The following is a 72,089-nucleotide window of genomic DNA, read 5'->3' as shown; positions in this document are numbered from 1 at the left end:
CAGGGTTCTCAATAAGTTTCGGTTGAACAGTCTCAAAAAGTAAAGTTACTGAACAGCTACTTCTTATTCTACTTAAAATTAATTTATTTTTCCAGATTTGAACTGGCCCAATTGCCATTTGAACTGTCCATTTTGGCCTGCAGCAGGTTCTTATTGAGAACACTGCATACTAATAAATGTATTTATAGTAGACATTTTTGAAATTTATTAGAAGTTTCACATTCCTTTGACATACTGAAAAAAGTATTTTAGTAATCATTGCAGCGTTATAAATGGGCTACCAGAGATACAGATAATGTTTGTTTAATATGTTAGGCCTAAAAAAAAAAATTTGTTTGGTTAGGGTTACATCCTTTTCAAAAATAGGTAGGGTAGGTAGGCTTTTTTTTTTTTTTTTTTTTTTTTTTATTAGGCTTAATATTAGAATGTCATTTTCATCATTGGAGAATGGTGTTTTTAAACTCCATATTTAAAAACCAAAAACAAATATTATTATTTTTTTTTTAAGTTTTTCATTTTTTTTTTAAAACTGACTATAAAAACGGTAGGGTCGGCGCCTATTCCGTAGGTAGGGTCGGGTAACCCGGACCAAATGTATTATTTTTTTAGGCCCAATGAATGCCCTTAATAATATTATTCATGTAATTTTGTGAAGTGTATTGTACACCTTGGTTTCATTCAATAAAGTGTAATGGGCTACACAATAGGCTTGATCCTAAACGCAGAATTTAATTTATTAAAACATTACACATCCAAAACTTCTTTTCTCTATTTTCCTCAAGGGAGATCACTGCATTGGAGTTGAATAAATTCTAAACTGATTTAGTGGCCATCTGGTCAAAATGCTTGTTCCCGTAATGGTTGTTTATTTATTGTAGTAACGGTATGCTGTTATAACAAGATATATTCATACTGATTCCAACAGATTTTTGACTTTGTATTGTAATTGGCATATTTTAAAGCATATTTATGCCCATTACAACCCTTATCTATAGCTCTTGGCAACATTACAACACATGTGATCATTCAAGTACATGTGTGTGTATTTCAGTTGTTTCCTGGTAAACTCAGCAGACCGGATTATTCGCGTGTATGAAAGCGGGGAAGTTCTGGCGTGTGCGAAGGATGGGGAACCAGAACCCATACAGAAGCTACAGGACCTCGTCAACAAGTAGCCACTTACATACGCACATATTTCTCCTTGCACATCCAAATAATAGGAGAAGACAAGATAGCCCCTTTATGAAAGCTTTATTTTTTTTGTGTGTTGAGCATCCGTACAAGACTCATTCAGACATTCTAACTCATCATACATTAGTGCAATTTACCAGAATTGTTATTAATTAAGTGCTTTCAATGGTAGCTAAATTGAGATCATAATTGCAGTTCATATTGATACAAACAGTGAATTTTGATTATTAGGATGTATGTTAATCAGCTGATATAGCTTTTTATACATTTTAAATACCTGTGGTTCGTTTCCCATAGAATTATGTGAAAGTAGTGTTGATTCTTTTGATTGGGAGTTCATTGCGGCAGACTCGCTCAAGCGGCGCACAATCCATATCTGAGAGAAGGATTGCTTTTTAAATATATATTGATATAAATGAGCTTGTATTTCATTTTGGTTAATGTTAGAAAAATGTTTCTCTTTTTGGTGACGGCCATCGTGTTGGTCTCGGCCAAGCAGCTCACACTCAATAAAATGATTGTCCTTTCATTACTGGTACATTGAAATAACAAGCCTTGTAATTGGTTATTTTTAGAACAATGTGGAAGAAGTGTTGTTTCTCCGGTGATGGAGAGTTTATCGTGGCAGGCTCTGCCAAGCAGCACACACTCCATATCTGGGAGAAAGCAGTTGGCAACCTCGTGAAAATCCTCCACGGAACTAAGGGAGAACTTCTACTTGATGTTGCTGTATGTTAGCACTGGTTTTACAGTTTGCAAACTTATTTAATGTAGCTCAATTCTGAGAACATCTGAATACTGACATGAATCACTCTATGAGTGTATTCCTGGGTAGAAACCAGTACTGTTGTCCTTATGTGGGCCATAGTTTCTGCTATTATGAGTTGATAACCTTTGTACTTACAATTGTATTACCTTATATGCATATGGTACAAATATTGTATAAAACATTTAATTTAAAAATTGTTAATGTATTTTCCATGTTTAAGGTTTCTGATCAAACCTATACACGGTTTTACAAAGATATTGAATAACTCAATCACCACTTATATCTTCTATTCCAGTGGCATCCAGTGCGACCAATCATCGTGTCCATCTCGAGTGGTGTGGTGTCTGTCTGGGCGCAGAATCAAGTGGTAGATATTGTAGTTCATTTGTAGCATGTAATCTGAACTCTTTTGCTGGTACAGACAGTGAGGAGTAGGAGTTTTCGTGTTTTATTTACATTTGTGGCCCACATATGCATGAGAGGTATCAAAACATATGGCACAACATGAAACAAACATTAAAGAGAACATATTATGCTCAATCAACTATTAAACAGAAAATCTAACAAACTTTAAAGAATTTACAGCTTAAGCAATATTAAACTTAAAATGACCCAGAATGTTTAAGGCAGAGGATGATTTCAGTTTGAATGTATGTTTTTGCAGGAAAACTGGAGTGCGTTTGCCCCGGACTTCAAAGAACTGGATGAGAATGTGGAATACGATGAGCGAGAGTCCGAGTTTGACATCGCCGAGGAGGGAATGGAGAAAAAGGATCTTAAGGGTTGGTTACTCTTGTTGGATTTTTTGATCTTGTCCATTATACAATTATCTTGACAAGTTCTTATGTTTTATGATTTTTGTCAAGCCTGCATGCGTTGAGTAAGGCAGTTGTCACAATGGTGGTTCTGTGTACATCAGTGCTCCAGTGCATCCATCCAGATTGATCCTTATCCAGGCTGTATTTTGACCATGCATTAAAGCACTTTAAAAAAAACCTAAAGGTTTACGATGATGTCATGTACACCACCCAGGTTTGCAACTCAAAAGTCAAGGTCACCATAAAAGTTAAAAGGTTGAAATGAACCTTGTCAGGGCTCCCTCTAAGTTATAACCTATTCATTATAGGATTTCCTGGAAACTTCACATGAATGTTCACCAAGATGGCATGTCACATGTCCCAGGTCTGTAACTCATAGGTCAAGATCACTCCTAGAGGCTAAATGCCAAAATAAGTACTTGTACCATGTTGAGGAATGTTTTAATGTTTTTGTTTATACATAAACAATCATATTGGAATAAACAATCATATTGGGAAGGTTACATGAAATATAAATGTGTAGTATTAATTGTGTGGATGATTTACAACGCTTTTCACTTATACGTAGCTAGTTATTGAAGGTTGTCCTTCAACATGGTACAAAACAGTTGCTTCACCCACTACCTTCTGTGATATAATACATTCGCACTGCAGCATTTATGTATAACTTCACTATCTCGGGTTGTGCGTGCAGTTACTAATATTAAACTAGTCACATTTAGCAGAGCCAAATTCAGTTCAATGTTTAATCATTTGACTAATATGTATGGTATGTGCGATTGTTTCCAGAGGACGAGGAGGATGTGGATGTGGATGTGACCACTGTGGAGCCCATCCAGGCTTTTGTCAGCAGGTGAGTACTATATGTCGTCAACAAGGAGCTTGAACTCTATAAGTGCATATATAAATAGAAGCAGATATTGAGTTATTGCATTGTTCGTATAGGAAATCGAAAGCGATGAACATAATTTTATAAATAATTACACATTGTAGTCCTTTGAATTTCATTTATGAACATTTAAACATGCTGATTTTTAAAGAGCATTAACTTCTAAATTTATATCTTGTCAAGATTAGAGAAAATAAACCCTTTACAGGGCTTTTTCTATTGTACCCACTGTTCAACTTTCGGACCCATTCCAAAAGCAAAATGATATTTTTCCCAATATTCAGAAAAAAAATCCCAATAAAAAAAACAACACTTTTTTTATGGAAGACTTTTTACCTGTACTGGTTCATTCAACATCCTATTGAATTATGTGATGTAAAGTTTTGGGGATAATTGAATTCAGAAATCATTTATTTTCATCACATTCAGAGATTAGAATGAAATATTATCTGGTATGATTTTTTGCAATAGATATAAACACACATAGGATTGATATTTCAGCCGTTTTGGGTCTTTTGAAAGGGAAAGAAACTAATACTTAATAATTTCCTTATTTGCAGGAGATTGAAAAGCTTGTTCTTTTCACTGTAAAATTTCTCAATTTAGGCTTATTCGCGAAGCAAATTTTCCCAACATGTCTAAGGTCTTTTCCCAAAATGGGCAGAAAAAAGCCCTGCTTTAGAATAATAAGAGCTGTGGGACCACTCTATATGTCATTTATCAGAAGTTTTGCGGCAATAAGGGTCCAAAATTACTCTTTTGGTAAATACACTAGCAACTGGTGGGGGTAAATTTCCTCCTTTTACTTCAAAATTTATTTAAAGTCACACTGAGTGATGTGACCAGGTCAAGCCATAATGCAATCATTATATGGCGTGAGCAGACCTTTATAAACTCAAAAAAGAAAAGAAGACTTCTTGCATTAAGGTGATGATGTGTACCTTGTATACCTTAATTCCTTATATATTATATTTCTTCACATCTCTCAGAACAAGCCATTTTATGCATGAAATATAGATTCTCAATAACATTTGTGATGGTATCTGTCGTATTATATACCCTGCTCAAACACAACAATAGACAATGAGTTAAATTGCATTACTTCCCTTTAATCATAAACTCTATTGCATGTATTGTTTATTATAAACTGATTTTGTACATTTTCATAGCACTTATTAATCAGACTTCACACAGTAAACTTGTAACCGAAACCTTGTGTCATTGTACATCTCACACCCATCCCAAGAAATACAACAGTATCATTATCATAGAAATAATTTTTTTATCAATTAAAAATAGAAAGGGAGGCAACTGAGAGGGAGAATAAGTCTAGCTCAAATAAAAGTTGCTTCCCCTGTGATTGACTTAGTAAATTTCCAATAGTATTGTTCACTATTAGATATAACTTGCACAAGATATTTTGAGTAATGGTATGCTTTTATTTTTTTATTTTATTTTAAATGCATAGATAGTATTAATAATTCCTTCTTTCATACATTTGAAAATGTAAAAACCACATTAGCAAACTTAATGAGATAATTATTTATGATATTTTATAAAATGTCAAGTGTCAGGCACGACAAACAAAGATCGAAAAAGACAGATGGAACAACCAATCAGAATTCATTAAATATTATTTTCTACCAGAAGTAATCAAATATAATTTTTGAAATAATTTTATAGGTGAATAGTTTCATATTTTATACTTGAAAACAAAGAATAAATTCATTTATCAAGACATGATATGATGTATGTGTTTCAGTGATGAGGAGGATGACGATGGAGACGCCCTTCTTTACCTGCCTGTTGCCCCAGAGATAGAGGAACCAGAGGAAGGCTGGTCGCTCCAACCTGACGTGAGTACCCTGACTTTCTGTCACTTTCTAAATTAAAAGTATATGAGTGAATAATTCTTCTCTTATTTGTACCTTTCCCTCAACGGATCTACTTTTAAAGTAAAACCATTGAAAACAATAATGCTCTTTTTCTTTACCTGTGTAGTAGGTTTTTTTTGTTGAGGGGAACTTCTTTCAAAGTGAAACATTAAAATTATAAATGCTCTGTCTCTATACCTGTGTAGTAATATATTTACTGTGGATGGGACAGCTTTAAAAGTGAACACATTGAAAATATGAATGCTCTGCCTCTTTAAATGTGTAGTTTTTGTGTCGCCTGAAAAGACGACATATAGGGGTTACTTTTGTCGGCGGCGTCGTCGTCGTTGGCGGCGGCGTCCCATTTTCGCTTGTCCGGGGTATATCTCCTAAACTATTAGTGGTATCAACTTGAAATTTCATATGTAGATAGATCTAATTGATGGCAAGTATAGTGCACAAGAACTGTTACTCTTGCTTCCATATTTTTAGAGTTATTGCCCTTTGTTATTTTTCATGCTTAAAGTTTTGTCCGGGGCATATCTTTTAGAATATAAGAGTTATCAACTTGAAACTTCATATGTAGATAGATCTCATGGAGGGCAAGTGCAGTGCACAATAACAGTAACTCATGCTTTCTTAGTTTTAAAGTTATTGCCCTTTGTTAATTTTCATGCTTAAAGTTTTGTCCGGGGCATATCTTGAAGAATATAAGAGGTATCAACTTGAAACTTCATAGCTAGATAGATCTCATTGAGGGCAAGTGCAGTGCACAAGAACCGTTACTCTTGCTGCCATATTTTAAGAGTTATTTCCCTTTGTTAATTTTCTTGCTTAGGTTTTGTCCGTGGCATATCTCGTAAACTATCAAATGCCACATACACTTGAAAGTTAAATGGCAACATCATTGTCTATAAATGAATAAAATGCCAATCTAACAGCTCTAGTGTCGACAGTAAATAATTCGTCAGGCGACACATCCGACTCGTGGAGTTATAGTTTTTTACAGTTGCACCAAACTAAATACAAAGTAAAAACATTCAAAATAAGAATGAGCTGTCTCTTTTACCTGTGTAATATTTTTTAACTGTTGAAGGGAACCACTTTTATAGTAAATACATTTAAAATATAGATACTCGGCCTCTTTACCTGTGTAGTAATTTTTGTAGTAATTGTAAGTACATGTGTGATTGTGCTGATTCTTGCAAAAACAATATATGCTTCTTCTTGGCAGCAATATATTTTGGTGTATGATTCAATCATATGGCAAATACAATCTTCTTATAATGCTGGTGTTTGGTTTGTTTTTAGCCCCAGGAGGAGAGCCAGAGTAAAAGAAAAGGGTCACAACCCACCCCTGATTCTGCCAAAAAGGCCAGAGTTAGGGCCCTTGATGTTGATCTGGAGAATGCCCCAACTGATGGTATTGATTGTGATCATTTTTTTTTTTCTGTTTCTTCATTTTAGTGAATATTGTTTGCTATAAGACATAATTGTGTACTGTGTAAATTGACCGTCATAGTCAGTCTCAAGGGCCACTGGTCAAAATCCCTTGTATTTTGGCCTGTTAGCGCTGTAACCTGGCCATACAGAGCTGTAACCTGGCCATACAGTGGGGGCAATTCAAGGTAACTTGCAAGGTAGTCTTTTTTTTGATTAATGAACTTAATATTGGTATTGTCATTAAAGACACAAAATGGTACTGGTTTTTTTACATAAGTATATAATAAAGGGCACACAAATATAAATAAATGTTAATGAAAATAAAAAAATAAATAAAAAAATTCTGTTCCATTCCAGAGATCCACCCATTGTTAAATATTAAAAAACCCAATGAGAAAGTTCCCCGCAAACCAAGCACAAAGACAAAGGTGAAACCCGGCAAGTCAGATCGCTCCAAACATAAAGGTAATTTGCAAATATGGATTGGATCTTTATGGAATGTGAATGATTTTAATTTAATTTTTGTTCTTAATTATTCCTGCTAGATTGTTTACACTTTCAACATAGTCAAATTTGTTTTCCAAACATTTTAGGTTGAGAATAAGTATAAAACCTTGTTACTTTATAAAAGTTTGTAAATGACTGTTTGTTTTTTGTTTTTATGTATATAGTTCTGCAATGGATTTTTTGGTGTTAATAGCTCAGTAAATGTTTTTGTCAATGTCATTTACATATGTTTCAGTATTTTTAACAGAGCATGCAAGAACTACAGTAGCTCATTGCATGAACATGCAAGTAATATTTATACTTTAACACGCAGTTAGCTAAGAAATCACATTTCAATAGTTTACTTGCTTATGATTTTCAGATTGAAGAAGCGAATGCTTAATGGAAGATGCAGAAATCTTACACAATGATGCGGACTGCGTTTGTTCACGATCACTAAGTTTGTTCACAAACAAATGTATGAGCTGTAGTGTACAAATGAACTGCTGTATAACTTGGCAGGACTGGTGAAAGAGTAAGCTTGCTATTTGAAACTGTGTTTTGCACATGATAAGGCAGTTTACTTTTCATAGATCTGAACTTTCTATGATTTACTTCCAATGAAATATTTTGTGTTTGTATATATTTAATATTACAATTGTTTTAATATACCAAAAAGGATGAATAAATGTCAAAAACAATGGTTCTAATGACTGAATCCGAGTTTAGTTTGAAAGAAAGGTGCAGAAAACAGTAGTTCTACCTTATGAGACCAAAGATCACAGTTAATCTTTTAGCACTCACCATCATTTATTATTTTGCATTTTCAGCTTTTAAATACACAGTTACAGTCTTGTTATTAGTAATTAATATTTTCCATAAATGCATTATTAGTAATAAGTAGTTAAAGGTATATTACTCAAAATTTATGTCTGTTTACATGTGTATGTATTAATTTTGAATGAGAGTGTCTCTTTAAAAACCAATTCATCATGATTGATAGAAAAGACAAAATGTCGCCTTAGCACAAAATGTTATGTAGCTAATTGTTTTAGATGCTCGACGACAGAAGAAATGTTATTTATGTTTGACTGTGTATGTGATGAAGTGTACAAATGTACTGCTGTCATTCTGAACTCATCGGCCATATTTATCGAAAACAACCTCGGATGTATATGGACGGTTTACATACTCGGAATTCGGTATGTTTGAGTCCACTGCAAGTAGATCGCGTTGTAATTTAATTTAGTAGTTAAACTTAATGAGACTTAAATCTTTGGAATGATTCAATCTTATTTATGTTTGCAATAAAACACTTCACTGGCAATCAATTTTAAACTTAGATCAACAAATACAAGCTATTAAAAATACTACATAGAACTTAATGATGTAATTCAAAACAATACGAACTACTTCTAATGATGTACCAGCATACATTCGAGGTTGTTTTCAATAAAAATGGTCGCGGGGCTCCGAATGGTACTGCTGTATGACTTGGCAGGACTGGTTGATTGAGTGAGCCTGTTAGTTTGAAACAGTGAGATATACATCCCTTTGTTAAAATAGGTTATTTGTATCATAGAAATGAATTTTCTATGATTTTGTTTCCAATGAAACATGGTGCATTTTATGATTTGTGTAGTTGTAATGTATAACTGACTTGAAAATAAAAATGCCCTAAATCATTTTTCGTTCGCTGATTAATTTGTGTTTATATTTGACGTAGATCATGGGATAAGACAACTTTTGTTCAATATGTAAGCTTGGTGCACCCGCAAATTTGGATTGAGATTTCAGGTTCCTGTAAATTATTTGTGAAACATAATAATTTGCCCTTCAAAAAGAAAAAAAAATGATTAAAATTCTGTGTCACTAAAATCATGTGTCGCACGTATCTTAAACAAGTATTGGACATGCACTCGATCGGCACGCAACAGATGTTTGCACTAGATGGTATCTTTATCAGGACAAACTTTACGAAGTGGCTATTCAATACCAACATAAGTATTCTTTATTATTTTTAGCTCGACTATTCGAAGGATAAGGAGAGCTATCCTAGTCACCCGAGCGTCGGCGTCGGCGTTGGCGTAACCACTTATGTTAAAGATTTTGTAAGAGTTTGTGTACCGCCTCAATATTTTTAAGTCCATTGACATATGGCTTTGAAACTTTGCACACTTGTTCACCATCATGCCCCCAACCTGTACACAGGAGGAGGTGACTCTATCAGGCATTTTGACAAAATTATGCCCCTTTTTCTACTTAGAATTTACGTTAAAGTTTGCGTACCACCTCAAATATTTTCAAAGTCCATTGACATCTGGCTTTGAAACTTTGCACGCTTGTTTACCATCATACCCAAACCTGTACACAGGAGGAGGTAATCCTATCAAGCAATTTGACAAAATTATGCCCCTTTTTCAACTTAGAATTTACGTTAAAGTTTGCGTACCACCTCAAATACTTTCCATTCAATTTATGTAAATATCTCAGCACATCATGTTTTGCATTGAAATCTAATCTAACAGTGATATATGCCTGTTTCGCAAAAAAAAAAATCAATCCATACACCGAAAAGCGGCGAAATAGTCGAGCGCGCTGTCTCTGTGACAGCTCTTGTTGTTTGCAATATGCCCTCACGTTGGCGGATAAATATAGATTTGCCATTTTGGTACGAGTGTTTTTCTCACTAAAGTCTTGTGTCGCACATATCTCGAAAACCAATTGACCTAGAATGTTATATGGGATAGGACTATTCTATAACATGTGAGCTTTGTGCACCTGTTTAAGTGTTCTCATTGTAAGATTCAAGGTATCTATGAAACAAAAATGTTCGCCCTTCAAGTCACGAAAATTATGTTTTAACAAATATTGGACATTTTGGAACACTCATTTAACTTGATTGGTATATAGTTCAGTAAAGGAAGTTGCGCATCTGCGTTTTTTTATTGAGATTTTGTGAAGTCATTGACTTTGTGAACAATATATACCTCAACATCTTGTGTCGCTCATATCTTCAGACCTAAGGCCATGCCTAAATAGATATATATTTTGCGTCATGTTCCAAACATCAAACAAATTTAGAACCCTTAATTCAACCTTTGGGATTTATAAACAGGAGCGTGGAAAAGCTAGCCAGCATAGATTAATCTTATTTTATTGTTATGTTTTTTTTGTAAACATCAAGACAAATAAATTATACATGCACTTAGAAACAATTACACTAAAGGAGCAAATGCATTGGCTTTACGTTATAATAACATTTAGTTTAGTATCAGCCCTTCCTAACAATGTGAAGATGAAACAAACCTATACAATGCAGTTAATGGCAAAACGGACTAAAGAAATATCATTTGTACATTTTCTGATGCACGTGTTGTATTTGAAAAATACTTAATAGTCATAGCAGGTATACTGTTAAACCCGTGTCACACTAGGGCCGCGTTCCCACGGCGTCCAAGAAAATTCCAGAACGCCGATCTGCCCACAGTGGAACCGCGAGCATCACCGCGGCAACGCAGTGGCATCGCCAGTAAACGCGGTGGGATCGCATAGAACGCCGAGCGACGGCGTGCACTATGAGCATGCCCAAAACAAACGCTGTCGGCTCTGGTTGTCGATGGTGATTGAACGGCGATCGTACGGCGTCCCGGTGATCATTGCGCTCCCAATAAGCTTCTATCGCACCAATCGGCGTTTGCATGGCAATGAATCAACCCCCAAAATATTATAGGATGGTATATACAAATGAACATGCATTTCACCATAACTTACTTGCAACAGCGATTGGGGCTTTCTTCTGTTTGCGGTGGGCTTTGATATTTCCCTGCCTCCTTCACCTTCCCACCTCTTTTGGCGGGCAAGGTCTCAACTGTTCAAGAGCAAATGAAGGTTTCGAAAACTGATGGAAATATCGTTTTTATAGGCAGTGCAAAACAACACGCCGTCAGCACATTAAGAGCGCAGTGAGAGCTCAGTGCACATGCAGTGCGCGCGCCGTGACAACTCGATGGCGCTTGGAGACACTCACCAACTAGAACTCCTCAGGAACGCGGTACAACACCATGGAGCTCCGTAGAAACGCCAAGGTCACGGTAACAAAGACAAATGCGTAGGCATGGAATACGAAATTAGCTAAGGCTGAATTTAAAACACCAATAGCTATATTAGTGGCCGTTGATCGTTTCGGTGTGATACAACTGAATCGGACTCATTGTATAACAGACTTGCGTAATCTTTGCAGGACTTGTATATCTGTTTTGTACGGATTTTCACTTAAATAGCGTGTACAAATGGCCACGAGTCTTCAAGAGCATATCCAATGCCAGGAAACGCCAACGGAAATTAACGAAAATGAATGTCATGGGAAGAAACCAATCTTCTGTGAACCATGCCAGTATGATGACTCATTTGTAGAAGCAACGGGATTTTGTGTGACATGTTCCGAGTATTTGTGTCAGACCTGTTGTCGCGATCACAAAAGAAACAAAGTAACAAGAGAACACTCACTATTAAAGAATGATGATATTCCCGTGGACAAAACGCCGTTCACGACCATAAAGCAACTGTCGACCTGTGAAACTCATCCTGATAATGACATCGCATACGAATGCGGAGACCATGAAGTCTTCGTTTGCGTTTTCTGTCTCACTGAGACTCATCGGAAATGCGAAAATGTCCATGATCTAGGGGCTGTTGATTCTTTCGATTCGGATATTAACATAATGGCAGAACTTCAAGACAGAATACAGGCTTTACAATCACAAAAGGAAAAGCAACGAAAGACAATTGAAATAGAGCAACAAGAGGTTAAAACCAACATTCAAAGTTTGGAAGAGAAATGGAAGGACCATATAACCGGCTTGGGAAATGACCTTGAAACACAGTTAAGCGAAATGTCGATCTCCGAGACGAAGAAACTGATCGAACATATTAACGGCTGTCAAGAAATCCAGACTGAGATAAACAGGAATAAGTCATTGATAGACACGCTTATGAACCACGGAACTAAGCGTCAAATCTCTGTTGTTCTGAGTCGAACGACCCATGCACGCGCTAATCTGAAAGAGAAACTTCAGACACTGGAACGTCAGCGTCAACAAAGTATCGTCCTTATGAACGTCAAAGAACTTTATTTGCTAACAGCGATCGCCGAGTTATCTATAGAAGAGGAGGGCAAAAATGAACTTGACGTCTTGGAACACACAAGCGATGAAGTGCTTGTCACTTTACATTCTGAAAATGAACCAAGGGAGACAATCGATAAATCCATACAGACCAGTTTTGATGCCGCAAACTGCGATGCAAACAAAAGGTCGCCAAAAACGCCAAAGAAAATAGATAAATTCATACAGGCCAGTTTTGATGCCCCGAATCCTGGTGCAAACAAAAAGTTGCCCAAAACGCCAAAGAAAATAGATAAATCCATACAGACTGTCTCTTATGTTGCTATCCCTGATGCAAAACAAAGGTCATCCAAACGGTTTTTAGAAAGACAAATCGGGCAAAAAATAGCTATATTCAATGTTAAAACAGAGACTGACGTATACACGTGCAGTATTTTTGCCGTTTACTTAACGGAGTACGGAGTCCTCGTTGCTGATTATGGCAACAGCAAACTTAAGCTCATCAATCGTAAATTTGAATTAATTTGTGAACACTCGCTGCCCGGACAGCCGGTCGATATGTGCTGCGATGGAGAGAATTGCTATGTCTGTTATTCAGACCTAAAGAAAGTGACAGCACTGTGCATAAACAAGACATCCATTTGGAGTTGTTATGAATATTACACCAAATATCAACCCCTTAGTCTGACTGTGTTCGACTCTCGACTTATGATTTTGTTTGCGTGTGATGAGAATTTTGACAACACTGAAGCTGACGATGTACATATTGAAATTCGAAAGGGAAGTTCAATAAATGTTTTCATCTATAAACCCTATAACAACGGTTTTAAAGAAATAAAAGAGGCAAAGCGAATTTTTCTCTTCGATGCGTCTTCCATAGTTCTATCGGAAAACACGAGGGTGTCCTGCTATACGGTTGACACTGAAACAGAAGAACTACCAGATCGAAAATGGTTCTACAAATCATATCAACAAAACGTTCTGGAAAAAGCGAAAGGGGTCGCGAAAGATAGTGAAGGGAATGTCTATATTTGTGGTGAAGATTCCAACAACGTTCATCAGGCGTCGTCTGCAAATTACAGACGTAACCGAGTGATTGTTCAGAACATCAATAGCCCAATGTGTGTTGCTCTGGACGATCAGAAAGATAGACTCATAATCGGATGTCGCGATGATAATTATCTGCATGTATACTCCTTCAAATAAATAACATGACGAGCCACTCCGTCATAAATTTTACTACTAGTGTGCAAGATTTTACAACACGTCTTCTGGTTTCGCGGTTTGGGGTATTTGCAGACTGTTTATCGATGTAAGCTTTATGTACATAATGAAGGAAGTTTAATCCTGCATTATGAACATTAATTGTACGAGATTATTTCTATTAGAAATACAAATTGCTTGGATTGCAAAAGGAGTACTTTGTTTATGAAGTCGAGCTAGATAAGCTCCATGTTTTATATTGTGATTTGAAGTAAATAGATAGAAATAAAATGTTTTTACCATTTTTGTTAATTAAAGAAGGCATACAAATGATTTATTCATTATTATACCATTTGAAATTTTATTTTTAAATCTTTAATGTAGGAATGCTGATTTTGTATATCTGTATCGTACCTTAAAAGGGACTCGCTCAAATTATTTTTCAGGTTATTCATCTGAAAACATTTATTTTATAGTTATTTTACTTGATGATACCAAAATTGCAGGAAAAAATAATACTTTCGTATGAAAAATAAATGTTCCGGTAAAAGTGGTGAACGTGCATAGTTCACAGTGCAGTCAAGAAAAAAAAACATGAGCGCCTGCACCACTCGGCCACAAGGACTTTTGCAATAGTTGATGTATATTTTTACCTTTATCGAATACATTGGTTACATTACGTCATAATATCCATCAACCAATCAGGCTGCTATAATTTGCTGGAATGCCTTAGTAACGGAATTCAAAATTGTGGTCTTTAAACAGAGGCGGAATTGAAGTACGAGGAAGCATCATTTGAGGGCAGAACCTTTTAAGTTCGCCCATACCTCATATACGACATTTTCATGGTTTGAAATGTTAGCAGGGGATTATTTGGGTACTCCTTAATTTTGTATGGTGCATTTTGAGCCTATTTTATTACCCTTTTCCCGATATAAACATAACATATGTTGTTTCGTAATAAACTTTATGAACAAACCGTAAAAATGCATTTTGCAATCAATGAGCGAATCCCTTTAAAAAGTTGGTACTCTTGTTTCGGCTGGATTCATTCGTTTGCACTTGAAGTTTGTATCTGATGGCTGAGTATTTGAACTTTAATATTGAACATTATTTGTTTTACTATATTCTTCATTGTCTTCAAGTTGATGCCTTCTCCGATGCTTCCATGTTGGGACAAGTGTGAGAGTGAGGGTGCGTAAACTGGCTGGCTTAAACATGAATACAATAACCCCAATACTTTGTGTTTATAATCAAACTGTATATGATGCATGTGTGTTGCCTATTTTGCTTGTATATTATGTGGCTCTAGTTTATTTAAGTATTTGTTGAGCCTTATTGCTTTCTGATGTACATCAGGTCATTCGTTTTTTTTGCTTCTGGGTTTTACCCTATTTTCAACTATATTATTATTATATATATATTATATTTATAATTATACATGGACAAGGTTAGATATGAAAAATGTATGTTTGTTTTAAAATGGTATTAGAATGTTAATTGCACTCTGACGTAAAAATGACTGTTACATTGTGTGTATGATTAAAGCTGAATGTGTGCAAATTGTCTCTGTAACCTTCTTAGTAGAACACATTAACTCCTGTATTGGGGCATTAAAAAGAATTGAGGAACTAGCACGTGCAATACCTTTCGTACGGATACTATTATTTATAGTTAATTTACGTCTCATCAATATTATCAACTATAGAGTTCATAACAATAATAAAATACATAACCACTCAGAATAGAGTTATAGGAGACTATAAAGAATAATAAAAAACGAAAATGCTTCAATGTTAGAAATGTTAAAATTATAAAAAGACTATCAAAACATTCACTTATCACTTAAAACCTTAAGAACATAATTTTCTAATTTTATTTGTTACCTGAACTTAAATTATTTTTTAAATTGTTAAACATAGCCTAAAACTGAGCCCGACTAAGTAATAGTTGCTATTGTATATGAGGACTGTATTAAATTTTCTGTTTTATCCAAACTAAAACTTAAAAAGTGAGCCATATTCACATATCTTAAATGTCTGCATATTTAATACAGACATATCACTTATCAAGTCATTTTCATCTTTTAAAAGAGTATAATACATTTTTCGGAAAATGATCCCTTAATGGCACAATGCTTCGAAGTTAAGTGGTATAAATACTTCCTTCTTTGAATAAACCTATTTGGTCATGATTTGGCATGATTTTGAAAAGCTCTCTCGCCAGATAACATATATCATTATACGAGTAAAAATGATTTTATACTTCAAGATTTTGGAAGCCATAACTCAGTGTGTGTATACCACGTGATATATTGCGTCATAAATGCTACGTCGGAAGGCAATATTTTGCTTAGAATGCAGACTTTAAACAAAGATAAGTTGACTATTTCTTCACCATTTTAAATGAAACATAGCGCAGTCTACGCCTCTTACGAAGCCCTGTCTTTGGTCTTTTACCAGAATTTGATTGAGAGTTTAGTTTTTTAAAACACTTCGACCAACCTTTTCACAATACGGCCGTCTGACGGAGCATTGTCAAAACAATATTTTGGAAAAAGGTTTGTCGAAGTATTTGATGAAACTAATCACTTTATTAAACTTTGGTACTAAAACAAAGGCGGGGCTTTTTAAGTGTCGTAGACTGGCCTTTGTTTTTATTTAAAATGCTGTAGTAAAAGAAAAGTTATCTTTGATTTAAGTCTTCATTTAAAGCAAAATGTTGCCTTCCGACGTAGCATTTATGACGCAATATATCACGTGGTATACACACACTGTAACTGACAAATTTCAGAAAAAATATAAAAAATGGTCTAAATGTCAAGTAGCACATCCATTTCATCTTTTATTCCAATACTACAGATTGGGCAGGTCTTATTATAAACATCTAGTCTTTCATATCGACCTGTCTCTTACCTTATTGGCGCTACGCCACTTCTGAACTTTGTAACAAGCAGAAAGAGTTTTAATGTGAATTAACGTTTATGCAGATATATAACACACTAATGTATTCCTACGCGCTGTCAAAATATGTAGACAAACATTAGAAACGATGTTTCAAAATAAATCACGTCGATGTCAACAAACTCAATTCCATGATTAAACGAATGGTGAAGAAGGCTGGGCTTAATCCAAACAAACAACACCCTGATCACAGCACCAGGAAATACCGCGACCACGTCCAGAATTGCATCTATAAACAACTATAACCACATAAATCCAAATCAACACAAGGAATTGTCCAGCATCCTGTACTCCAGTCAAAATACCCGTCTACTTCCTTGCAAAATGAGCATTTTAGGTACAGTGTGTGTATACCACGTGATAAATTGTGTCATAAATGCTACGTCGGAAGACAATATCTTGCTTCGAATAAAGACTTTAAACAAAGATAACTTCATTCATTTAAACGATACATAGCGCAGTCTACGCCGCTAACGGAGCCCCATCTTCGGCAATTTACCAGAGTTTGATTGAGAGTTTAGTTTCTTTAAACACTTCGACAAACCTTTTCACAATACGGCAATCTGACGGAGCACTGTCAAAACATTATTTTGGAATCAGATAAGTCGAAGTGTCTGATGAAACTAATCACCTTATAAAACTCCGGTAATAAAACGAAGGAGGAGCTCTTCAAGCGGCATAGACTGCCTTTTGTTTGCTTTAAATTTGTTGTTGTATAACAAAAGTTATCTTTGTTTTAAATAATCATTTTAAGCAAAATGTTGCTTTCCGACGTAGCTTATATGACGTAAATTATCACGTGGTATACACATACTGTAGGTAGTTCGCCAACAATGCTCAAGTTCACACACTGACACAGTCACTGATTCCACATCAAATCCCACTTTTCTGGTGGATTTTACAACATTTATGGTGTTCCAATTGTGTCCTTGTGCACATCCATCAAAATTCATGCTGAAATCGACCAGCTACAATGCAAATTCGCACTATTGAAAGCGATTGTGACGCTGACTTTTGTTCTTTTTAAACTTCAACCGCCAAATGACATGTACACACTCGTGTGATTACGTATGATGTCACGCAGTTATGACATTGCTTCTTTTATTGATTTGCTTGATTTAAATGGTTTGAAATATGCATTTTTGTTGTTTTAAGTAAATCATTTGATTATCGGTCGATAATTGAGACATGATTTATGTTTTTTATTGTTAATTCTTTTTTATGTCGGGTTATTTTCTTTCCTGCGGATGAAGCATACTGAAAACACACAATGTAAATACTTCGGACTATGACAAGAAAAGTGTATTGAAGCAACTCTGACCTAGATTTCGATCGTAAATGAGTTATGTTTTAATAGAATCTTAAATTCGTGTTATTTTGTATGAAGTTTATTAAACTCGTCATTTAAAGCGATAAATTCTCGGCCGAGCCTCGTTTTTATCGCTTTTAAATGAACTCGTTTAATAAATTCGATACAAAATAAACACTCATTTGTGATCCTCTATTTAACACATTCCTAATTGAAACAAATATTAAGCAAATCTAAAGGACACTGATCAATTTACATGTAAAACGTTCGTACCATTTTGCAAATTCTGTTTCGTTTTTTTTTAAATAATGCACATATCAATGTGTTGCCGAACCGGGAATGAGGGTGACGGGCGTATAAGGATCTTAAGACAGCGTATGATTTCCAACAGACGGGTGTTTGACAGGCCCAGTAAAACAATTTTGCTACAGACAATGTACGCCTAAAAAAGCCTTACACTATATTATTGGCATAGGCTTTGTGAAAAACGGACCCGAGAAATGTTGTTTTGAAAAGTATTTGCATAAGACTAATTAAAATACGTAGGTATATTTTTAATTATAACAAGTTGTCAGTGATTTCTGGTCTCAATACCACAACAATACTTAAGTCATAACATGAGCGCAATCTTTCAAACAAGTTTTATCTCATAAAAGAATAAAATGACACAACATCGTACATGTTTTTACTTGTTCTCTTGGGTTATATTGATGGAAACATTTTGGTCAATATTTTGAAGAAAAAAAGTTCCAGTGCAAATATTGTACTCGAGTTTTTTCTTAAGCATATTTTGTTTGCTGAAATTCACAAGTACTCTTGATCAATGATACTTATCAACATACAACATTCATAAGGCTAATTAAAAAAGAGAAAATGTATGTGATTTTAATTCCTGATATGTTGTTCTGTCGGAGACCTGAGATGTATTGAGAGTCAACTAAAGTATTCTCGTGAAATTGAGGCCTGAACTTATATGTTTGTGTGCACATGAATGTTTATCACTTTATCACACATAGTAACCAACAAAAGAATATCATTTTCAGCTAACACGCCTCAAGCTTAATTCAATTACTTATTGATGGTTTAGTGTATAAAAATCAGGTTTTTCGTTTGCATTTTTGTGCCCAAAATGTTTCTCAATATAATGTTTTTGTCACAACTATAAATTTAAAAAACGAACCAAACTTCCTTCCATGTTAAATTATATCAGTATGTTAGCAAAACCTCACGAGGCCTTATACCATATTACACAGACCTTAAGCAAATTAAGTTTGCAATTATCTACGCTCTAGTTATTTAATGGGTACATAGATGAATGAATAGTTCTTTAAGATTACAACTCTTCTCCTACAAGCGTATCGGCATGTATTGGATTTCCGATAACAACGATAAAAGCATGAAATGACACTTGAAAAGGCTGATTTAAAACACGAACTGTTTTTGCGGTATGATCTGACTTATTCGGATTAAGTATAGAAATATTGTCAGCAAATATATATTTTGACAAGGACGTTAGTAATCTTTTATAGCATTTGCCTATATTTCGAACAGAGTTTCACTTAAATAGCGTTCTTGTTTGTGAATACATTATTATTTAGTGTATAACTTGAAAATAATGATCTGTGAAAATGGCAACAAACCGTCAGAACGAAAATGAAAGTTATGGGAAGAAAGGACCAATCTTCTGTGAAGCATGCCAGTATGATGATTCGTTTGAAGAGGCAACGGGATTTTGTGTGGCATGTTCCGAGTATCTGTGTCAGACCTGTTGTCGTGATCACAAAAGAAACAAGGTAACACGAGAACACTCGCTGTTAAAGAATAATGATATTCCTGCTGACATATCGCCGTTTAAGACCATTAAGCAACTATCGACCTGCGATATTCATCCCGACAATGACATCGCATACGAATGCGGAGACCATGAAACCTTGGTTTGCGTTTTCTGTCTAACTGAGAGCCATCGGAAATGCGAAAATATCCATGATCTAGGAGTTGTTGATTCTGTCGATTCGGATATAAACATTATGGCAGAACTTCAAGACAGAATGCATGCGTTAAAAGCACAAAAGGAAGAACAACGCAACACGATCGTGATAGCACAAGAAAAAAATAAAATTGATGTTCAATGCCTGGTAGCCAAATGGAAGGATCATATAACCCGCTTAGGAAATGACCTTAAAGCACAATTAACCGAAATGTCACTCTCCGAGACAATGCAATTGAAAGAATTTATTGATGACTGCCACGAAATCGAGATTGAAATACAAAGAAACAAGACATTAATAGAAACACTTATGATACACGGAACCAAGCGACAAATAGCTGTTGTTCTGAGACGAACAAACGATTCGCGCGCTAATCTTAAAGAGAAACTGCATACACTGAAATGTCAGCGTCAACGAAATATCGCGCTCATAAATGTCAAACAACTTGATTTGCTAACATCGATCGCCGAGTTATCTTCGGAAGAGAAGGAAAACAATAATTCTGACATCTTGGAACACACAAGCGATGAAGTGAATGACAATGTGGATTTGAAAAACAAACCTACGGTGAAAATTGATAAATCCATACAGACTAATTCTTCTTACTCAACATCTGATGGAAAACAAAGGTCATCCAGACCGTTCTTAGAGAGAGAAACCGGACAAATCATCAGTTTATTTAAAATCAAAACAGAAACAGACACGAGTACTTGCAGTATTTTGGGGGTTAAGCTATCTCAACATGGAATTCTGTTGGCTGATTTTGGCAACCGTAAGCTTAAACTCTTTAGCCGTATATTCGACCTCATGTGCGAACAATCGCTACCTGGACAGCCGGTCGATATGAGTTTCGATGGAGAATATGCGTATGTGTGTTATTCAGACCTGAAAAAAGTAACCAAACATCCTATATACGATTCTTCGATAGGGGTTCCAATAGGATTTCAAACTCGGCTCCAGCCAATTAGTCTGACTGTGTTTGACTCTCGACTGATGATTTTGTTTGCGACCAAAGAGAGTTTTGACAGTACGACAGTAGATGATGTACATATTGAAATCCGACGAGGAAATGCAATAGCTGCTACCATCTCATATAATACCGATAATGAAAGATTCAAGCATGTGAGAGCGGCAAAGCAGGTTTCTGTATTCGATGGCTTGTCAATTGTTTTCTCAGAAAATACACGAGTAACCTGCTACACGGTTGATTCTCAGGAAAGTAAACTTCAAGATCGTGAATGGTTTAATGAATCGAATAAAGAAAACGTTCTCAAAAAAGCGAAAGGATTCGCAAAAGACAGTGAAGGAAATATGTATATTTGCGGTGAAGATTCCAACAACGTTCATCTAATATCTACGAAATACAAAGTCAACCGTCTGGTTGTCCATAATATCAATCGCCCCATGTGTGTCGCTTTGGACGAACAGAAAGATAGACTCATCATCGGGTGTCGCGCTGATAACTACCTGCATGTATTCTCCTTCAAGTAGAACTCATTGTTTGCAAGATCTTACACTATTTGCTTTGGTTACGCTGTTTTGGGGTATCCGTCAACTGTTAATCGATTTCATCTATATGTACATAATATAAGGAGTCTCATCCTGCTATTTGCTTATAAATTTCTCGAAATTATTCCTATATGAAGTGTTTACCTTTGCTTGGAATGCAAAAGTATTTATTTGTTTATGGAGTCGAGCTTGATAAGCTCGATGTCCTATATTGTGATTTAAACTATCATTGTTGAAGTAATAAGATAGAAATCTAGTGTAGGCATACAAATGTTTCATTCATTATTCTACTATATCAACGCTAAGATTTAAATATTGAATAAACTCAAGCAAGCAGTGTAGGGTTTTGCTTTTGTATGATTGTATCGTACTTTTGAAGGAACTCAAACATATGCTTGTACCAACGATTATGTTTCAAGGTAATCCATCAGAAAACACTTAATTATTTTTCTCATTGATAACAGAATTACAGAGAAAATACAATTGATTTAAATACTGGTTGAAGTGGTGAACGAACCTGCGCCGGTATAGTTAAGAAATGTACAGAAAACTGACTAAATATCTATAATGATGATCACTTCCCTCCGATATTGCCCACTCCCAACCCCTCGAACCCGCTAGTGTCAAATAGAATATTTGAGCGAATACAGTTGTTGCACGGTTTCAGCTGTCAGAATCTTGGTTTTGACACTCCTAATGATTTGCCACACTTTATTTTGGAGTGAATTAAAAAAAACGTAAAAATTGCAGTTGAAAACCATTAGCGATTCCCTATAAGAAGTTGGTACTCTTTTTTCGGCTTTATTCATCCGATTGCACGTTATGGTTGTATCTAATGGCTGCGTTTTTTTTTTTACTAGGCCCTGTGATCTATAACAAGACCTACGTCGACTTTTTTGCTTCTGGGGTTTACCATGTTTTCAATTATATTAATAATAAGATTTTATAAGTATGCATGGGCGATGTTGATGTGACAGATGTATATTTGTTTTAGGATGTATTAGAACAGTAATTGCTCTATCACTCAATGTCAAATTGAATATTAAATAAATGTATCGGAAAGTGTTTTCTTTTCTTTTTAAACACATTAACTCTAATAGTTGACAGGTGATTGGTATTAATCATCTGATTGGGATATATAACTCAACCAGTATTGAAATTGTCTTTGTAACTTTACAAGGCAAAACAATGAAACGACTCCCAAAATATTGTGATTGAGTTTTATGACTTTTTTCACCAATAACCTTACAACAGTATTAATTGGACAAGCTGAAATATTTTGACACGAAACATCTTCATTTTCAAGAAATATTTTTATCCGTTTAATACTTATGGAATATTAACAAATCACAGATTAAAAAGTCCTTCTTAATCTGCTCAACTCCTTATTTTTACACCCAGACGTATAATTACGCTGTTTTACTCTAACAAAATATTTTACATTACAACTAAATGATAATCCAATTTTGGAACACTTTTTGGCCTTCCTCACCCTCTTTATATAGTTGAAGACCCATAAGTACATTATTAAGTGTGTTTATATTCAAAGTATTTGCATTCATGTTTACCATCCTTCCATCCATCCATCCATTTAACTGCATCAAACAGGGATCATCATCATCATTCATTCCACACATTTAATGTTGTTGTTTTTTTTAACGTTTTAACGAGGTATCGGGTAAGATAAGATTTAAACTATAGTATCATGTCAGAGAGTGATTTTGTTTGTTTCAAACACAATAACTCCCGTATTGGAATGGCAAAAAGAAGGAGGAGTTAATACATGCAATAACGATCATACGGATACATTATAACGCTGTTAGAGAGTTTTTCCTTGTTTTTCGTTTAATCTTAACTCCCTTATTTGAACGTTATTTCTTTTAACTATACTTTATAGTTCATTTACGTCTCATCAATATACATCAAATATACAGTTCGTTACAATAATAACATACATATCCACTCAGATAAGAGTTATAGGAGACTATACAGAATAATCAAAAACGAAAATGGTTGAATGTTACAAATGTTAACATTATAAAACGACTACAAAAACCGTTAACTTATCGCTAAAACCCTAAGAACATTTTTCTAATTTAATTTGTTGCCTGGACGTTTATAAAATGTTTTAAACTGTTAAGCATAGCGTAAAACTGAGTTCGACTTCGTAAGAATTATTTTTGTATATGTTGACTGTTTTAAATTGCCTGTTTGATGCAAACCAGTACTAAAGTATGTTAGCCATATAAACATATCTTAAATTTCTGGATACAAAAGAAATATGATTAGCCGCATTTTCTTCCCAAAAGATTTCTATGCGAGCCTTTGATAGCAACAGCTATTGATTACACAGTAACAGCTTGAAAACTGTAACCGACAATGTAAAGCTAAAATGACAAATCGAACTTATTGAAAGTTGCCTTGGCAGACAACAGCCAGATCTTGAGTCTATTAAACCATTTCCTGCATAATGAAATCGAAAACTAAATGGCAGGTGCACAAGTCATTATTAAAAGAACATTGCACCTACAAAGTGTCATAATTTTATTTCAAACGCTTTTGACCATACTCAAACAAGAACAGTTCTTGGTCATTGTTCACAAAGTCTAGGGATATGTATGTTTAACACCTTCCTTATTGAAACAAATATCAAGCAAATCTAGGGGACATCGATCAATTTACATATAAAACAGTCTTACCCTTTATAAATTATTTTCCGTGTTCCTTCAATAATAAACATGTCAATGTGTTGCCGAACCGGAAATAAGGGTGAGAGGCATATACGGATCTTTAGACTGCGTATGATTCCCAACAGACGGGAGTTTGACTGGCCAGGAAAGACCTTCGAGTGATATACATACAGGAAGAGCTGGGAAAAGGTTACCGACAATGTAAAGTTAAAATCATGAAACAATCGCTTTGCATACACTATATTATTGGCATTGGTTTTGTGAAAAACGGACCCGAGAAATGTTGTGTTGTAAAGTATTTACATTACAATCATTGAAACTAAGTAGGTATATTTTAAATTATTTGACGTTGTCAGTGATTTCGGGTTCAAATATCACAACACTTCTTACGTCATAACTTAATCACAATCTTTTAAACAAGTTTGATCTCATAAAAGTGTACAATGCCACAATATCGTACAATTTTTACTTGTTCTCTTCGGTTATATTGATGGAAACATATTCGGTCAATATCATAAAGAAAAATAGTTCCAGTGCAAATATTTACTCGAGTTATTACTGTAAGTATATTTTGTTTGCATTGGAATAGTACGTTTCTTAATTGATGATTTTGATCAATGATGCTAATTAAAATACAACATAATGCTATTTTTAAAAAAAGAGAGAAAGTGTATATGATTTAAGTCATGTCTTGTTGTTCCTTCGAAGATCCGAGGGTCAACTTAATGATTTTCGTGATATTGGTCCCTGAACTTATAATTTTGTGTGTACATGTATGTTTATTGCTTTGTAACACAAATTAACAAATAAAATCAAATCTGTTTTAACCAACTTAATCAAGCTTTATTCAATTAATTAGAGATGTTTCAGGCAACGAATTTAAGGTCTTCCATTTGCATTTCTTTTGCCCAAAATGTTTTTCAATAGGATGTATTTTGTCACAAGTATGAACATAAAAATGAGACAAAGTTTCTTCCGTTTCAATTTATATCAGTTTGTTTACGAGGCCTAATAACAGGTCTTAAACAAATGCAGTTTGCAGTTATCATTACGATCTATTTAGTTCTCAAACAAACATCTCTTAAATCCAATTGTAATAAAACTGTTTTTTTTCTAATTATAATTGTAAATCAGTAAAGTGATTGAATATTCTTTTTAAATGGGTACATAGATGAATGAAAATTTTTTGAGGTTATAACTCTTGCATTGTATACAAGTGAAGGCATGAGGAAGTTAACACTTTGCTAGCCGGACGATTAAATCTATGCGCGTTCTTACAAACGTATCGGCATGTATAGGCTTCTGATAACAACAACAAAGGCTTAAATATGAAATATGACACTAGATAAAGTTGTTCTGTCTCACTTTATAAAATATTGTGGGCGAATATATATGTTCACACGGACTTAAGTTATTTTTATAGCATTTGACTATCTGTTTCGTACCGATTTTCATTTAAATAGCGAAAATATACTATCATTTAGTATATAATTTGACAATGAGCTATGAGAATGACCGAGAACCGTAAAGAAAATGTTCAATGCCAGGAAACGTCAATGGAAAATAACGAAAAAAAATTGTCATGGGAAGACAGGACCAGTCTTTTGTGAACCATGCCAGCATGATGAATCATTTGAAGGATTCTGTGTGATATGTTCCGAATATTTGTGTCAGACCTGTTGTCGCGAACACAAAAGAAACAATGTAACAAGAACTCACTCGCTATTAAAGAATGATGATATTCCCACGGACATAACGCCGTTAAGACAATAAAGCAACTATTGACCTGCAAAATTCATCCTGATAATGACATTGCATACGCATGCGAAGACTATGAAGCCTTAGTCTGCGTTTTCTGTCTCACGGAGAGCCATCGGAAAGGGAAAATGTCCATGATTTAGGAGATGTTATTTCTGCGGATTCAGATGTTAACCTTATGGCTGCGCTACAAGAAAGAATACATGTATTAAAAGCACAACAAGAAGAGCTACGGAAGAATTGAGCACGAAGAGGAGGTGAAAACCAACATTCAAAGCCTTGATGCCAAATGGAAGGATCATATAACCGGCTTGAGAAAAGACATTGAGACACAATTAAGCAAATTTTCGCTCTCAGAGACAACGCAGTGAAAGGAATCGATTGATGACTGTCAAGAGATCGAGACTTAAATAACAATAAACAAATAGATAGTAACACTTATGAAACACGGAACTAAACGACAAATAGCAGTTGCTCTGCGACAAACCAAAAATGCACGCGCTGATCTTAAAGAGAAACTGCAATCACTGGAATGTAAGCGTCAGCAGAATATCGCGCTCATTAACGTGAAACATTTTTTCTGTTAGCTGATTTTGGCAACAGAAAACTCAAACTTTTCAGCGATAAATTCGATTTAATTTCCAAACAATCGCTACAAGGAAAGCCGATTGATATGACTTTTGATGGAGAGTATGCTTATGTTTGCTATTCAGACCTGAAGAAAGTCACCAAACATATCATTAACAAAACCTCGATAGGGGGTTTAATGGTATTTTCAACCCGACTCCGACCAATAAGTCTGACTGTTTTTGTCTCCCGACTTATGATTTTGTTTGCGACCAATGAGAATTTTGACAGTACGGCAGTTTATGATAAACACATAAAATCCGAAAAGGAAGTTCCATAGATGCCACATGTAGAAGATGCAAAGCAAATCTCTGTTTTCGATGAGTCATCAGGTTTTTTTTTGGAAAACACACGGGTTACTTGCTATACAGTCAATACACAGGATAGTAAGCTCCTAAATCGTAAATGGTATTACAAATCGCATAATAATAACGTTCTAAAATAAGCAAAAGGTGTCGCGAAACACAGCGAAGGGAATATCTATGTTTGCGGTGAAGATTCCAACAACGTTCATCAGACTTCATCTAAAAATTACAGACGTAACCGTGTGGTTATCTCGAACATCGATAAACCCGTTAGTGTCGCCGTGGATGAGCCAAACGAAAGATTTATTATTGGGTGTCGCAGTCATGACTATCTACATGTATACTCTTTCAAATAGATAAAATGTCGAACAAAAGTATCGTGTACTAGAACAATGTCACTCCGCTTGTTTGTTAGCAGTTTAATTGGAAACAATAATTGCTTGATTGTTAATATTAAAGTAAGTAATACTTTTATTGTTTATTTTATTCTGAAGATTTGATCGAATAAAGTAGTTTTAAATAATATAAATTAGATAGTGACGGTAACCTTGAGGTGAAAAAACTGGTTTGCGAGTTGAGCGTTACAAGTGAATAACCCCTATTGATTGTGCGATCGGTAAGTCAAAGGTCATGGTCAAAGTGACATTGAGGTGAGATAAGGGTTTCTGCACTATAACTGAAACTAGTTTAGGTCCCTGAACTTTATACCGGTAATGCGGGTTTGTTACGACTAGTAGATGCCTCATATTGATTTTTATATCATCAGGTCAAAGGTCGAGGTCACGGCAACCTCATGTTAAAAACGATATGTGACGGTGACCTTAAAGCTGCATCCTCACAGATTTACCGTTTTGACAACTTTTTTTTTGCCTTTGAATGAGCAAATTTCAGCGTAAATATCTAACAGTTATATTTCACTGCTGACAAAATATCATACCGCATATTTTCATATATCCGTTCGAAAATTAATGTTTTATGGCTAAAGGCGTTACAAACAATGTAAGAAAAACGCCTAAAACTTCAATTTTTGAAATTAAATATAAAAATCTGCGATATAATGTGTTGTCAGCCGTCTTATATCTCTGGTTTCCATGGATTTTAGCAGAATAGTCTCGTTCCAAGAGAAATAAAATAAAGAAGTTGTAAAAGCGTTCCATCTGTGCGAGTGCAGCTTTAAGCTAAAAATGGTTTTCGCTCAATAACTAAAGAACGTATGCCCCAGGACTGTTTTACTTGGATGACCCTTTTTGATTTTACGATCAGAAGGTCAAAGACCAAGGTCACGGTGACCTTGAGGCGAAAGCGCTCAATAACTATAGAACGTATGCTCCAGGACTGTTTTACTTGTTATGCAAGTTGGTTATGACAATTAGATGACCCTTTTTGATATTATGATCAAAGACCAAGGTCACGGTGACCTTGAGGTGAAAGCAGCTTAATAACTAAAGAACGCTTATGATCGATAGGTCAAAAGTCAATGTCAAAATGATTTTTGTTTTCGTTAACACATGAACTCTCATATTGGAACGGAGCTTACCCGAGCAGTAACTATCATACGGATACATTGCAATGCTATTGATGAGTGTTTTCCTACCTCTCGTTTAAACATGAACGCCCATATTGAAACGGTTACAGGCTAGAGGAGCTTGACCGTGCGATAACTACTGTGCGGATAATTTGCAACACTATTCATTTATACTTATAGTAGTTAATGAACGTTGCCCTTGACAACAGAAAGATCTTAAATGCTATAAGATCAAGCCAATGTACAGAATGGTTGGATTTGGGCTGGCCCAGTAAAACCGCCATCTGGGAAATAATACCCATGGCAGCTATTTTTTCCAACATATTTTTATGCCTAATGAACGTTTTATTTTATGGAATAATTCGTTTCTTAAGAATATCAATCAATGATGTTTATTAACATTATACATAAATAATGCGATTTTAAAGATAGTAAACTATATGTGATATGTCATTGTTATGAGGGCATATATACAACATCAGATGAATAATAGTTTTATGAACATTTTCAAAAATGTTCCTGAAGGTTTTGCATGTTATGATATTTAGTTGAATACAAGAACATGGCAACACAGAAAGTGTAATATCTTAATAGGAAGATTTGAACGTGACTGCCACCTTTTGTAACCTTTTAACAGTTAATATTTAAGTTAGGTTTTCGGATTAGTCATGATTTTTTTTCTGATTTTTTAAAAAAAAATTGCAGTACGACTGATCTAAAAACAAATCTGGCCCGTATGTACGAGGTCAAATACAAAAATCACCCAAACATAAAATTATTTATGATAACTGGTGTTGTAATACAACATTTTCACATGTTACAAATAATCGGTATGATATGTGGAAGATTGTGGTAACGTGCATAAATTCCTTTCACGATTTGTTATCAGATTTTTTGACGATTGTTATTATTTTCTTATTCTGACCAATGGCGTGAAATTAGCCAAGGATTTTCATGAAAAGTGTGATTTATGTTTGGGCGTATATAGAGATTTAAATCATGTCATGCTTTTCTGTCAAAGAAATAAAATGAGATAGAGATTGAAAATTAATTAAGTATTTTCGTGATATTAGAGCCTGATATCATAGTTTTTTACATGGATTTTGAATAGCTTTATCACATAAAGCTACAAATAGAATAATATATGTTCCCCCTAACCAACTCAATGAAGATTAATTCAAATTGATAACGATGTTGCAGTTTATAAATTTAAAGCTTTGTGTGTGCACTTAGTGCCCAAAAAGCTTCACAATAGGATATTTGTAGCGTATGAAACTAGATTCCTTCAGTGTCGTATTACCTTTGCATGTAATCGAGAAATTGTAAGGCGTATCAAAGTTTGCAGATATATATACAATGTATATAAATAACAAATCTTCAAATCGCTTCAATAAGGTTATAAAAAGATTCAATTTGTGTCAAATTATCGTTTGCATATAATCCAGAATGCATAAGGCGAATAAAAGAACTTTGCAAATTTGCTTGGGTGTAAATAAATTATAAATCTTCAACCCGCTACAATTTTGTTATTAATGTGCAAATCAATATATTTTGTAAGGCAGAATTTAAACGTTGCTCACAGAACGATTTAGCCCATTGACGTGTACAAATATTCCTTTTTACAATCTTGTTTTCATGTTAAGGTGTTCGATAACAACGACAAAAGGCTCAAACATAATATATGAATTAGATAAACAGACACGCATCTAAGCATGATTTTAAAAATAAGAGACCGTTGTTGGTCCTGGTCTGATAATCGGGCTCCTTGTATTCAGCGAATATAAATGTGGACATTAAATTGAATTATCGTACTAAACTATCTGTGTCGTACCGACTTTCAATTGAATAACGTGTTATTCATAATTATTATATATATATATTATGAAGCGATAAAATATATATGAGAATGGAAACAGACATTGCGGAAAATCTTCAATGCCATGGACGATTAATGAATGTAATGAAACTGAATGCAATAAGAAGAAATAACCTATTTTTTATGAACCATGCCAGTATGACGATTGTTTTGATGAGGCAACGGTATTCTGTGTGGCATGTGCCGAGTATTTGTGTCAGACCTGTTGTCGCGATCACAAAAGAAACAAAATAACAAGAGAACACTCGCTGCTAAAGAATGATGATATTCCCGCGGACATAATACCGTTTAAGACCATTAAGGAACTATCGACCTGCGATATTCATCCTAATAACAACATCGCATACGAATGCGGAGACCATGAAGCCTGGTTTGCGTTTTTTGTCTCACTGAGAGTCATCGGAAATGCGAAAATGTCCATGATCTAGGTGTATTTGATTCTTCCGATTCGGATGTTGACATGATGGCAGAACTTAAAGACAGAATACAGGCTTTACAATCACAAAAGGAAAAGCAACGGAAGACAATTGAAATAGAGCAACAAGAGGTTAAAACCAAAATTCAAAGTTTGGTAGAGAAATGGAAGGATCAAATAACCTGCTTGGGAAATGACCTTGAAACACAGTTAAGCGAAATGTCGCTGTCCGAGACAAGGAAACTGATCGAACATATTAACGGCTATCAAGAAATCCAGACTGAGATAAACAGGAATAAGTCATTGATAGACACGCTTATGAAACATGGAACTAAGCGTCAAATCTCTGTTGTTCTGAGACGAACGACCCATGCACGAGCTAATCTGAAAGAGAAGCTACAGACACTAGAACGTCAGCGTCAACAAAGTATCGTCCTTATGAATGTCAAAGAACTTTATTTGCTAACAACGATCGCCGAGTTATCTATAGAAGAGGAAGACAAAAATGAACTTGACGTTTTGGAACACACAAGCGATGAAGTGCTTGTCACTTTAGATTCTGAAAATAAACCAAGGGAGACAATCGATAAATCCATACAGACCAGTTTTGATGCTGCAAACTGTGATGCAAACATAAGGTCGCCCAAAACGCCAAAGAAAATAGATAAATCCATCAGACCAGTTTTGATGCCTCGAACCCTGGTGCAAACAAAAAGGTGCTCAAAACATTAACGAAAATAGATAAATCCATCAGACCAGTTGTGATGCCTCGAACCCTGGTGCAAACAAAAAGTTGCTCAAAACATTAACGAAAATAGATAAATCCATACAGACCAGTTGTGATGCCTCGAACCCTGGTGCAAACAAAAAGTTGCTCAAAACACTAACGAAAATAGATAAATCCATCAGACCAGTTTTGATGCCTCGAACCCTGGTGCAAACAAAAAGGTGCTCAAAACACTAACGAAAATAGATAAATCCATACAGACCAGTTTTGATGCCTCAAACCCTGGTGCAAACAAAAAGGTGCTCAAAACACTAACGAAAATAGATAAATCCATACAGACCAGTTTTGATGCCTCGAACCCTGGTGCAAACAAAAAGGTGCTCAAAACATTAACGAAAATAGATAAATCCATACAGACCAGTTTTGATGCCTCGAACCCTGGTGCAAAAAAAAGTTGCTCAAAACACTAACGAAAATAGATAAATCCATCAGACCAGTTGTGATGCCTCGAACCCTGGTGCAAACAAAAAGGTGCTCAAAACACTAACGAAAATAGATAAATCCATACAGACCAGTTTTGATGCCTCGAACCCTGGTGCAAACAAAAAGGTGCTCAAAACACTAACGAAAATAGATAAATCCATCAGACCAGTTGTGATGCCTCGAACCCTGGTGCAAACAAAAAGTTGCTCAAAACGCCAACGAAAATAGATAAATCCATACAGACCAGTTTTGATGCCTCGAACCCTGGTGCAAACAAAAAGTTGCTCAAAACACTAACGAAAATAGATAAATCCATCAGACCAGTTGTGATGCCTCGAACCCTGGTGCAAACAAAAAGTTGCTCAAAACGCTAAAGAAAATAGATAAATCCATACAGACCAGTTTTGATGCCTCGAACCCTGGTGCAAACAAAAAGGTGCTCAAAACACTAACGAAAATAGATAAATCCATCAGACCAGTTGTGATGCCTCGAACCCTGGTGCAAACAAAAAGTTGCTCAAAACGCCAACGAAAATAGATAAATCCATACAGACCAGTTGTGATGCCTCGAACCCTGGTGCAAACAAAAAGTTGCTCAAAACGCTAAAGAAAATAGATAAATCCATACAGACCAGTTTTGATGCCTCGAACCCTGGTGCAAACAAAAAGTTGCTCAAAACGCTAAAGAAAATAGATAAATCCATACAGACCAGTTTTGATGCCTCGAACCCTGGTGCAAACAAAAAGTTGCTCCAAACGCTTAAGAAAATAGATAAATCCATCAGACCAGTTTTGATGCCTCGAACCCTGGTGCAAACAAAAAGTTGCTCAAAACGCTTAAGAAAATAGATAAATCCATACAGACCAGTTTTGATGCCTCGAACCCTGGTGCAAACAAAAAGTTGCTCCAAACGCTTAAGAAAATAGATAAATCCATCAGACCAGTTTTGATGCCTTGAACCCTGGTGCAAACAAAAAGTTGCTCAAAACGCTTAAGAAAATAGATAAATCCATAATTGAAAAAATACGAACTACTTCTAATTATGTAACAGCGTGTACATTCGCGGTTGTTTTCAATAAAAATGGCCGAGGAGCTCCGAATGGTACTGCTGTATGTCTTGGCAGGACTGGTTGATTTTGAAACAGTGAGATATACCTCCCCGTGTTAAAACAGGTTATTAATATCATAGATATGAATTTTCTATGATGTTATTTCCAATGAAACATGCTGCATTTTATTAGTGTTTATTTGTAATGTATTACTGACTTGAAAATAAAAATGCACTGCACTGCTTCATTTTTCGTTCGCTGATTAATTTGTGTTTATATTTGACGTAGAACATGGTAAAGAAAACTATTGTTCAACATGTAAGCTTGGTGCACCCGCAAATTTGGATTGAGATTTTAGGTTCTTGTAATTTATCTGTGAAGCATAAGTTTTTCCCCTTTAAGGACAAAAAATAGATCACAATTTTGTGTCACGAAAATCATGTGTCGCACGTATCTTAAACGAATATTGGACATACTTTATTATTTTTGCTTGCATTATGCCCCCACGTTGGCGGATACATATATATTTGCCATTTTGGTACGAGTTTTTTTTCTCCCTAAAAGTCTTGTGTCGCCCATATCTCAAAAACCAATTGACCTAGAATGTTTATATGGGATAGGACTATTTTATAACATGTGAGCTTGCGCACCTGTTTAAATGTTCTCATTGTAAGGTTCAAGTTATCTGTAAAACAAAAATGTTCGCCCTTCAAGTCACATAAATTTATTGTTATATTGTTCAATAAAGGAAGTTGCGCATCTGCGGTTTTTCATTGAGATTTTGTGAAATATGTACGACAGAAGTTAAGTCATTGACTTTCTGAACAATATATACCTCAAGAACTTGTTTCGCTCATATCTTCAGACCTAAGGCCATACCAAATACTATTTGTGTTTTGCGTCAAGTTCCAGAAAATAAACAAATTTAGAATCCTTATTTCAACATCGAGATTTATAAACAACAATAGCGTGGAAAAGCTAGCCTGCAAGGATTAATAATATTTATTGTTATATCTTAAGAATTCCACCTTTGAGATTTATAAACAGCCAGCAAGGATTAATATGTTTTATTGTTATATCTTTGTTAACATCAAGACATATAAATTAAACATGTGCTTAGGAACATTACACAAAAGGAGCAAATGTTTTGGCTATATGTTTTAACAACATTAGTATCAGCCATAACCAACAATGTAAAGTTGAAACTATAACTATACAATGTAATGAATGACAAAATGTACTTTAGAATTATCATGTTGTACATTTGTCTGAAGTACATGTTGTATTTGAATTTTTTTTTATAGTTCATAGCAGATATACTATTAAACCCGTGTCACACTAGGGCCGCGTTCCCACATGCGTCCAGAACGCCGATCTGCGCGCAGTGGAATCGCCAGTGAACGCGGTGGGATCGCATAGAACGCCGAGCGACGATGCGCACTTTGAGCATGCCAAAAACAAACGCCGTCGGCTCTAGTTATCGATTGCACTTGAACGGCGATCTAACGGCGTGCTCTGAGATGATACTGCGTCTATACCGCTTTTCTGCGTCTATGGTGCGTATAAGGAGTTTTATTTTTCTTACTGAGCTCTTCAACGATTATACTGAGCCGTCCCGGCGATCAAGATTGCCCTCCCAATAAGCTTCTACCGTATCAATAGCCGTTTGCATGACAATGAATCAAGCCCCAAAATAGTATAGATGAATGATATATACAAATAAACATGCATTTCACAATATCTTATTTGCAACATCGATCGGGGCTTTCTTCTGTTTGCCGTGGGCTTTTATATTTCTCTGCCCTCTTCACCTTCCCACCTCTTTTGGCGAGCATGGCCTCAACTGTTCAAGAGCAAATGAAAGTTTCGAGAACTGATGGAGATATCGTTTTTATAGGCAGTGTAAAACAACACGCCGTCAGCGTAGTAAGAGCGCAGTGAGAGCTCAGTGCGCATGCAGTGCACTCGCCGTGACAACTCGATAGCGTTGTGAGACACTCACCAACTAGAACTCCTCAGGAACGCGGCACAACGCCATGGAGCTCCGTAGAAACGCCAAGGTCACGGTAACAAAGACAAATGCGTAGGCATGGAATACGAAACTAGCTAAGGCTGACTTTAAAACAACGCTATTTTAGTGGCCGCTGATCGTTCCGGTGATATAACTAATTCTGACTCATTGTATTAATATATATTCCGCAAATAGATAAGTCGACACAGACTTGCGTTATCTTTGCAGGACTTGTCTATCTGTTTTGTATGGATTTTCACTTGAATAGCGTGTTTATTCGTGAATACATTACTGTTTAATATAAAACTAAAAAATAACGATATTTAAAAATGGCCACGAGTGTTAAAGAGCATATTCAATGCCAGGAAACGTCCACGGAAATCAACGAAAATGAATGTCATGGGAAGAAAGAACCAATCTTTGTGAACCATACCAGTATGATGATTCTTTCGAAGAAGCAATTGGATTTTGTGTGACATGTGCCGAGTATTTGTGCCAAACCTGTTGTCGCGATCACAAAAGAAACAAAGTAACAAGAGAACACTCGCTGTTAAAGAATGATGATATTTCAGCGGACATAACACCGTTTACGACCATAAGGCAACTATCGACCTGTGAAACTCATCCTGACATTGAGATCGCATACGAATGAGAAGACCATGAAGTCTTCGTTTGCGTTTTCTGTCTCACTGAGAGCCATCGAAAATGCGAAAATGTCCATGATCTAGGTGTTGTTGATCCTGCCGATTCGGATATTAACATAATGGCTGAACTTCAAGACAGAACACAGGCATTAAAATCACAAAAGGAAAAGCAACGGAAGACAATTGAAATAGAGTAACAAGAGGTTAAAACCAACATTAAATGTTTGGTAGAGAAATGGAAGGATCAAATAACCTGTTTGGGAAATGACCTTGAAACTCAGTTAAGCGAAATGTCGCTCACCGAGACAAAGAAACTGATCGAACATATTAATAGCGGTCAAGAAATCCAAACTGAGATAAACAGGAATAAGTCATTGATAGACACGCTTATGAAACATGGAACTAAGCGTCAAATCTCTGTTGTTCTGAGACGAACGAAGCATGCACGAGCTAATTTAAAAGAGAAACTGCAGACACTGGAACTTCAGCGTCAGCAAAGTATCGTGCTTATGAACGTCAAAAAAACGATTTGCTAACAACGATGGCCGAGTTTCTTTAGAAGAGAAGGGCAAAAATGAACTTGACGTCTTGGAACACACAAGCGATGAAATGCTTGTCACTTTAGATTCGGAAAATAAACCAAGGGAGACAATCGATAAATCCATACAGACCAGTTTTGTTGCCCCAAACTCTGATGCAAACCAAAGGTCGCCCAAAACGCTAAAGACAATAGATGCATCCATACAGACCAGTTTTGATGCCTCGAACCCTGGTGCAAACCAAAAATTGCCCAAAACGCTAAAGAAAATAGATAAATCCATACAGACTGTCTCTCATGTTGCGACCCCTGATGCAAAACAAAGGTCATCCAAACGGTTTTTAGAAAGACAAATCGGGCATAAAATGACTATAATTTTATTCACTGTTAGATCAGAGACTGAGGTAAACACGTGCAGTATTGTTGCAGTTTACTTAATTGAATATGGAGTTCTTGTTGCTGATTGTAGCAACAGAAAACTTAAGCTCTTCAGTCGTAAATTTGACTTAATTTGTGAACACTCGCTGCCCGGACAGCCGGTCGATATGTGCTACGATGGAGAGAATTGCTATGTCTGTTATTCAGACCTTAAGAAAGTGACAAACCATCGCATAAACAAGACATCCATTTACTGCATTTTTGACCCGTAATCAACCACTGAGCCTTACTGTGTTCGACTCTCGGCTGATGATTTTGTTTGGGAATAATGATAATTTTGACAGCACGGCAGTTGACGACGTACATATTGAAATTAGAACGGGATGTTATATAGATGTATCCATATATCAATCCGGTGACGAAGGTTTGGAATACATCAAACACTTAAAGAAAGTTTTTGTTTTCGATGTGTCGTCCATAGTTCTCTCGGAAAACACGAGAGTGTCCTGCTACAAGGTCGATACTCAAGCAAAAAAACCCTAACAGATCGAAAATGGTTCTACAAATCGTATCAACAAAACGATCTCAAAAAAGCGAAAGGGGTAGCGAGAGACAGTGAAGGAAACATCTACATTTGTGGTGAAGATTCCAACAACGTTCATCAGGCATCGTCTGCTAATAACAGATGTAACCGTGTGGTTGTTCAGAACATCAATAGCCCAATGTGTGTTGCTCTGGACGATCAGAAAGATAGACTCATAATCGGATGTCGCGATGATAATTACCTGCATGTATACTCCTTCAAATAAATAACATGACTAGCCACTCCGTCATAAAGTTTACTACTAGTGTGCAAGATCTGTGCGCGTCTTCTGGTTTCGCTTTTTGGGGTATTCGCCAATTGTTTATCGTTGTTAGCTTTATGTTAATAATGAAGGAAGTTTAATCCTGCATTCTGCAAATAAATTGCACGAGATTATTTCTATTAGAAATATAAACATGCTTTGATTGCAAAAGGAGTACTTTGTTTATGAAGTCGAGCTAGATAAGCTCTATGTTTTATATTGTGATTTGAAGTAAATAGATAGAAATAAAATGTTTTTACCATTTTTGTTAATTAAAGAAGGCATACAAATGATTTATTTATTATTCTACTATTTGAAATTTTTATTTTTAAATATTTTATGTAGGAACGCTGATTTTGTATGGCTGTATCGTACCTTAAAAGGGACTCGCTCAAATTATTTTTCAGGTTATTCATCTGAAAACATTTATTTTATAATTATTTTACTTGATTATACCAAAATTGCAGGAACAAAATAATATTTTAGTATGAAAAATAAATGTTCCGGTAAAAGTGGTGAACGCGCACAGTACACGGTGCAGTCAAGAGAAAAAACTGAGTGCCTGCACCACTCGGCACAAGGACTTATGCAATAGTTGATGTATATTTTAACCTTTATCGAATACATTGGTCACATCACGTCATAATATCCACCAATCAATCAGGCTACTATAATTTGCTAGAATGCCTTAATAACGGAATTCATAAGTGTGGTCTTTAAACAGGGGCGGATCCTGGAATTGAAGTACAAGAAAGCGTTATTTGGGGGGGGGGCACAACCTTTCACGTTCGCCAATTCCTCAGATACGAAATTAAAATGGTTTAAAATTTTAGCAGGGGATTATTTGGGTACTCCCCAATTTTGTATGGTGCATTTTGAGCCTATTTTATTACCTTTTTCCCCGATGTTGACATAAAATATGTTGTTTTGTAAAAAACTTTAAATTAAATTAATTTTGCAATCAATGAGCGAATCCCTTTAAGATGTTGGTACTCTTGTTTCGGCTGTAATCATTCGTTTGCACTTGATGTTTGTATCTAATGGCTGAGTACTTGAACTTTATTATTGAACATTATTTGTTTACTTTATTCTTCATTGTCTTCAAGTTGATGCCGTCTCCGATGATTCCATGTTGGGACAAGTGTGAGAGTGAGCGTGTATAAACTAGCTTAAACAAATAACCCCAATGCATAGTATTTATGGACGATAAGTTATTTCCTTATTACTTATTCCTTTTTCGTATAAGGAATATGGAACTAGTTCCTTATTCCTTATTCAAAATGGGTTATTGTAGATATTCATAAAATCATTTCTTTGTAACCCCAATGCATAGTATTTTTGGACGATAAGTTATTTCCTTATTCCTTATTCCTTTTTTGTATAAGGAATAGGGAACTAGTTCCTTATTCAAAATGAGTTATTGTAGATATGCATAAAATCATTTCTTTGTAATGATTTCGTATTTTCATAACAATTAAACAATTTTGTGAATAACATAATGCACGAAAATAGAAGAAAAAAATTGAATAAAGAATAGAAACTTTTTAAGTAATACATTATTTTTTCTCAAATAACTATGCAGAAGCGGTCTACATGAACAGTTTTTAGAAAAGCATTTTCTATTAAAGGGAGTTTTAGTATTTAAAGTGCCTTGAAAACGCTCTAAATCCGAATAAGGAACAGAATTTACGAAAAATACTCAATTTCAAAGTGCTGAATTTGCTCATTTTTGACGAAATATCAATTGAACATTGATTTTATCAAATAATTTGAATAAATGCGTCGTCTTATTCAAAGGGATATAGCATTTCAAGTACTTTATAACGCACAATAAGTCGAATAAGGAATAAGGAACTAGTTCCATATTCCTTTTTTAAACTCGAATAAGGAACGGAAACGGTGAATTTTCAACTTTTTTAAGTAAGACAATTTTTGATCAAATAACTGTGCAGAAGAAGTCTATGGCTGCACTTGAGGAAAGAATACATTCATTAAAAGCACAAAAAAGAAGAGCAACGGAAGTCAATCGAAATGGAGCAAGAAGAGGTAAAAAAATATTCAAAGCTTTGAAGCCAACTGGAAGGATCATAAAACCGGCTTAAGAAATGACCTTGAAACACGGTTAAGCGAAATGTCGCTTTCCGAGACAGCGCAAATAATTGAGTTTATTGATCGCAGTATGTCAATCGAGATTGAATAAAAAGAAACAAGACGTTGATAGAAACACTTATAAATACGGAACAAAGCGACAAATAGCTGTTGTTTTGAGACGAACAAAACATGAGCGCGTTTACCTTAAAGACCAATTGCAAATACTGGAATGTCAGCGTCAACGAAGTATCTCGCTAATGAACGTCAAAGAATTTGGTATGCTTACAAAGATCGGAGACTTACATTTAGAGACCGAGAGAAAAGATAACATTGGCATTTTGGAACACACAAGCGATGAAATGGATGATACTCAAGATTTGGAAAAGAAACCAAAGGGAGAAAATTGATCAATAGATACAGACCAGTTTTGATGCCTCGAGCCCTGATGCAACCCCGTTTCCGTACTGGTTTTTCGCAAGTGTTGTGTCGAATATATATCCACAAAATTATTTTACATAGCATGTAAAAAAGTGAGCTTGTGCACCTGGAATTTTGCTACAGAGTTCTTATTTCTGTAAAACAAAACTTTTCGTCATTCAGGGGAGAAAATGGCCAACATATTGTGTCCTGTTAATCATTTTTAAACAAACATTGGACATACACTCATTCGATTTGATTGGTATATGTTTCAGGAACTTGCGCATCTGCGGCTTTTGACTGAGATTTTGTGAGATCAGTAAGACATTAGTTGTAATCATATTGTGTCGCTCGTATCTTCAGACCTAAGACCATACCAAATCAGTTTTTGTTTTGAGTCAAAATTCAAAAATAAAACTAGCTAACAAGTCTTTAATTCAACCTTAAAGATTGAAATAAAGCAAGAGTTTCGAAAAGCTACACAGTTTTGTTTAGTCATTGTTCATTTTCTTTTTCTTTTTGTTAAGTTCAAGACGTAAAAATTATACATACACTGACAAACAAATCAAGTCTCCCCCACCAAATGTGTTGGGCTACAAATGATAACAAGTTGAGATTCAGCCCTTCCCGGCAATGTTTGCGAAAACGTGACAGTTATTGGCATTTGTTTTGTGAGAAACAAAACGGAGTAATAAAGTAATGCACGTTTGTCTAAATTATTTGAAGTGTTCTTATTAAACTAAATCTATAAAAAGGTAACACAATACATTCCGTGTCAACTTAAATCAATATTATTTTGCGAAAACTTACGAGGTTTAATAACACTTAAATAATACACTAAGAAAATGTATTGTGCTATAATATGTTCAGTCTATTTAGTTCTAAAACTAAACATTTAGCTTTTTTCTTATTATAATTTTAAATCAGAGAAGTGTTTAAATATTGTTATGGAAAGGGTACAAAAATGAATGGATTTCTTTTTAAGACTACAACACATTTCATCATGTCAGCATATTGTGCAAATGAAAGTATAGGAAGTTTAAACGTTGATCGACAAACAATTTAGTCTATGCGCATCGGTAGGTATGGGACATGAAATACGACACTACTTGAGGTAAACTTGAAGGTTGTTCGACGATTGATTTAACCCAGATACGTGTAGGTATGTTTGACATAAGAATTAGATACAAAGACACGTAGCTTAACTTTACTTTAAACTTAAACGACCGATGTTGGCTTTGGTTTGATATGATTACCTCGGGATCATTGTATTGAGCAAATCAATATAATAAATTTACAGGGTTTTGAGTGAAATTTACTGGACTAACTGTGTCGTACTGATTTTCAATTGAATAAAGTGCTTTTTGAACATTTCAAAGCATAACATCAAAAATATATGAGAATGGAAACAAGCATTGCGGTAAATCTTCAATGCCAAGAACAATTGACGAAATGTAATGACATTGTTTGCACTAAGAAAAAAGAACCTATCTTCTGTGAAGCATGTCAGTATGATGAATCATTTGAAGAAGCAACGGGATTCTGTGTGACATGTGCCGAGTATTTGTGCCAGACCTGTTGTCGCGATCACAAAAGAAACAAAGTAACAAGAACTCACTCGCTATTAAAGAATGATGATATTCCCGTTGACATAACACCGTTTACGACCATTAAGCAGCTATCGACCTGCGAAATCCATCCTGATAACGACATCGCATACGAATGTGAAGACCATGAAGCATTGGTTTGTGTTTTCTGTCTCACGGACAGCCATCGGAAATGCGAAAATGTCCATGATCTAGGAGTTGTTGATTCTGCCGATTCGAGTGTTGACATGATGGCAGCACTTCAAGAAAGAATACAGGCGTTACAATCACAAAGGGAAGAGCAACGGAAGACAATCGAAATAGAACAACAAAAGGTTAAAACCAATATTCATAGTCTGGTAACCAAATGGAAGGACCATATAATCGGTTTGGGAAATGACCTTGAAATAAAATTAAGCGAAATGTCGTTGTCCGAGACGACGCAATTGATAGAACATATCGATTGCTGTCAAGAAATCCAGACTGAGATAAAGAGGAACAAGTCATTGGTAGACACGCTTATGAAACATGGAACTAAACGGCAAATCTCTGTTGTTCTGAGACAAACGAACCATGCACGCGCTAATCTGAAAGAGAAACTGCAGACACTGGAACGCCAGCGTCAACAAAGTACCGTGCTTATGAACGTCAAAGAATTCGATTTGCCAACAACGATCGCAGAATTATCTTTAGAAGAGGAGGGCAAAGATGAATTTGACATCATGGAACACACAAGTGATGAAGTGCTTGTTACTTTAGATTCGGAAAATAGACCAAGGGAGAAAATTAATGAATCCTTACAGACGAGTTTTACTGCCTCGAACCCTGATGCAAACCAAAGATCGCTCAGACCGGTAACGAAAATAGAAAAATCCATACAGACTGTCTCTCATGTTGCGATCCCTGATGCAAAAAAAAGGTCATCCAAACGGTTTTCAGAAAGACAAATCGGGCAAAAAATAACTCGTTTCATTGTTACAACAGAGACAGACTTATACACGTGCAGTATTTTTGCCGTTTACTTAACGGAGTACGGAGTCCTCGTTGCTGATTATGGCAACAGCAAACTTAAGCTCTTCAGTCGTAAATTTGACTTAATTTGTGAACACTCGCTGCCCGGACAGCCGGTCGATATGTGCTGCGATGGAGAGAATTGCTATGTCTGTTATTCAGATCTAAAGAAAGTGACGAAACTGTGCATAAACAAGACATCCATTTGGAGGTGTTATGAATATTGCACCAAATATCAACCACTTAGCCTGACTGTGTTCGACTCTCGACTTATGATTTTGTTTGCGTGTAATGAGAATTTTGACAACACTGAAGCTGACGATGTACATATTGAAATTCGAAAGGGAAATTCAATAAATGTTTCCATCTATGAACCCTATCAAAACGATGTAAAAGAGGCAAAGCGAATTTTTCGCTTCGATGCGTCTTCCATAGTTGTCTCGGAAAACACGAGTGTGTCCTGCTATGAGGTTGACACTAAAACACAAGAACTACCAAATCGAAAATGGTTCTACAAACCATTTAAGCAAAACGTTCTCAAAAAAGCAAAAGGGGTCGCGAAAGACAGTGAAGGGAATATCTACATTTGTGGTGAAGATTCCAACAACGTTCATCAGGTGTCGTCTACTAATAACAGATGTGACCGTGTGATTGTTCAGAACATCAACTGCCCCGTGTGTGTTGCTCTGGACGATCAGAAAGATAGACTCATAATCGGATGTCGCGATGATGATTATCTGCATGTATACTCCTTCAAATAGACAACCTGACGAGCCACTCCGTCATAAAATTTGAACTTCTAATGTACAAGATTTTACAACATGTACTATGATATCGCTGTATATGGGTATTCGTCAACTTTTTATCAATGTTATATTTTTGTACATAATGAAGAGAGTTTAATCCTACAATTTGCAGTAAAGCATTCCTATTAGAAATATGCTTGAAATGCAAAAGTAAGAACTTGTTTATGAAGTCGAGCTAGATAAGCTCTATGTTCTATATTGTCTTATATCATTGATGAAAAAGTTAGATACAAATATATTGTTTTACCATTAAAAAGGCATACAGATAATTCACGTTTATTCTACTACATAAGCACAAAGTTTGCAATCATGAATTTACGCAGGCAAACAATTTTAGATTGCTGCTTTTGTATAACTGTAACTGACCTTTAAAGCGACTCGCTTAATATTTTGTTTTACTGATTATGCATTTTTTTTTATATCATAACTATTTTACCCGTTGATACCAAAATTGCAGGAAAATACAATTTAAGTATAAAAACGCCTGCAACACTAGGCCACAAGGACATACATTGTAAATTTAGACGTACGCCCCCGCCCCTGAACCCGCTTGTGTCAAAGACAGTATTTGACAGAATATTTACATTTGCTGCAGAGTTACAGTTGTCAGTATTTAATTTCTGACGCTCCTAATATTTTCACACACATTATTTTGTACTAAATTTATTTATTTTTTCTGTTAAATGTGCATTTTACAAACAATAAGCGGGTTGCTTTAAGAAGATGGTCCCGTTTCAGCTGGATTCATTCGTTTGCACAAGTCATCATGCAAAAAAAACCACTACACATACAAAGTGTCACACTTCCATTTTTGACCATGCTCAAACAATAATAATTTAAGTCATGTCATGTTGATCTGTAGACGACCTTAGAGACAACTTTAGTATTTTAGTGATAATCAAGCTTTGTTCAATTATTGATGTTTTAGGTCATATGTTTAAGATTTTCCATTTGCATCTTTAATGCCCAAACGTTTCTCAACAGGATTTTTTGTCAAAACTATGAATATACAAATAAATCATAATTCATTCCGTGTCAAATTATATCAGTTTGTTTACGAGGCCTAATAACACTTTACACAGGTCTTAAGCAAATGTAGTTACAGTGTTACCTTTACGATCTATTAAGGTCTCAAACAAAACACTCTTAAATCCAATTATGATCAAACTGTAGTTTATTTTCTCTTATTATTGTAAATCAGTAGAGTGTTCGAATATTTTTATTGAATAAATTCATAGTTGAAGGAATACTTTTTGAAGGTTATAACTCTTGCATTATACACGAACGTAAGCATGAGAAGTAAACACTTTGCTAGCCGAACGATTAAGTCCATGCTCGTTCTTACAAGCGTATCGGCATTAATAGGTTTCCGATAACAACGACAAAGGCTTAAACATGAAATATGACACTAGATAAGGCTGACTTTAAAACATGAATAGCTTTTTAAAAACAGTTATTTGTTAGGGTATGATCTAACTAGTTCGGACTTAGTTTATAAATAAAGACAGTGAATATATATGAGACACGGACTTAAGCTATCTTTATAGCATTGGCCTATATTTCGTACTGATTTTCACTTAAATAGCGTACTTGTTTCCAGATATATTATCATTTAGAAAATAATTTGACAAATGATCTGTGAAAATGGCCACGAATCGGAAAGAAAATGTTCACGAAAATAAATATCGTAGGAAGAAAAGACAAATCTTCTGTGAAGCATGCCAGTATGATGACTCATTTGAAGAAGCAACGGGATTTTGTGTGACATGTTCCGAGTATCTGTGTCAGACCTGTTGTCGCGATCACAAAAGAAACAAAGTTACAAGAATACACTCGCTATTAAAGAATGATGATATTCCTTCGGACATAACGCCGTTTACGACCATAAAACAACTATCGACCTGCAAAATTCATCCTGATAACGACATCGCATACGAATGCGAAAACCATAAAGTCTTGCTTTGCGTTTTCTGTCTCACGGAGAGCCATCGGAAATGCGAAAATGTCCATGATTTGGAAGGTGTTTTTCCTTCGTACTCTGATGTAAACCTTATGGCTGCACTTCAAGAAAGAATACATGTGTTAAAAGCAAAAAAAGAAGAGCAAATGAAGACGAGCGAAATGGAGCAAGAAGAGGTGAAAAACAACATTCAAAGCTTGGAAGCCAAATGGAAGGATCATATAACCGGCTTGAGAAATAACCTTGAGACACAATTAAGCAAACTTTCGCTCTCAGAGACAACCCAATTGAAAGAAACGATTGGTTACTGTCAAGAAATCGAGACTGAAATAACAAGAAACAAAATGTTGATAGAAACACTTATGAAACACGGAACTAAACGACAAATAGCTGTTGTTCTGCGACAAACCAAACATGTCCGCGCAGATCTTAAGGACAAACTGCAATCACTGGAATGTAAGCATCTGCGAAGTATCGCGCTCATTAACGTGAAACAATTCGATATGTTAACAACAATAGCAGAGTTATTTCTAGAAGAGAAGGACAAAGATAGTATAAATATCTTGGAACACACAAGCGATGAAATGCATGACAATGAAGACTGGAAATACAAACTTACGGAAAAAAATGATCAATCCATGCAGACTACTTTTCCTAATTCGACATCTGGTGCAAAACGAATGTCATCAAAACCGCTCTTAGAGAGAGAAAGCGGACAAATTATCACGTTTGTAAAAATAAAAACAGCCACAGACACGAATATTTGCAGTATTTTTGGAGTTAACTTGTCTCAATATGGAATTCTGTTAGCGGATTTTGGCAACAGTAAACTTAAACTCTTTAGCGGTCAATTCGATTTAATTTCCGAACAATCGCTACAAGGAAAGCCGATTGATATGAGCTTCGATGGAGAGTATGCTTATGTTTGCTATTCAGACCTGAAGAAAGTCACCAAACATAGCATAAACAAAACATCGATAAGGGGTTTAATGGAATTTTCAACCCGACTCCGACCAATAAGTCTGACTGTGTTTGACTCCCGAATGATAATTTTGTTTGCGACCAATGAGAATTTTGACAGTACGGAAGTTGATGATGTACATTTAGAAATCCGTAAAGGAAGTTCCATAGATGCCAAAATCTCGTACGATTCCGACGACGAATGTTATAACTATGTAGAAGACGCAAAGCAAGTCTCTGTTTTCGATGAGTCATCAGTTGTTTTTTCGGAAAACACACGAGTTACATGCTATACAATCGATGCACAAGATGGTGAACTCCTAGATCGTGAATGGTATTACAAATCACATGAAAATAACATTCTCAAAAAAGCAAAAGGGGTCGCGAAAGACAGTGAAGGGAATATTTATGTTTGCGGTGAAGATTCCAACAACGTTCATCAGATATCATCTACAAATTACAGACGTAACCGTGTGGTTATCTCGAACATCGATAAACCCATTTGTGTCGCCGTGGATGAGGCAAACGATAGACTTATAATCGGATGTCGCAGTCATGACTATCTACATGTATACTCTTTCAAATAGATAACAGGTCGAACAAAAGTAGCGTGCACTAGAACAATGTCACTCCGCTTGTTTGTAAACAGTTTAGTTTGAAACAATATTGCTTAATTGTTAATATTGCAGTAAGTAAAACGTTTATTGTTTATTTTTCTATGATGCTAGAGATAAGATTGAATAAAGTAGTTATAATTCATTTAAATTAGACAGTGGTGGTGACCTTGAGTTGCAAAGAACGGTTTCCGCACAAACTCTAAATAACGCATGGGCACAGGCACTTTATATTTGGTTTGCGAGTTGAGCGTTACAATTGAACGACCCCTATTAATTATGTAAGCGGTATGTCAAAGGTCATGGTCAAAGTGACATTTGAGGTGAGAGAAGGATTTCTGCTCTATAGCTGAATATATTTTAGGTACCTGAACTTCATACCCGTAATGTGTGTTTGTCACGACTAATAGATGCCTCATATTGATTTTAATATCAGTAGGTTAAAGGTCGAGGTCACGGTAACTTCAGGTTACCACGTGTGGCGGTGACCTTAAGCTAAAAACTGATTTTTGCTCAATATATAATGAACGTATACAACCAGGACTATTATACTTGGTATGCAAGTTGGTCATGATAATAAGATGACACTTTTTGATTTTAAGATCAGGTCAAAAACTAAGGTCTCGGTGACCTTGAGGTGAAAGAAAACGGTTTCCGCACAATAACAAAAGAACGCTTAGGATCAGTCGGTCAAAAGTCTATGTCAAAATGATTTTTGTAACACATGAACTCCCATATTTGAACAGAAAAAAGTAGGAGCTTAGCCTGATTAGCGTTGTCCTACCTTTCGTTTAAACATGAACTCCCATAATGAAACGGTTACAGGTAAAATGATCTTTACCGTGCATCAACACTTGTGCGGATAAAAAGCAAACAATATTCATTTATACTTATACACATGTACTAGTTATTGAACGTTGCCCTTGACAACAGAAAGATCTTAAATGCTACAAAGATCAAGCCAATCTACAGGACACTGATAAATGTTCATGTGGAATTTCATAAGCCTACTGTAAATCCATTTTGAAGAAACATGAAAGACGTTTTGTTTTTTTTCATTTCCACTAAATAATGCACATGTCTTTGATTTGCAAACCGGGGATGCCAATGGGGGCGTATAGGGATCTTAAGATTACATGTAATGAGAAGTGGATTGCAGGATTTGGTCTGGCCCAGTAAAACCGCCATTCGGGAAATACACATGGCACCTATCTTTTTCAAACATATTCTGATGCCTCAAATAGCCAAAGTTTTGAGTCCTTCATCCAACATTTGAGATATAAAAACAGCAAGAGATTGGAAAAGATATTGTACCTGTACAATTGTTTTTTCATTAAACACATTTTATCCAATAGGACAATACTTTTCTTATATTCTAGAATATTGATCAATGATGTTTTTCAACATTGAACATAAATAATGCAAATTTAAAGATAGTACCCTATACGTAATTTTTATGGGGGCATTTACACAACATCATATAAATAATACTTTTATGAACATTTTCAAAACTGTTCCTGGAGGTATCTGCGATTTCCATTATATCAAGTTAAATACAAGAACGTGGCAACACGTATAACTATCTTAACAGGAAAGTTTGTCTACTAATCATGAAGCCTTATACCAGTTAATGTTAAAGTTAACTTTTGGGAATATTTATGGGTTTTTTGTCCTGATTTGTTTCTTTTCACGTTTTTGCAGTAGGACTAATCCAAAAACAGATTAGGCCCGTATATACGAGGTCAAATACAAAAATCACCCATACATAAACTTATTTTTGATAACTGGTATTGTAATACAACATTTTCACGATAAGATCGATATCGTGAAAATCAATGCGATAAAGAATCGGTATAATATGGGGAAGATTGCGGTAACGTGCACAAATTCCTGATTTTGATGATGCTTGTTATTATTTTCTTGTCCTGACCAACGGCGTGAAATTCGCCAAAGATTTTCATAAAAACTGTTATTTATGTTGTGTATATATGCCACCATATATATTGAATGATGTCTTGTCATTCTGTCAATGAAATGAGTTGAGAGAGCGGTTGAGAAACAATCAAGTATTTTCGTTATATTGGATCCTGATATTGTAGTTTTTATAAATGTAATTGTTTTGCTTTTTCACAAGTAGCTACTAATAAAAGAATATCCCTTTTCCCTAACAGACTAAATGAAGATTAATTTAAATTAATAACGATGGTGTAGTATATAAATTTAAAGTTTTGTGCGTGCACTTTGTGCCCAAAAGGCTTCACAATAGGATAGTTTGTAAAGTATGAAACGAGATTCCTTCAGTGCCAAATTATCTTTGCATGTAATCGATAATTTGTAAGGTGAATCAAAGTATCTATACGATGTATAGAAATAACAAATCTTCAAACCATTTCAATGAGGTTATAAATGGGCAAATCGATACATTTTGTAAGCTAGAGATTGAATGTTGCTCGCCGAGCGATTTAGCCCAATGATGTGTTAGGATATTCGTTTTTTTACAATCTTGTTCTGCATGTTATGGTTTCCATTAACAACGACAAAGGCTTAAACAGGAAATATGAATTAGATAAAAGGACACAAATCTAATCATGTCTTTAAAATTAAGAGACCGTTGTTAGTCTTGGACTGAAATAACTAATAAGGGATCATTATTTTACGCGAATAGATACGTGGACACTGAATTGAGTTATCTAAATTTTATGTGTCGTACCAATTTTCAATCGAATCAAGTGGTTTTTGTAAATAATATCTTTTTTATAAAGCGATAAAATATATATGTGACTGGAAACAAACACTGCGAAAAATCTTCAATATCATGGAAAAAATGACGGAATGTAATGAAACTAAATGCAATATGAAGAAAGGACCTATCTCCTGTGAACCGTGCCAGCATGACGATTGTTTTGAAGAGGCAAAGGGATTTTGTGTGACATGTGCCGAGTATTTGTGTCAAACCTGTTGTCGCGATCACAAAAGAAACAAAATAACAAGAAAACACTCGCTGTTAAAGAATGATGATATTCCCGCGGACATAACGCCGTTTACGGCCATTAAGGAACTTTCGACCTGCGATATTCATCCTGATAACGACATCGCCTACGAATGTGGAACACATAAAGTCTTGGTTTGCGTTTTTTGTCTCACGGAGAGCCATCGGAAATGCGAAAATGTAAGTGATTTAGGGATTGTTGTTTCTGTCGATTCGGATATTAACATTATGAAAGAACTTCAGACCAGATTTTATGTGTTAAAAGCACAAAAGGCAGATCAATGGATGTCAATCAAAAGGGAGCAAGTAGAAGTTCAAAACAACATTAAAGACCTTGTAGCCAAATGGAAAGACCATATAACCAGCTTTGGAAGTGACCTTGAAACAAAATTAAGCGAAATGTCGAACTCCGAGACAATGCACTTGATAGAATCTATTTTTGGCTGTCAAGAAATCGAGACGGAAATAACAAGAAACAATGCGTTGATAGAAACACTAATGAAACACGGAACAAAGCGACAAAAAGCTGTTGTTTTGCGACGAACAAACCATGCACGCGTTGATCTTAAAGAGAAACTTCAAACACTCGAATGTCAGCGTCAGCAAAGTATCGCGCTCATTAACGTGAAACAGTTTGATGTTCTAACAATGATCGCAGAGTTATCGTTAGAAGAGAAGAGCAAATATATGGAAATTGGCACATTGGAACAGACCAGCGATGAAGTGCATGACGATTTGGATTCGGAAAATATACCAAGGGAGAAAATTGATGAATGCACACAAACGAGTTTTGCTGTCTCGAACTCTGATGCAACACTAAGATCCTCTAAGCCGTTTTCAGAAAGAGAAAGCGGACAAAAAATAACTTTGTTTAAAGTTAAAACAGAAACAGACACAAACACTTGTGGTATTTTTGCCGTTTACTTAACAGAATACGAGGTTCTTGTTGCTGATCATCGTAACCGAAAACTTAAGCTTTTCAGTCGAAAATTTGACTTACTTTGTGAACACACGCTACCCGGACAGCCGGTAGACATGTGTTTTGATGGAACCTTTGCCTATGTCTGCTATTCAGACCTGAAGAAAGTGACGAAACACTTCATAACCAAAGTTGCGATTTGTCTTTTGACAGAATTTCCAACCAAGCTCCAACCGATAAGTCTAACTGTTTTTGACTCCCGGCTGATAATTTTGTTTGCAACTAAAGAGGACTTTGACAGTACGTCAGCTGACGATGTTCGAATTGAAATCCGAAATGGAAGTTCAATAGATGCCACCATCTCGTACGATTCCGACGATGATAGTTTTAACTATGTAGAAGATGCAAAGCAAGTATTTGCATTCGATGAGTCGTCTGTTGTTTTCTCGGAAAACTTGCGGGTGTCCTGCTATACCGTCGGTAAGCAGACTAGAAAACTAATTCATCGGCAATGGTATTACCAATCACATGCCAATCACATTCTTAGAAAAGCGAAAGGGGTTGCGAAAGACAGTGAAGGGAATATCTATATTTGCGGTGAAGATTCCAACAACATCCACCAGGTGTCGTCTAAAAACTACATGTGTAACCGTGTGATTATCCCGCGCTGTGATCGTCCTGTTTGCATCGCCGTAGACGAACATAAAGATAGACTCATAATCGGATGTCGGATTGGAGACTATTTGCAAGCGTACTCATTTAAATAGATTCGTTTTTTACGCACAATTTTATCATACGTTTTTCTGAATATGATATACTATTTAGCGTTTCAGGTTTTTTTTTAGTTGATAATTTGCCTTTTGTTTGTGTATCCAGGATTAATGTTGTTATTTCATAGCTTGTAGTTTGATTATTCATGTGTACATATGGTAAAAAATTATATAACAAATTAAAAGCTGCATTATGATTTCAAACTCGCAACAATGTTTTGTCTATTGTCCTTTATTCATAAGACAGAGAAACAAATTTATTAACAGCCTCAGTCCTGTCCTTCACGATATACTTTAACTCTTCCTATTTAGTGATAAAACAGGCTCCATCAGATGACACTAAGAACGCACAGATTTATATATAAAAAACAATACGATATAAGCGTTAAATCCAGAACGACATGGAATACCCCTCGTCTTTGTTTATACGATTTATACGAGTGACTTCTATCTTCTTTCCGCTCTCGCTCTTGCACTGGTTCTTGGTCTCCCACTCAGTCGATCTCCGTTTCTCTAGTCTATATCATTCTTGAAACATTTGAAGCACACAACAATGACACTGTTTCTGGTTTTAAAGAGTACCTTAAGTCGGATAATTCAAAACCAAATACGTTGTATTATGGAAAGCGTCGATTACAGGTCATTCACACTCGCTTACGAAACAGTTCATTGAACCATCACCATCATTATCTTCTTATCTGTCCCCTAAATACTGGCCAAAGGAGACTTCTTCTCAACTCTGTGGAGACTTTGACTGACGTAACGCTTCGCAATTTACTATACGGTGATACTATACTCTTACAGAAGAACAAAATAAGCCGTTGTTCGATGTTGTTCACCTCTTTATTCAAATGACAAAAATATTTGATAGCCAGTGACCGTCACTTCCGCCTACTAATAATTTATTCATTAAACATACCACCCTACCCTCATTCTTTTATGTGATCCTCTTTTGCCGTCTTGTTCTGTTCCCAAACATAATTAGCGACTTTTGTTTTCGATAAGTGAAAATAAACTAAGCTTACTATGAATTGTATATCACAAAAATGTTTAACTTTTAGCTTCTATATTGTCTGTGAACGTCGTCTGTAAACATATCTTTAAATATTTAATAATATTAAATAAAGCCAAAACAGCACGTTAAACACTCCCACTTGAATAAATTCAACAATATCAATATAGTTGTGTCATATACATTGTAAGCTGTGTGTATACGCTGATGAATAAAATGTGTTTGAAATTAACCACCATTGTCGATTCAATGAAAACAGTATAGAGACCTAGTAAATCACCCACTATTGTTTCGGTTACTTGTCAATAATGTAGAATATTGTCTGATACAAATACTATTAACAATAAAACCCCATTAGACATTGTTAAATATTCAGAAAGCCGGATAGACATTTTACTAGTGAAGGGCTTGCAGGCTTGTACTAAATTCGACCACTGACAACTTACAGGATATTATTGTCTTTAGATGCACTTCTGGTTTTAAAGATTCTGAATGATTATAGACATCAAAAATTCAAAACAAAATTCTTCAAATCGACCATCACGAATACTGTATATGGTTCGAGAACAAAACTCACTTTATTTTCTGCTTAAATGACATTTATAATGAATATCAGTTCTTCAATTGCTTGACAAAAAAGATCGCACGCCAAATATTTTCAAAAACATTATGCGATACTTTTAGAGAGTCGCTTTGGTTGCATGTAGGTCATGCACTGGTACCTGGTTACCCGCCCGGGTGGTAAAGTAACTGGCAGGAACTCCGCTACAAGTTCAGTAGTTCAGCATATGAATATATATAATGTTTTCGTTCATCTTCATTGGAAATACAATTTATCTTTATAGTCACGTTTCATGTGTATATACTTAATTAAGTATATGTTTAAAATACCTACATGTAAACATGTTATATTTATTATGCTTTACACTCAAACAAAATGAATTTTGTGTAGCATCACTATTTGCAAAAATTTGATTACATTAAGTGTTTGAATACTGTTAAGTCAAATGTATCTAGACAGGTAAGGAGTTTCATGGCGGTCCGTGTAGTTAGCGAATCGAGAAGCATTTGTTTGCGCTCAAGTTGCATGACGGGATACACACTTCAGTAATAACACCCAATACTGAATTTAGTAAAAATAAAACACGCAAGCTGGTGGAAAATTGTGAAATGGCTAACTGGGACAAATGTTCCCACGACACTTACAGTTGAAATGTGTTCAAAGCATTGAGGTGACATGTGTACGGTACCACGAAGGTAATATGTTTACGGTACCAAGAAGGTGACATGTGTACGATAGAAAAGAGATGGCATTTGTGCGGTAGCATAGATGTGACATGTGTACAGCACCACGAATTTGATATTTGTACGGTAGCAAAGACGTGACATGCGTGCGATAGCATAAGGGTGGCATCTGTACGGTAGCACGTTGGTGACATGTGTCCGATGGCATGAATGTGACATGTGTACGGTAGCATGAAAGTGACATGTGAACAGTATCATATAGATTACATACGTGCAGTAGCAAAGAGTTGACATTTGTACGGTACCACCAAGGTGACATGTATAGGATAGAAAAGAGATGACATGTGTGCGGTAGCATAGATGTGACATGTGTACGGCACCACGAAGGTGACATGTGTACGGTAGCAAAGACCTGACATGTATGCGATAGCAGTAGGGTGGCATCTGTACGGTAGCACGTACGTGACATGTGTCCGATGGCATGAATGTGACATGTGTACGGTAGCATGAAAGTGACATATGAACAGTATCATATAGATTACATACGTGCAGTAGCAAAGAGTTGACATTTGTACGGTACCACAAAGGTGACATGTATAGGATAGCACGAAGGTGATATGTGTACGGTAGCAAAGAGATGACATTTGTGCGGTGGCATTGAGATGACATGTGTACGGACGCATAAAGATGACATGTGTACGGTAATATAGAGATGACATGTGTTCGGTAACAAAGAGATGACATGTGTGCGGTGGCATTGAGATGACATGTGTACGGTAGCATAAAGGTGATATGTGTACGGTAATATAGAGATGACATGTGTTCGGTAACAAAGAGATGACATGTGTGCGGTGGCATTGAGATGACATGTGTACGGTAGCATAAAGGTGACATGTGTACGGTAATATAGAGATGACATGTGTTCGGTAACAAAGAGATGACATGTGTGCGGTGGCATTGAGATGGCATGTGTACGGTAGCATAAAGGTGACAAGTGTACGGCAATATAGAGATGACATGTGTACGGTACCATGAAGATTACATGTCTACGGTAACATGAAGGTGACATTTGTACAGTAGCATAGAGATGACATATGTGCGGTAGCATAAAGGTGACATGTGTACGGTAGCATAGAGATGCCATTTGTATGGTTGCATGATGGTGACCTGTCTACGGTAGCATAGAGATGACATGTGTGCGGTAGCATGAAGGTTACATCTGTACGGTGGCATGTATGTGTCACGTGTACGGTAGCATGGATGTGCAATGTGTACGGTATCATAAAGATGAGATGTTTACGATAATATAGAGGTGACATGTGTACGTATGCTTTGAGGTGGCATGTACACGGTAGCATAAAGATGACTTACGTACGGTTATATAGAGATGACAGTGTGCAGTAACATAGAGTTGACATGTGTACGGTACCAAGAAGGTGACATGTGTACGGAAGTAGAGAGATGACATGTGAGCGATAGCATAGATGTGACATGTGTACGGTATCCGAAGGTGAAATGTATACGATAATATAGAGATGAGAATTTTGCGGTAGCATAAAGATGACTTGTGTACGGTAATATAGAGGTGACATGTGTTAGGAAGCATAGACATGGCATGTGTGCGGTGGCATTTAGGTGATATGTGTGCGGTAGCATAGAGGTGATATATGATGGTACAAGAAGATGGCATGTGTACGATGACATGAAGGTGATATGTTTACGGTAGCATGAGGGTGACATTGGTACGGTAGCATAAAGGTTACAAGTGAAGGGTAGCATGAAGGTGGCATGTGTTTGGTAGCATAGAGGTGACATGTGTACGATAGCACAGAGATGACAAGTATAAGGTTTCATAGGTGATATGTGTGATATGTGTGCGGTAGCATGAAGGTAACAAGTGAACGGTAGCATAAAGATGACATGTGTACGGTAGAATAGAGGTGACATGTGTACGGTAGCATAAAGGTGACTAGTGGATGGTAGCATGAAGATGACATGTGATCGGTAGCATAGAGGTGGCATGTGTACGGTAGAATGAAGGTGACAAATGTACGGAAACATGAAGGTGACATGTGTGCGGTAGCATAGAGTTGACATATGTACGGTGGTAAAGAGGTGGCAAGTGTACGGTAGCATAAAGGTGGCATGCATACAGAAGTATAAAGGTGACATGTGTACGGAAACATAGAAGTGGCATGTGTACGGTAGCACGAAGGTGACACGTGTACGGTAGCATAGAGATGACATGTGTACGGTAGCAAAGAGGTGGTATTGTACAGAAATATAGAGGTGTCATGTGTACGGTAGCATAGAGGTGACATGTGTACTGTTATATAGAGGTGACATGTGTTCGGTAGCCTAAAGCTGACATTTGTACGGTAGCGTAGAGGTGGCCTGTGTACGGTTATATATAAGTGACATGTGTTCGTAAGCATTGAGGTGGCATGTGTACGATAGCATAGAGGTGACTTATGTACAGTTATATAAATGTGACTTGTGTACGGGAGCATTGAGGTGACATGCGGACGGGAGCATTGAGGTTAAATGTGTCCGGAACATAGAGGTGACATGTGTACGGTAGCAAAGAGGTGACATGTATACGGTAGTATAGAGTTGACATGTGTACGGAAGCATAGAGGTGACATGTGTACGGTTATATAGAGGTGGTATGTGTACGGGAGCATTTAGGTCGCATGTGTACGGTAGCATAAAAGTGACATGTGTACGGTAGTATAGATGTGACAAGTGTACGGTAGCATAGAGGTGACATGTGTACGGTTATATAAAGGTGGTATGTATACGGGAGCATTGAGGTCGCATGTGTACGGTAGCATAAAAGTGACATGTGTACGGTATCAAAGAGGTGATAAGTGTACGTGAGCATAGCGGTTACATGTGAACGGTAACACGAAGGTGACCTTTGTACGGTAGCACGAAGATGATCTTTGTACTTAAGCATAGCGGTGACATGTGTACGTAAGCATAACGGTGACATGTGTACGCTATCGTAGCAGTGACATGTGTACGAAAGCATAAAGGTGATATGTGTACGGTAGCGTGAAGTAGGGTAAAATGCATATGACATGTCAACGGTAGTATAGAGATGACATGTGTACAGTAGCATAGAGGTGACATGTGTACGGTAGCATAAAGGTGACATGTGTACGGTAGAATGCATATGACATATAAACGGTAGCATAGAGGTGACATGTGTACGTTTGCATAGAGGTGACATATGTACGGTATCATTTAGTTGATATATGTACGGTATCATGAAGATAAAATGTGAACGGTAGCATGAAGTTGATATGGGTACGGTAGAATGCATATGACATGTCAACGGTTGCATAGAGGTGACATATGTACGGTATCATTTAGTTGATATATGTACGGTATCATGAAGATGAAAAGTGAACGGTAGCATGAAGTTGATATGGGTACGGTAGAAGGCATATGACATGTCAACGGTAGCATAGAGGTGACATGTGTACGGTAGCACAGAGGTGACATTTGTACGGTAGCAAAGATGTGATATATGTATGGTAGCATATAGGTGATTTGAGCGAAATAAAATCCCAAGTACTACTTATCTCTGGGTCACGACTTAGTATGTCGTTGCAACGTTTTGCTTACTTGCCCCCACGAACCGGTTTCTATGTTGTGGCCTCGACTTAGACATAACTCAATAAAAGAAACGAGATAGTTAGTAGTGGCCTTTAACAAGATATCAGCTGAGGGGTCCAACGTAATATGTTTTTTGTTTGCGGAAAAATAAGTGAAGGAAATGTAATATGTGGAACAAAATTTCTGAAAGTTTTTTTTTTTTTTTTTTTTTTTTTTTTTTTGGGGGGGGGGGGCGGGTGCGTGGGATATTTTGACCCGGAATATAGAATTATATCATTTATATCGCAATAAAAATACGCTTTACCTGCGGTCAGACGTATAAGCATTTTAGTATTTTTAACCTTTGTTTCTAGAGGCTTTCAAAAAAAGGTATTGAAAGTATAAGCTGAACGATGACTTGTTCACAAAGTCAAAGTAGAAAAATGCGTGACTTAAAACTGTGTTTGTACCATTCTTGTACCTTTGTTAGCTATTTTTAATTCAGTTTTTGCATAATTGTTTTCTTTTCTACAGCAAATGCACTTAACATGGGTATTATATGGCCAATTTTAGTAGGTTTCAACACTTTTTCGTCTGGCGTGGAAATTTTATGCCATTTTGCGTGCGTTAGTATTAATGTGTTCAAGACACGAGCTGCTAGAAACGTTAATTGTTTAACAAAAGGCAATTTGTTACCCAATAAGAACGTACTGCGTCCTTGTGCAAAATTACCTTCCAGATACACTTGTGTTCTATTAGCTAGGGAATGAAACGTTTTGATTTGTTTACAGTTCAGTCAATGAGACTATCATTATCATCATCATCATCATCATCATCATCATCATCATCATCATCACCACCACCACCACCACCACCATCACCACCTCCACCACCATCATCATTATTATCATCAACATCATCATCATCATCATCATCGTCATCATCATCATCATCATCATCAACAACATCATCATCATCATCATCACCATCATCATCACCATCATCATCGACTTAATCTGATGTAAAATTGATTTCGTGTATGGCAATGTTTGTAGTTGACTATATTCGCTAATATATATTCCAAAACTTAAAGAAATGTTAACCTTGAAAAAAAATGTTAGAAACCAAACAAAAACAAATAAACATAAGCAACAATGTAAGCAATTTCACTTGTGATAAATCAAAATATATAATGACGTTATAAATGTCATAATAACCCCTAACTGAAGGCTCATTTTCAAATGATATGTAGTCTAAGTTAAAACTTGCTTGCATTTTTTCATCGAAATACTAAAGAAGCATAAAAAATACGCGTTTTTTTAAAAGACACCATTATCATGAAATATCGAATCCTGTGTTTTAATGAAATTGTTCATAATACAAGAATAGCATACATCTAATACAAAAAGCGGTACGTTTAAGTCCGCTGCAAGTAGATCGCATACTTATTGTATTTAGCTGTTAAACTTAATGACTGAACTCTTGTGAATCTTAATTATGTTTGCACTTAACTGGCAATCGATGTAAACTTAGATCAATACATACAACTCTAAAACACCCACATTTAATTCATGATATAATTCAAGAAAATATGAACTACTTCACTGATGTACCGGCATACATCCGAGGTTGTTTTCGATAAAAATGACGGAGGAGTTCCGAATGAATTCACAACTCACAATTGCATTATTTCTCTCTTGTGTACACTATCATATCCCTTTGTCGATTACTTTTAAATGAGAAATAAGCATCCCAGTTTCACTTCTGCAACTTCTTTTCTTTGTGTCATAAACTTCTTTATCATCCCAATCCAGCATCACATGTCTTATACCTATGGGACTCGTAAATGCCTCTGAGTATTACTTTTTAGATGAAAGAAATCACATGCATTACACGTGTTTGTCTCTACTCTTATGTGTATTATGCACCAGTCAATTATAACCACGGTCCCCTCAGGCCCGGGGAATAGCGGGTACTTTGACTTTCGGTCCAGCCAAGCCCGGGTAAGATCCCCGCCGTGCGGGGACTGACTGCTGGTTAAATCTCCTCCAAATGCCCCCGCACCTCAGGGACACTAGGTTAGGTCCATTCCCCGGTATTGTTGGCGTGAAGACAAAACCACCGCATTCACCCGGCACTGCGGGGCCACCTTGAAAGTAAAAACACGGCCCATTTCCCCGGCAATCCCCGGTATACCCCCGGACCTGGGAGGGCCGTGGTTACAATACACTGGTGCATTCGTATATGTGTCCTTAAACTATGTATTGGATAGAGCATCACCGGTGCATGTCTTTCCTTCAGTTTTGGTTTTTAAATGATTCTGTTAAAGACTGTTTCAAGAGAGACCAGCAGAATATGCACCACGCATATACGGCTACTATCCAGTGTGTATTCGCATATGTCTCTGTAGATTACTTTTCTTAGAGAAATCAGAACAACATAGGTCACACTTGTACGGCCTTTCTCCTGTGTGTATTCGTAAATGCGCCTGTAAATTACTTTTCACAGCAAAATCAGCATCACATGTCTCACACTTGAATGGCCTTTCTCCTGTATATATTCTCATGTGTGTCTGTAAATGACATTTCTGAGGGAAAGCAGCCTCACATGTATCACATTTGTATAGATTCTCACCTTTGTGCATTCGTATATGCATCTGTAATGAGTGATTATGGGAGAAAGTAACATCACATATGTAACACGTGTATGGCTTCTCTCCTGTGTGTTTTCTCTTGTGATTATGTAAGGCATTTATGTAAGAGAACATTTCATCACATTCATCACACATGTATGGCAGTTCACCTGTGTGAATCCTTTTATGGCTCCGTAAAGTACTTTTCCGAGAAAAAGCCGCATCACACACATCACATTTGTGTGGCTTTTCTCCTGTGTGTGTTCTGATATGATACTGTAATTTACATTTATAAGCACAAGTACACTCACAAATGTCACATTTGAATGGCTTCTCGTCCAACAACACGTGTGTAGCAGTGTTTGACTAATCGTTTAATAACGTGGTAACGGAAACGAGGCTCAGCTGAATGGCGGCTTTTAAATCTCTGATAGAAAATTAAATGAAATTATACTTCTGATGAGAGTTTTAACAGAAATGTGATAAAAAACAATAGCGGAATACTTTTGTTAGTAGTTGCTAAACATAATTATAAATAAGCTGTAAGGATTTGACGCTAAAAAGTAGTTTTACATTGTGGACATGTCAAACAAAGGAGAAAAAAATGGCGGGGCGAACGGGAAAACACCAAAACAATCTACTCTTGATGCTAAAAATCTCCAACAAGAGGACTCAGTGGATCCCCATCTAACGTACATACCCCCTTACAGTGGGCCATCGCCATATTTTCCCTTCCCCATGCCTGGGGTTGCAGGATCCATGTTTGCCCCACCGGGATTCCATAACCACATCGGGAACCAACAAGGACCACAGGGAACACCAGACAGTAGTATCCTAGGTATGTTTAATGAACTAAACTCACGTTTAAAGTCCATGGAAATTATGCTCACCAAAATATCCCCCATAGAGAAAGACGTCTCTTACCTGAGAACACAAATGCACGAAATCCGGGAGGAGAGTAAATCGGCAACATTGAGACTGGGTGAAGTAGAGGACTTCTGTGTTGAATATAGTAAATTCACTGACGAAATCCAAAAATCAAAACATGACACTGAACACGAAATCCGCTCATTGAGAAAGCACAACACTTTTCTTTCCTCTCGAATCGAACAACTGGAACAAGAAAATGAGAGTATAAACAATCGCCACCATGATATACATGCTAAAATCATGGAAAACAATCTAATATTCTTCGGTATTGAAGAGGCCCGTCCTTCGTATCCACCGGACACGCAAAGAGAGCAACAAAGAGAGACCCCAGAAACAACACTCAGAAAATTCCTGATAGAAAAATTACAAAACAATGAGTACATCTCTGGCGAAAACCCATTAGACATTGATAAAATTGAATTCAACAAGGTTAGTAGACAAGGTAACCCTAAAAAAGCAGCCAATTCATACAGAAATAGACTTATTGTTGCCATTTTTGAACGCTTTACTGATAGAGAGGCGGTGCGTAAGGCTGGAATAGTACTTAACAGAACCCAAAGACAATACAAAATACATGAACACTTCCCAAAAGAAATTGAAGACCGACGTAGGCAGCTATACCCAGTGGTACGCAAACTTGCCGAACAAGGGGAAAAAGTCAACTTGGTGAAAGACAGACTATATGTTAACCATTCCCTTTTCGAAATTGATACAGGTCATTACATCGACAAACGCGGTGACCGGCGACAAGTGCGTCCATCGAACCCACCACTCTACGGGGAACAGCGCGAACTATACAAGAACGCCCCATCGAACGGACGTCCCACGATACTCAGAGCAAACGTCCAGACATCAACTGGGCGGCCCCAGAGTTGACCCTCAACCAACATCCCGTACACTATTTGAAACCCCAAATAGATACCGGGTACTTGCTGATAACGGACCACCAGTAGTCGAAAGAACAGCAAAACGAAAAGAGAGGTCCCCGCTCGAGAATGACAACATTAAACGTCAAACCATAGACAATATCGTTACCATCACCACGGCGAACGACGAGGAGGCCACATCTTATCCCTGGAATTCTGATGACGGCCCCTCCAACGAACCCCCCGTGGAACCTCAAGATCCCACTGACCATTTGACCACACAGAAATAGGCCAGGCACGGAAAGCCACTGTCCAAGTGTGAACTGATCGGGAACGATACCCGTGATCGTGAAAACTGTCGCTTGTGTCATATAATCGACCAAGAGATTAATAAACATGTACCCATATTTAAGGTGCTTAACAGTAATTCGAAGCATACTTTAAACCCATTAAGTTATGATAAACTTGATAATAATTTATGTTATTGCTATTGTGTGTTAATTGCAAGCATATACCTTTATTGTTACATAAACCATGTTATGTATTACTGCATTCACAACTTAATTTACAACATCATATACTTATTGAACAGATGCGAAATCACGCGTTATGAATTGTTTTGCACAATATTTGGTAATATATCTCTGAATACGTTTTATCATTCTCCTTACAACCTAATTTCTGACAAAGTAGTAATGCGCTTAGATACATTTGATATATTTGTTAATTTAGTAGTGCATGTCATCCCTTACGTATTGTTCGAAATGCATCGGATTAGTTGTACTTTAAGCATTGATGTATCAAATTTAAAGTATTCAATTGTTAGAAATTTGTTGTATTTACTAAACGAAATGCAGTTCTATAAATATGAATGGTTAAATAACATAGATTTAAATGTATCATTGAATATGTATACTTTGGAATTGATAGTGCTTATGAATGAACTAGTTGATTTATTAGCAATCTTTAATACCAATTATATCATTGAATACTCAACCAATGTATGTGGTATGTTGTAATATGCTATGTATTTATACTATGCCCAAGAATTTATGAATATTTTTAATATTGTTGCAACTGATTTTTACAATTCAATAACTGTGAATACTAAAGATTTTTTATTATTATTACAAAGAACCATATCAGTCGCATAGGAATATTGTAACGTATGATAATGATGCCACTGGCAATGATAGAAATAGTATTAATATTATTGATGACACTGGTGATATTGTTATTTATAATGATATAAATAATAATCATAATGACAATGAAGATTATGTTAATTATAATAATGATAATAATGACAATTATAAGAGTGATAACATTAACAACGACATTGATAATAATGACCAGGTTAATGATAAGAACGATATTAATAATGGAAATGATAACAATAACAATGATAATAATGATAATGACAATAATGATAATTATGATAATCATAATAATGATAATAATGATAATAATGATAATGCCAGTAATGAATATTATGATAATGAAAATAAGGATAATAATAATAATAATGATAATGATAATGGAGATGATGATAATAATGATAATGATGATAGTGACAATATTGCTTTTAACAATAATAGCAGCAACATTACAAGCAACATTAATGACCAATTTAATTTGAATGTGCTTAGTTTAAATGTCTGTGGCTTAAAAAGTAAACTCAATAGCCCTGAGTTTATTGACCTTATAAATAAATACTTAATAATAGGGCTACAAGAAACAAAGCTCGACGACCTTGACTGTGTAAACATTGAAAACATCGAACTATTTACAAAAAAAAACGCAAGAAAATAACTAGGAGGAAATCAGGAGGGATAGCGATAGCAGTTCATAGAACGATTTCTAAATACGTCTCAACGCTCGAAACAGAAAGTAACCTCGTACTTTGGTTTACTATCTCGAAAATAATGACTAAAACCGATTCGGATCTGCTTTGTGGTGTAACATACATTCCGCCTGAAAACTCCGATTATGCTCGAGATGACCCGTTTCTTAATATACGTAATGAAATGAACGAGCTGAGTAAAAAATATGATCACATGTGTATTTTTGGTGACTTTAATTCTCGTACTAAGAACACTCAGGATTATATTATCGCCGATAAATCGTTCTTAGAACTACAAAATTTACCTCAGGTGTACGATGAATATGAAAACGAAATGTTAAAATTCGATTTAACAAATAAAGTAAACAGGGTTAGGAAAAGTTTCGACAAATCAACAAATAATTATGGTTATCGATTCTTAGAAGTTTTACAATATACTAACCTATATATACTAAATGGTAGAACCGAAGGCGATGAAAACGGACAGTTTACTTGTAAAGGCGTTAGTGTTGTAGATTACTTTATTTGCAGTTCGTCATTATTCAAGTTAGTTAAATGTCTAGAAGTACTAGAGTATTGCCCCCTTTATTCAGACGCGCATAACCCAATCGCACTGAATCTAATATTTGCGTCTAGACCGGAGCTAGCGCAAATCGATAAGGCGCCAAGTATAAAGTTATGGGATACTAAGAAGACAGACGAATACTTAAGAAACTTCAATTTAGATCAAGTTCAAGCTATAAATGATAAAATAGTGAGCATTTCAAATAACCAAAACCTTTGCCAAAATCAAATTGATGAGATCGTGTCTGATATTATTAATCTATTTGTTGACACAGCTGTATCTACTTTTGGATACCATCGTACTAGAATTGTAAATAGGAAAATGCCCGCATGGTTTGGTCATGATTGTCGTGAAGCCAGAAAAATTTCCATAAGGCTAAGTACGCATACAAGCTAAATAGAACCCATATTTACAAAAATATTCTTAAGAATGAAAGCAAAAAATATAAAAATACTGTAAGTAAATACAAGTCAATTCACAATTATAATAAAATAACCAAACTAAGAACCCTTAAAGGAAATAATCCGAAAGAATTCTGGAAAATCATTAACAAAGGTAACGAGAGTAAAACAGAAGCATCTGTTGAAGACTTGTATAATGTTTTCAAGAATGTAAACTACGATAGTGAAATTGATAAAAATGATAATAATTATAATAATAATAATAATAATAATAATAACAATAATAGTAATAATAATAATAATAATAATAATAATAATAATAATAATAATGTAAATTCACCTATTACAGAAGAAGAAATAGAAAAAGCAATTAAACTTTTAAAGAACAACAAAGCAAGTGGCATCGATAAGATTGTAAATGAATATATTAAAAATACCTTCTACATAATGAAACACACATATGTGAAATTGTTTAACATTATATTTGAAAGTGGCTTAGTACCAGAAGTTTGGACAACTGGAATTATAAATCCAATTTACAAAAATAAAGGCGATAAAACAAAACCTGAGAACTATCTGTCACGTAACAGAGTTACGTATAAAATGTGACGTAATACCGTAATACGTTTATCAAAGTTATATTTAAGATATAATTAAGATTTAATAAAATGTATATGTGTCTACATACTGTATGTTTAGTTATGTAGGGCATATTTGATTGTCATTTGAATATGGAGATGGTTGACAGCCGACCTGGTACAAATGTACAAAATGGTCATGTTAATTACAAAAACGTGTATTCCTGTGGTTGTAAAGCTGTCATATGTAGACAACAAATTAGTATAAGAGAGATGATTTGGGATGTGAAAACAGAGTTTGGTTAGGCAAGGCAAGGAACGCGGCCTTGGGTCCTTAACGGACGGCAGGTAGGATGCGAGATTACCTTAAATATCATGCTGTATTAAGAACTTATTATTATACTTAGAAAGAACGTGGAACAATAAAGAACTGACATTCGAACGGTTGTTGTTTAATAACTTACAGACTTCCAACAAGTTAAGTGAACAGTAGCATTACGCGACACGTAAAAGTTTGATGCCTGTCGACCAAGGATAAGAACAAGGTTGACGTGGAACACAACGGCGAAGTACTGACGACCACCTAAAACGAAAAAGGGACAGGGACGAGCGAGAAGTACTCACCTACATACGTATTTGCGGGCCACGGGACAAAAGTTAGTGACGTTTTATTACTTTGTATTTCTTGCCTAGATATGACATGTGTTGCTATAATTTTGGGATATTTAACTGGGCAAAATTTTAAAGTTTTGGATAATAAATGCAATCAGAGCAAAGTTGTTTTTTTTTAAGGAGACCCATAGCAATCTAATTTTTGACTAAACAACGTTTCAAAATATTAAGTACGATAAAAACATTGGATTTGAATAAAAAAAACAACTAAAGAATGAGTATTTAAGGTAACAAAGTTAAAAATATTGAGAAATTCAACAACAACAAAAAGTAAAACAGGTGTAAAAAAAACGTTGTTAAATGCAAATGAAGAGCTTGTCATGTATTGAACTAAATCATTTAAGTACATTATTGAATAACTATGAAAAAGAAAACTAAGTCATTTAAGGACATTAATTGAACAATTAACATGGAAAGAAATGTTATTAATAGAAGTCTGAGTAAACTAATTTAGCAGGTCTAACATTAATGAAAGTTGCATATATACCAAAAATAATGACTTATACTCAGGGTTTAGTGCAAACACTGAAGATAGTACAAAATGTGATGTTTTTATGTCGAAGAAGGAGAAAAATGGTAGGTTTTATTAGTTCAGTTGTCATGTAACTGTAAGTAATTGTCAAACAAATCAGATAGGTAAATGAAGTCAATGTTACCTGTAATTAACTTGACAGTAATTATATGAAATCATTAAAATTAAGTAAGGTTATAGTTGTGTAAATAATTGTAGTATTTTGTCAATATATCATTTTATATAATTTTGAGTAAATTGGTGATGGTTTTAAAGTTGTAAAAATCATATAAATAAATCATTGTTTGGATCATAGTAAGGTCTGAGAGAGAAAGCGTGCAAAACGAAAAGTAATTTCTTAGATGTCATTATATAAAGTGTATCGCCTGAATACGGCAAGTAATTTTCAATTTCGAAATCACTAATTAAATTGTTTGTTAGGTAGTAAGTAATCTAATTAAATTATTTAAGTAACTCACAGATTAGTTTGGTAAAACTAATGAATCAATTATAAAGTTGTAAGTTATCAGATGATAAGCATAACGGTAACATGTTAAGCTAGAGTTTAGCTTTCTTATAACTATGAAGATGTACAAAGTTGTACAAAGATAAACAAAGATAGTGGTCAAGAAAGACCAGGTTTCTTAAAAGTGATTGGAGATGATATGTTCAAGATATTGAATTTCAACAAAATTGTTGGACTCCTGTGAAGTCACATTAGGGTGTGAGTTATTTAATAAATTAATTGAATCACTTATGTATTAGTTTTCTTTAGAATAATGGAATAATTATGAGATAAAAAGTTGTCAAATGATAAACATAACGGATCATCAATCTTGTTCTAAATATCTGTGTTAGTTATCGGCTGATGAGCATGCAGGACAGAACGGAATTAATCCACATGTTGAATGAAAAGGTGTTTTAGTGTGGTAAAGCTAACATGTAAGCTTTGTAAAATATTGCATAAAAAGGTTCTTAATAAAATAAAATGTTGTTCATGAAAACAAAACGTTTCACAAAAAAATAAAAACTTAGGTCAAACATTCATTAAATCAAACATACGAACACTTACGCACAGATACAGTAATTAATTATAAATGGGGCCACTTTCAAAATATAAGCCTGCTTGAAAATATCAACACAAAATTTCATGGTAATAGCAACACCTATGTCAATGAAAGGTTTTAGAAGTACAGGTAATATGTCACGTGATACGAACAGTCAATGTCAACATACTTCTTCAGCGGATATCGAGATAATATACCTAGTGGTGATAATGTGTTAAGTGGTCATCGGTGTTTCATAAAGGATCGAACTATATTCTGGTATTGCGTATGTGATGTGCTAACCCATTGGTTACACTTCGGAATATCCAGAGGAGCTAAGCACACATTCTCGTATGACCTGTGCTCGGCTTGACGTCACATGATCAAGTCTTTAGGACCGTGATGATTCCTGTGTGATGGACAACACCAACTTGAGATCGTTAGTATCTTCAATAACATGAACACTTGCACACATCTATATAAGTACACTTCAATAATTAGCAGTCGTATAATGGCAGAACATTTCGAGTCGTTGGGGACATTCTACAATCAAACAACCCCTTGGCTATAAACTCTACAGCTACAACCACACGGCAGCAGCAACAACAACAACGATGATTCCCTGTCTTCAGAATGATAACATGAAAAGTAGCGCTACATAAAACATTGACTAAATACCAAATTTGACAACAGTACTGTCAGTGTTAATTACTTCGACTCAATCGGCAGTGTTATTTTCTAATTGTTAACTATGTTTATTAATTACCTGAGGGCTAATTACCAATTAGTCTATATTATGTCAGAAATTTTGACAAATATGGTGTCAGTTTACTTTCTATTGCTTACGAAAAGAAAATCTTGCATTAAAAAGGGACGTATCTACATAAAAAATTTATCTATACAATTTGATCATCATTGTTTGAGATTTAGGCACAGATTTTCTTTTGCGTATCTTTTTTTGTCGGAATTACTTTTTTTAATTTACCTGTTTGGGGTTGAGAAACATATTTACTTATGATTTTATTTATCTATTCAATTATAACCATTGTTTGGGGTTGACGCAAAGATTTTCTTAAAAATCTTGATAAAAAAGGGACGAATGTCACGTAACAGAGTTACGTATAAAATGTGACGTAATACCGTAATACTTTTATCAAAGTTATATTTAAGATATAATTAAGATTTAATAAAATGTATATGTGTCTACATACTGTATGTTTAGTAATGTAGGGCATATTTGATTGTCATTTGAATATGGAGATAGTTGACAGCCGACCTGGTACAAATGTACAAAATGGTCATGTTAATTACAAAAACGTGTATTCCTGTGGTTGTAAAGCTGTCATATGTAGACAACAAATTAGTATAAGAGAGATGATTTGGGATGTGAAAACAGAGTTTGGTTAGGCAAGGCAAGGAACGCGGCCTTGGGTCCTTAACGGACGGCAGTTAGGATGCGAGATTACCTTAAATATCATGTTGTATTAAGAACTTATTATTATACTTAGAAAGAACGTGGAACAATAAAGAACTGACATTCGAACGGTTGTTGTTTAATAACTTACAGACTTCCAACAAGTTAAGTGAACAGTAGCATTACGCGACATATCGTCCAATAACACTTCTAAGCTGTCTCGGCAAATTATTTACCAGTGTTTTAAATAATAGGATAACGAATTATGTTGAAGATAATCATGTCATTAATAACTGTCAAGCTGGTTTTAGAAAAGGATACTCGACATCAGATCATATGTTTGTCCTACAGCATCTAATAGCTAATTTGAATCACTACAAAAAGAAGTTATTTTGTGCATTTATTGACCTTAAACAAGCCTTTGACAAAGTATTGAGAACTGGATTATGGGAAAAAATACAAAATTGCAATATTTCAGGAAAATGCTTAAGGGTCATAACTAATATGTATAATAATATTAAGTCGTGTGTGTTCTCTTCATCTACTGCAAAATACTCAAATTATTTTCCTTCCAATATAGGAGTCAGGCAAGGAGAACATCTTTCGCCTCTTTTATTTTCATTATTTCTTAATGATCTACATGAATACTTGCAGTCAAAGCCAACCGTAAACGGAATTTCAATACGACTAAATGAAGACAATGAACTTCCCCAGTTCCTGAAGCTTTTTATTCTGTTATATGCAGATGACACAGTTATAATGGCAGAAACGGCACGTGACCGGCAAAATGCTCTCGATGCCTATTCTAATTACTGCACTGACTGGAAACTAAAAATCAATACAACAAAATCTAATATACTAATTTTCTCAAAAGGCCGACAACCAAATTTATTGTTTTCACTAAACAATCAGCCGATTGATATAGTGAAGGAATATAAATACCTAGGTGTGTTGTTTAGTAGAACAGGTTCTTTCTATAAAAACAAAATACATGTTACATCGCAGGCAACTAGAGCAACTTATAGCCTCCTCAGAAACTCTAATAGACTCAATCTTCCGATCGATCTTCAAATAGACCTATTCAATAAAACAGTTAAACCAATTTTACTTTACGGCGCAGAAATCTGGGGTTACGGAAATCTTGATATTATAGAAAGAGTTCAGCTGAAATTTTTAAAGTATATTCTCAAATTAAAAAGTTCAACTCCTAATTATATGGTTTATGGCGAAACTGGAACAACACCAGTAGCTTTAGATATAGAAGAGAAAATGATGTCATACTGGGTACGTTTGTGTAATAATAATAATAATAATAATAATAATAATAATAATAATAATAATAATAATAATAATAATAATAATAATAATAATAATAATAATACTGATAATAATAATAATAATAATAATAATAATAATAATAATAATAATAATAATAATAATAATAATAATAATAGTAAACTATCATCGATGATATATAAATGCATATACAAAACATTTCAGACTTTACCTCCAGACATAATAAGAACACGATATCAATGGTGCTTCAAAATAAAGTCAATACTAACAAAGTGTGGATTTATTGGAACTTGGGAATATCAACAAGATGTAAATTCTAAATGGCTCAAACTTGCGGTTAAGCGCAAGCTTAAAGATCTGTTCTTAACATCGTGGTACTCCCTTATTGAAAATGCTAGCAACAGTCAATTTTATAAAATCTTCAAAACGTCATTTGGCTATGAAAAGTATCTTCATTCAACACCCAAATCATTATTATATCCACTTATCAAGTTTAGAACAAGAAACCACAGACTACCAATAGAAACGGGCAATTGGAATAGAACACCAGTCAATGAAAGGAAATGCCAAACATGTAACAAAATAGGGGATGAATTCCATTTTTTATTCGAGTGTAACATTTTTTATAACGAGCGTAAGCAGTATATAAAACCATATTTTAACAGACATCCAAACATATATAAACTTGAACAGTTGGTAAACACAACTAATAAAAAAGAATTTTTGAACATGTGTAAAATGGTATCTGCTATTCTTAAACAACTTCGTTAAGCATTACTAATCTTATTTATCTTAGACTTTCTGCTATATATTAGTTGACTCTCCCATTGTACTTAACCCATTTTATAACTCGTTTCGTAAACACTGCTTGAACCCAATGATCCATGTGCAATATTTATCCTGTTAAACGGGACTATCTGGTCTTTAAATATTTGATTTATTTGAATGTATGTTATGTCTTTGAATCCTCAATTTGAGACTCTGAAATGTATTGTCTTTATCAATTACCTCAATTTTTTCATGTTGTGCATGAATTTGAGTGAATAAATGTGTTGACTTGACTTGACTTGTGTATTCTTTTGTGCTCTTGTAGAGATCTTTTCCGACAGAAGGTAGCCTCACACATGTCACACAAGTATGGCTCCATCAAACTTAAATAATCGCGAATGGTTTGTATACAGTGGGAAAACGAGAAAACTTCATTCTGATATATAATAAGACTAAAGCCCGCTTCCTTAAAACTATCGTTAAATTAATGACGCTTACGCGGAAGTGTAAGCATAAAAGGATCTAAAGTATAACACTTATTATTCTAATAAAAGTTAACGCAAAGGATCTTAAGTAAAAATCGTATTCATGAAATTTTACGAAACGAGGGAAAGCTGATCGTCCTGATTAAATTATTAATGACTATTTTATGCTACACAGTTCTTCATTTGCTTTAGTCGAAACTGACAAATCTCGTGTTATGCCCGTTCAATTTATGAGTAAGTTTCATTGGCACGGCGACATCTAACACATATTTTAAATGTAGTTGTTGAATATAACAGTCGTGACAAAACTCGTTCAAAAATGCCCATACCTTGAACAAATCCTTCGCTTATATTTAAATGATGCAATCTTCATTGAATGTAACAAATAGACGCACAAAATGCCTTATATCATGCCTACTTTACATTGTCCGGCACCAGTAATATACATGTTAACGTTAATAAAGAGGTGAGAACCTAACAAATAGGTTATAATTCAATTCAAAGTTTTGTCCTTGAAACTTTATAATTCAATAATTGCTCATTGTCATGTTTTCACACCTGAAGTCAGATGTCTCAAGATCTTCTCATTGTCAAGTTTTCACACCTGAAATGTGATATCTCAGGATCTGCTCATTGTCATGTTTTCACACCTAAAATGT

At 35.4% G+C, this 72,089-nt stretch overlaps 5 protein-coding genes and 1 pseudogene across 5 annotated transcripts in view; all 6 read left to right on the top strand.

Annotated features, from left to right (window-relative positions):
- Positions 1-7,998, top strand: part of LOC128235710 (retinoblastoma-binding protein 5-like) — a 15,546-nt gene extending 7,548 nt beyond the window's left edge. The window contains exons 3-11 of the mRNA XM_052950511.1: positions 1,052-1,171; positions 1,767-1,920; positions 2,256-2,327; positions 2,625-2,742; positions 3,568-3,631; positions 5,430-5,523; positions 6,853-6,964; positions 7,342-7,449; positions 7,853-7,998. Of these exons, the coding sequence (XP_052806471.1) occupies positions 1,052-1,171; positions 1,767-1,920; positions 2,256-2,327; positions 2,625-2,742; positions 3,568-3,631; positions 5,430-5,523; positions 6,853-6,964; positions 7,342-7,449; positions 7,853-7,857 (847 nt within the window). The 3' untranslated portion in view covers positions 7,858-7,998. The remainder of the gene's footprint in view (positions 1-1,051; positions 1,172-1,766; positions 1,921-2,255; positions 2,328-2,624; positions 2,743-3,567; positions 3,632-5,429; positions 5,524-6,852; positions 6,965-7,341; positions 7,450-7,852) is intronic.
- A 3,764-nt stretch (positions 7,999-11,762) lies between these two features.
- Positions 11,763-13,802, top strand: LOC128235709 (uncharacterized). The gene has a single exon (XM_052950510.1). The coding sequence runs from the start codon at positions 11,763-11,765 to the stop codon at positions 13,800-13,802; it is 2,040 nt and encodes a 679-aa protein (XP_052806470.1).
- A 5,897-nt stretch (positions 13,803-19,699) lies between these two features.
- On the top strand, positions 19,700-21,550 carry LOC128235707 (uncharacterized). The gene has a single exon (XM_052950509.1). The coding sequence runs from the start codon at positions 19,700-19,702 to the stop codon at positions 21,548-21,550; it is 1,851 nt and encodes a 616-aa protein (XP_052806469.1).
- A 13,510-nt stretch (positions 21,551-35,060) lies between these two features.
- LOC128235706 (uncharacterized) lies at positions 35,061-37,404 on the top strand (annotated as a pseudogene).
- Positions 37,405-41,350: 3,946 nt separating this feature from the next.
- On the top strand, positions 41,351-43,306 carry LOC128235705 (E3 ubiquitin-protein ligase TRIM71-like). The gene has a single exon (XM_052950508.1). It carries the CDS (start codon positions 41,351-41,353, stop codon positions 43,304-43,306), a length of 1,956 nt encoding a protein of 651 aa, XP_052806468.1.
- A 6,128-nt stretch (positions 43,307-49,434) lies between these two features.
- LOC128236025 (uncharacterized) lies at positions 49,435-51,772 on the top strand. The gene has a single exon (XM_052950818.1). The coding sequence runs from the start codon at positions 49,701-49,703 to the stop codon at positions 51,558-51,560; it is 1,860 nt and encodes a 619-aa protein (XP_052806778.1). The 5' UTR covers positions 49,435-49,700; the 3' UTR covers positions 51,561-51,772.
- The last annotated feature ends 20,317 nt before the right edge of the window (positions 51,773-72,089 follow it).

Source organism: Mya arenaria, chromosome 5 (assembly GCF_026914265.1).
Source record: "Mya arenaria isolate MELC-2E11 chromosome 5, ASM2691426v1".
Lineage (NCBI taxonomy): Eukaryota > Metazoa > Mollusca > Bivalvia > Myida > Myidae > Mya > Mya arenaria.
The sequence above is the reverse complement of the archived record's forward strand: the minus strand, read 5'-3'. Positions and strand labels throughout refer to the sequence as shown.

What these genes read in the sequence shown, in the direction of transcription:
- LOC128235705 (XM_052950508.1), top strand. Translation starts at nt 41,351, where the DNA reads ATGGAAACAAGCATTGCGGTAAATCTTCAATGCCAAGAACAATTGACG.
- LOC128236025 (XM_052950818.1), top strand. Translation starts at nt 49,701, where the DNA reads ATGGAAAAAATGACGGAATGTAATGAAACTAAATGCAATATGAAGAAA.
- LOC128235709 (XM_052950510.1), top strand. Translation starts at nt 11,763, where the DNA reads ATGGCCACGAGTCTTCAAGAGCATATCCAATGCCAGGAAACGCCAACG.
- LOC128235707 (XM_052950509.1), top strand. Translation starts at nt 19,700, where the DNA reads ATGGCAACAAACCGTCAGAACGAAAATGAAAGTTATGGGAAGAAAGGA.